Source organism: Oncorhynchus tshawytscha, linkage group LG32 (genome assembly GCF_018296145.1).
Source record: "Oncorhynchus tshawytscha isolate Ot180627B linkage group LG32, Otsh_v2.0, whole genome shotgun sequence".
NCBI lineage: Eukaryota > Metazoa > Chordata > Actinopteri > Salmoniformes > Salmonidae > Oncorhynchus > Oncorhynchus tshawytscha.
The window spans coordinates 3,131,947-3,190,439 of record NC_056460.1 but is presented as its reverse complement, the minus strand read 5'-3'; the positions used below and the strand labels follow the sequence as shown (position 1 = coordinate 3,190,439).

Below are 58,493 nucleotides of genomic sequence, written 5' to 3'. Positions count from 1 at the left end.
CTTGTCCTATGCCTGCATTCCAGGTCACTTGTCCTAGGGCTGCATTCCAGTACATTTGTCCTAGGGCTGCATTCCAGTTCACTTGTCCTAGGGCTGCATTCCAGTTTACTTGTCCTAGGGCTGCATTCCAGCTCACTTGTCCTAGGGCTCCATTCCAGTTCACTTCTCCTAGGGCTGCATTCCAGTCACTTGTCCTAGGGCTGCATTCCAGTTCACTTGTCCTAGGGCTGCTATCCAGTCAACTTGTCCCTATGGCTGCATTTCAGTATACTTGTCCTATGGCTGCATTCCTACTTTTTTCTTGTCCTACTAGGGCTGCATTCCAGTGCACTTGTCCTAGGGCTGCATGTCCTAGGGCTGCATTCCAGCACACTTGTCCTAGGGCTCCATTCCAGTTCACTTGCTGCATTCCATTTCACTGTCCTAGGGCTGCATTCCAGTTCACTTGTCCTAGGGCTGCATTCCAGTTCACTTGTCCTAGGGCTGCTTCCAGTCAACTTGTCCCTAGGGCTGCATTCCAGTTACTTGTCCTATGGCTGCATTCCCAGTATACTTGTCCTAGGGCTGCATTCCAGTTTCACTTGTCCTAGGGCTGCATTCCAGTTCACTTGTCCTAGGGCTGCATTCCAGTTCACTTGTCCTAGGGCTGCTTCCAGTCAACTTGTCCCTATGGCTGCATTTCAGTATACTTGTCCTATGGCTGCATTCTATTTCACTTGTCCTACGGCTGCATTCCACTACACTTGTCCTAGGGCTGCATTCCAGTTCACTTGTCCTAGGGCTGCATTCCAAATATCTTGTCCTAGGGCTGCATTCCAGTTCACATGTCCTAGGGCTGCATTCCAGTAAACTTGTCCTAGGGCTGCATTCCAGTTCACTTGTCCTACGTCTGCATTCCAGTACACTTGTCCTTGGACTGCATTCCAGGTTACTTGTCCTTGGGCTGCATTTCAGGTTACTTGTCTTAGGACTGCATTCCACTACATTTCTAATAGGGCTGCATTCCAGTTCACTTGTCCTAGGGCTGCATTCCAGTGTACATGTCCCAGGGCTGCATTCCAGGTCACTTGTCCTACGGCTGTATTCCAGTTCACTTGTCCTAGTTCTGCATTCCAGTTCACTTGTCCTAGGGCTGCATTCCAGTGTACTTGTCCTAGGGCTGCATTCCAATTCTCTTGTCCTAGGGCTGCATTCCAGTACACTTGTCCTAGGGCTGCATTCCAGTACACTTGTCCTAGGGCTGCATTCCCTTTTACTTGTCCTAGGGCTGCATTCCAGTTGACTTGTCCTACGGTTGCATTCCAGGTCATTCCAGGGCTGCATTCCTGTTCACTTGTCCTAGGGCTGCATTCCTGTTCACTTGTCCTAGGGCTGCTATCCAGTCCACTTGTCCCTATGGCTGCATTTCAGTATACTTGTCCTATGGCTGCATTCTATTTCACTTGTCCTACGGCTGCATTCCACTACACTTGTCCTAGGGCTGCATTCCAGTTCACTTGTCCTAGGGCTGCATTCCAAATATCTTGTCCTAGGGCTGCATTCCAGTCCACTTGTCCTACGCTGCATTCCAGTACACTTGTCCTGGGCTGCATTCCAGGTTACTTGTCCTTGGGCTGCATTCCAGGTTACTTGTCTTAGGGCTGCATTCCACTACATTTCTAATAGGGCTGCATTCCAGTTCACTTGTCCTAGGGCTGCATTCCAGTTCACTTTTCCCAGGGCTGCATTCCAGGTCACTTGTCCTACGGCTGCATTCCATTTTACTTGTCCTAGGGCTGCATTCCAGTAGACTTGTCCTAGGGCTGCATTCCGGGTCACTTGTCCTCGGGCTGCATTCCAAGTCACTTGTCCTAGGTCTACATTCCAGGTCACTTGTCCTAGGGCTGCATTCCATTTCACTTGTCCTAGGGCTGCTATCCAGTTCACTTGTCCTATGGCTGCATTCCATTATACTTGTCCTATGGCTGAATTCCATTTCACTTGTCCTAGGGCTGCATTCCAGTAAACTTGTCCTACGGCTGCATTCCAGTTCAAATGTCCTAGGGATGCATTCCAGTTCACTTGTCCTAGGGCTGCATTCCAGTTCACTTGTCCTAGGGCTGCATTCCAGTTTACTTGTCCTAGGGCTGCTATCCAGTCCACTTGTCCCTATGGCTGCATTCAAGTATACTTGTCCTATGGTTGAATTCCAGTTCACTTTTCCGAGGGCTCCATTCCAGTTAACTATGTTCTAGGGCTGCGTTCCAGTAGACTTCTCCTAGGGCTGCATTCCAGTTCAGTTGTTCTAGGGCTGCATTCCAGTCACTTGTCCTAGGGCTGCATTCCAGTTAACTATGTTCTAGGGCTGCATTCCAATTCTCTTGTCCTAGGGCTGCGTTCCAGTAGACTTCTCCTAGGGCTGCATTCCAGTTCAGTTGTTCTAGGGCTGCATTCCAGGTCACTTGTCCTATGGCTGAATTCCATTTCACTTGTCCTAGGGCTGCATTCCAGTAAACTTGTCCTACGGTTGCATTCCAGTTCAAATGTCCTACGGTTGCATTCCAGTTCAAATGTCCTAGGGCTGCAATCCAGTGACTTGTCCTAGGGCTCCATTCCAGTTCACTTCTCCTAGGGCTGCATTCCAGTTCACTTGTCCTAGGGCTGCATTCCAGTTTACTTGTCCTAGGGCTGCTATCCAGTTCACTTGTCCCTATGGCTGCATTCAAGTATACTTGTCCTATGGCTGAATTCCAGTTCACTTTTCAGAGGGCTCCATTCCAGTTAACTATGTTCTAGGGCTGCGTTCCAGTAGACTTCTCCTAGGGCTGCATTCCAGTTCAGTTGTGCTAGGGCTGCATTCCAGGTTACTTGTCCTAGGGCTGCATTCCAGTTAACTATGTTCTAGGGCTGCGTTCCAGTAGACTTGTCCTAGGGCTGCATTCCAGTTTACTTGTCCTAGGGCTGCATTACAGTTTAATTGTCCTAGGGCTGCATTCCAGTATTCCTTTCCTAGGGCTGCATTGCAGGTACTTGTCCTATGGCTGCATTCCAGTACACTTGTCCTAGGGCTGCATTCCAGTTTACTTGTCCTAGTTCTGCATTCCAGTTCACTTGTCCTAGGGCTGCATTCCAGTCACTTGTCCAAGGGCAGCTATCCAGATCGCTTGTCCCTATGGCTGCATTTCAGTATACTTGTCCTAGGGCTGCATTCCAGTTTACTTGTCCTAGTTCTGCATTCCAGTTCACTTGTCCTAGGGCTGCATTCCAGTTCACTTGTCCTAGGGCTGCTATCCAGTCAACTTGTCCCTATGGCTGCATTTCAGTATACTTGTCCTATGGCTGCATTCTATTTTTCTTGTCCTACGGCTGCATTCCACCACACTTGTCCTAGGGCTGCATTCCACGTTACTTGTCCTAGGGCTGCATTCCAAATATCTTGTCCTAGGGCTGCATTCCAGTTCACATGTCCTAGGGCTGCATTCCAGTAAACTTGTCCTAGGGCTGCATTCCAGTTCACTTGTCCTACGTCTGCATTCCAGTACACTTGTCCTTGGGCTGCATTCCAGGTTACTTGTCCTTGGGCTGCATTTCAGGTTACTTGTCTTAGGACTGCATTCCACTACATTTCTAATAGGGCTGCATTCCAGTTCACTTGTCCTAGGGCTGCATTCCAGTGTACATGTCCCAGGGCTGCATTCCAGGTCACTTGTCCTACGGCTGTATTCCAGTTCACTTGTCCTAGTTCTGCATTCCAGTTCACTTGTCCTAGGGCTGCATTCCAGTTCACTTGTCCTAGGGCTGCATTCCATTCTCTTGTCCTAGGGCTGCATTCCAGTTCACTTGTCCTAGGGCTGCATTCCAAATATCTTGTCCTAGGGCTGCATTCCAGTTCACATGTCCTAGGGCTGCATTCCAGTAAACTTGTCCTAGGGCTGCATTCCAGTTCACTTGTCCTACGTCTGCATTCCAGTACACTTGTCCTTGGGCTGCATTCCAGGTTACTTGTCCTTGGGCTGCATTTCAGGTTACTTGTCTTAGGACTGCATTCCACTACATTTCTAATAGGGCTGCATTCCAGTTCACTTGTCCTAGGGCTGCATTCCAGTGTACATGTCCCAGGGCTGCATTCCAGGTCACTTGTCCTACGGCTGTATTCCAGTTCACTTGTCCTAGTTCTGCATTCCAGTTCACTTGTCCTAGGGCTGCATTCCAGTTCACTTGTCCTAGGGCTGCATTCCAGCTCACTTGTCCTAGGGCTGCATTCCAGTTCACTTGTCCTAGGGCTGCATTCCAGTTCACCTGGCCTAGGGCTGCATTCCAGTGTACTTGTCCTAGGGATGCATTCCAGTTTACTTGTCCAAGGGCTGCATTCCAGTACACTTGTCCTAGGGCTGCATTCCAGCTCACTTGTCCTAGGGCTGCATTCCATTTTACTTGTCCTAGGGCTGCATTCCAGTAGACTTGTCCTACGGCTGCATTCCAGGTCACTTGTCCTAGGGCTGTATTCCAGTTCACTTGTCCTAGGTCTGCATTCCAGTTCACTTGTCCTAGGGCTGCATTCCAGATCACTTGTCATAAGGCTTCTATCCAGTTCACTTGTCCTATGCCTGCATTCCAGTATACTTGTCCTATGGCTACATTCCAGGTCACTTGTCCTACGGCTGCATTCAAGTACATTTGTCCTACGGCTGCATTCCAGTTCACTTGTCCTAGGGCTGCATTCCATATTACTTGTCCTAGGGCTGCATTCCAGCACACTTGTCCTAGGGCTCCATTCCAGTTCACTTCTCCTAGGGCTGCATTCCAGTTCAGTTGTTCTAGGGCTGCATTCCAGTTCACTTGTCCTAGGGCTGCATTCCATTTCACTTGTCCTAGGGCTGCATTCCAGTAGACTTGTCCTACGGTTGCATTCCAGTTCACTTGTCCTAGGGCTGCTATCCAGTCAACTTGTCCCTATGGCTGCATTTCAGTATACTTGTCCTATGGCTGCATTCTATTTTTCTTGTCCTACGGCTGCATTCCACCACACTTGTCCTAGGGCTGCATTCCACGTTACTTGTCTTAGGGCTGCATTCCACTACATTTCTAATAGGGCTGCATTCCAGTTCACTTGTTCTAGGGCTGCATTCCAGTGCACTTGTCCTAGGGCTGCATTCCAATTCTCTTGTCCTAGGGCTGCATTCCAGTAGACTTGTCCTACGGCTGCATTCCAGGTCACTTGTCCTAGGGCTGTATTCCAGTTCACTTGTCCTAGGTCTGCATTCCAGTTCACTTGTCCTAGGGCTGCATTCCAGATCACTTGTCATAAGGCTTCTATCCAGTTCACTTGTCCTATGCCTGCATTCCAGGTCACTTGTCCTACGGCTGCATTCAAGTACATTTGTCCTACGGCTGCATTCCAGTTCACTTGTCCTAGGGCTGCATTCCATATTACTTGTCCTAGGGCTGCATTCCAGCTCACTTGTCCTAGGGCTCCATTCCAGCTCACTTGTCCTAGGGCTCCATTCCAGTTCACTTCTCCTAGGGCTGCATTCCAGTAGACTTGTCCTACGGTTGCATTCCAGTTCTCTTGTCCTAGGGCTGCTATCCAGTCAACTTGTCCCTATGGCTGCATTTCAGTATACTTGTCCTATGGCTGCATTCTATTTTTCTTGTCCTACGGCTGCATTCCAGTTCACTTGTCCTAGGGCTGCATTCCATATTACTTGTCCTAGGGCTGCATTCCAGCACACTTGTCCTAGGGCTCCATTCCAGTTCACTTCTCCTAGGGCTGCATTCCAGTTCAGTTGTTCTAGGGCTGCATTCCAGTTCACTTGTCCTAGGGCTGCATTCCATTTCACTTGTCCTAGGGCTGCATTCCAGTAGACTTGTCCTACGGTTGCATTCCAGTTCACTTGTCCTAGGGCTGCTATCCAGTCAACTTGTCCCTATGGCTGCTATCCAGTTAGCTTGTCCCTATGGCTGCATTTCAGTATACTTGTCCTAGGGCTGCATTCCAGTTTACTTGTCCTAGTTCTGCATTCCAGTTCACTTGTCCTAGGGCTACATTCCAGTTCACTTGTCCTAGGGCTGCTATCCAGTCAACTTGTCCCTATGGCTGCATTTCAGTATACTTGTCCTATGGCTGCATTCTATTTCACTTGTCCTACGGCTGCATTCCACTACACTTGTCCTAGGGCTGCATTCCAGTTCACTTGTCCTAGGGCTGCATTCCAAATATCTTGTCCTAGGGCTGCATTCCAGTTCACATGTCCTAGGGCTGCATTCCAGTAAACTTGTCCTAGGGCTGCATTCCAGTTCACTTGTCCTACGTCTGCATTCCAGTACACTTGTCCTTGGGCTGCATTCCAGGTTACTTGTCCTTGGGCTGCATTTCAGGTTACTTGTCTTAGGACTGCATTCCACTACATTTCTAATAGGGCTGCATTCCAGTTCACTTGTCCTAGGGCTGCATTCCAGTGTACATGTCCCAGGGCTGCATTCCAGGTCACTTGTCCTACGGCTGTATTCCAGTTCACTTGTCCTAGTTCTGCATTCCAGTTCACTTGTCCTAGGGCTGCATTCCAGTGTACTTGTCCTAGGGATGCATTCCAGTTTACTTGTCCAAGGGCTGCATTCCAGTACACTTGTCCTAGGGCTGCATTCCAGTACACTTGTCCTAGGGCTGCATTCCATTTTACTTGTCCTAGGGCTGCATTCCAGTAGACTTGTCCTACGGCTGCATTCCAGGTCACTTGTCCTAGGGCTGTATTCCAGTTCACTTGTCCTAGGTCTGCATTCCAGTTCACTTGTCCTAGGGCTGCATTCCATTTTACTTGTCCTAGGGCTGCATTCCAGGTCACTTGTCCTACGGCTGCATTCCAGTTCACTTGTCCTAGGGCTGTATTCCAGTTCACTTGTCCTAGGTCTGCATTCCAGTTCACTTGTCCTAGGGCTGCATTCCAGATCACTTGTCATAAGGCTTCTATCCAGTTCACTTGTCCTATGCCTGCATTCCAGTATACTTGTCCTATGGCTACATTCCAGGTCACTTGTCCTACGGCTGCATTCAAGTACATTTGTCCTACGGCTGCATTCCAGTTCACTTGTCCTAGGGCTGCATTCCATATTACTTGTCCTAGGGCTGCATTCCAGCACACTTGTCCTAGGGCTCCATTCCAGTTCACTTCTCCTAGGGCTGCATTCCAGTTCAGTTGTTCTAGGGCTGCATTCCATTTCACTTGTCCTCGGGCTGCATTCCAGTAGACTTGTCCTACGGTTGCATTCCAGTTCACTTGTCCTATGGCTGCATTCTATTTTTCTTGTCCTACGGCTGCATTCCACCACACTTGTCCTAGGGCTGCATTCCACGTTACTTGTCCTAGGGCTGCATTCCAAATATCTTGTCCTAGGGCTGCATTCCAGTTCACATGTCCTAGGGCTGCATTCCAGTAAACTTGTCCTAGGGCTGCATTCCAGTTCACTTGTCCTACGTCTGCATTCCAGTACACTTGTCCTTGGGCTGCATTCCAGGTTACTTGTCCTTGGGCTGCATTTCAGGTTACTTGTCTTAGGCTGCATTCCACTACATTTCTAATAGGGCTGCATTCCAGTTCACTTGTCCTAGGGCTGCATTCCAGTGTACATGTCCCAGGGCTGTATTCCAGGTCACTTGTCCTACGGCTGTATTCCAGTTCACTTGTCCTAGTTCTGCATTCCAGTTCACTTGTCCTAGGGCTGCATTCCAGTTCACTTGTCCTAGGGCTGCATTCCAATTCTCTTGTCCTAGGGCTGCATTCCAGGTCACTTGTCCTAGGGCTGCATTCCAGTTCACCTGGCCTAGGGCTGCATTCCAGTGTACTTGTCCTAGGGATGGATTCCAGTATACTTGTCCAAGGGCTGCATTCCAGTACACTTGTCCTAGGGCTGCATTCCAGCTCACTTGTCCTAGGGCTGCATTCCATTTTACTTGTCCTAGGGCTGCATTCCAGTAGACTTGTCCTATGGCTGCATTCCAGTCACTTGTCACATTCCAGGTCACTTGTCCTAGGGCTGCATTCCAGTTCACTTGTCCTAGGGCTGCATTCCAGTTCACTTGTCCTAGGGCTGCATTCCAGTTCACTTGTCCTATGCCTGCATTCCAGTATACTTGTCCTATGGCTACATTCCAGGTCACTTGTCCTACGGCTGCATTCAAGTACATTTGTCCTACGGCTGCATTCCAGTTCACTTGTCCTAGGGCTGCATTCCATATTACTTGTCCTAGGGCTGCATTCCAGCACACTTGTCCTAGGGCTCCATTCCAGTTCACTTCTCCTAGGGCTGCATTCCAGTTCAGTTGTTCTAGGGCTGCATTCCAGTTCACTTGTCCTACGGCTGCATTCCATTTCACTTGTCCTAGGGCTGCATTCCAGTAGACTTGTCCTACGGTTGCATTCCAGTTCACTTGTCCTAGGGCTGCTATCCAGTCAACTTGTCCCTATGGCTGCATTTCAGTATACTTGTCCTATGCCTGCATTCCAGGTCACTTGTCCTACGGCTGCATTCAAGTACATTTGTCCTACGGCTGCATTCCAGTTCACTTGTCCTAGGGCTGCATTCCATATTACTTGTCCTAGGGCTGCATTCCAGCTCACTTGTCCTAGGGCTCCATTCCAGTTCACTTCTCCTAGGGCTGCATTCCAGTAGACTTGTCCTACGGTTGCATTCCAGTTCACTTGTCCTAGGGCTGCTATCCAGTCAACTTGTCCCTATGGCTGCATTTCAGTATACTTGTCCTATGGCTGCATTCTATTTTTCTTGTCCTACGGCTGCATTCCAGTGCACTTGTCCTAGGGCTGCATTCCATATTACTTGTCCTAGGGCTGCATTCCAGCACACTTGTCCTAGGGCTCCATTCCAGTTCACTTGTCCTAGGGCTGCATTCCATTTCACTCGTCCTAGGGCTGCATTCCAGTTCACTTGTCCTAGGGCTGCATTCCATTTCACTTGTCCTAGGGCTGCATTCCAGTAGACTTGTCCTAGGGCTGCATTCCAGTTCACTTGTCCTAGGGCTGCATTCCAGTCAACTTGTCCTATGGCTGCATCCAGTTAGCTTGTCCCTATGGCTGCATTTCAGTACACTTGTCCTAGGGCTGCATTCCAGTTTACTTGTCCTAGTTCTGCATTCCAGTTCACTTGTCCTAGGGCTGCATTCCAGTTCACTTGTCCTAGGGCTGCTATCCAGTCAACTTGTCCCTATGGCTGCATTTCAGTATACTTGTCCTATGGCTGCATTCTATTTCACTTGTCCTACGGCTGCATTCCACTATACTTGTCCTAGGGCTGCATTCCAGTTCACTTGTCCTAGGGCTGCATTCCAAATATCTTGTCCTAGGGCTGCATTCCAGTTCACATGTCCTAGGGCTGCATTCCAGTAAACTTGTCCTAGGGCTGCATTCCAGTTCACTTGTCCTACGTCTGCATTCCAGTACACTTGTCCTTGGACTGCATTCCAGGTTACTTGTCCTGGGCTGCATTTCAGGTTACTTGTCTTAGGGACTGCATTCCACTACATTTCTAATAGGGCTGCATTCCAGTTCACTTGTCCTAGGGCTGCATTCCAGTGTACATGTCCCAGGGCTGCATTCCAGGTCACTTGTCCTACGGCTGTATTCCAGTTCACTTGTCCTAGTTCTGCATTCCAGTTCACTTGTCCTAGGGCTGCATTCCAGTGTACTTGTCCTAGGGATGCATTCCAGTTTACTTGTCCAAGGGCTGCATTCCAGTACACTTGTCCTAGGGCTGCATTCCAGTACACTTGTCCTAGGGCTGCATTCCCTTTTACTTGTCCTAGGGCTGCATTCCAGTTGACTTGTCCTACGGTTGCATTCCAGGTCACTTGACCTAGGGCTGCATTCCTGTTCACTTGTCCTAGGGCTGCATTCCTGTTCACTTGTCCTAGGGCTGCTATCGAGTCCACTTGTCCCTATGGCTGCATTTCAGTATACTTGTCCTATGGCTGCATTCTATTTCACTTGTCCTACGGCTGCATTCCACTACACTTGTCCTAGGGCTGCATTCCAGTTCACTTGTCCTAGGGCTGCATTCCAAATATCTTGTCCTAGGGCTGCATTCCAGTGTACTTGTCCTACGTCTGCATTCCAGTACACTTGTCCTTGGGCTGCATTCCAGGTTACTTGTCCTTGGGCTGCATTCCAGGTTACTTGTCTTAGGGCTGCATTCCACTACATTTCTAATAGGGCTGCATTCCAGTTCACTTGTCCTAGGGCTGCATTCCAGTTCACTTTTCCCAGGGCTGCATTCCAGGTCACTTGTCCTACGGCTGCATTCCATTTTACTTGTCCTAGGGCTGCATTCCAGTAGACTTGTCCTAGGGCTGCATTCCGGGTCACTTGTCCTCGGGCTGCATTCCAAGTCACTTGTCCTAGGTCTACATTCCAGGTCACTTGTCCTAGGGCTGCATTCCATTTCACTTGTCCTAGGGCTGCTATCCAGTTCACTTGTCCTATGGCTGCATTCCATTATACTTGTCCTATGGCTGAATTCCATTTCACTTGTCCTAGGGCTGCATTCCAGTAAACTTGTCCTACGGTTGCATTCCAGTTCAAATGTCCTAGGGATGCATTCCAGTTCACTTGTCCTGGTTCTGCATTCCAGTTCACTTGTCCTAGGGCTGCATTCCAGTTTACTTGTCCTAGGGCTGCTATCCAGTCCACTTGTCCCTATGGCTGCATTCAAGTATACTTGTCCTATGGTTGAATTCCAGTTCACTTTTCCGAGGGCTCCATTCCAGTTAACTATGTTCTAGGGCTGCGTTCCAGTAGACTTCTCCTAGGGCTGCATTCCAGTTCAGTTGTTCTAGGGCTGCATTCCAGTCACTTGTCCTAGGGCTGCATTCCAGTTAACTATGTTCTAGGGCTGCGTTCCAGTAGACTTGTCCTAGGGCGGCATTCCAGTTTACTTGTCCTAGGGCTGCATTACAGTTTAATTGTCCTTGGGCTGCATTCCAGTATACTTGTCCTAGGGCTGCATTGCAGGTACTTGTCCTATGGCTGCATTCCAGGACACTTGTCCTAGGGCTGCATTCCAGTACACTTGATCTTGGGCTGCATTCCACTACACTTGTCCTAGGGCTGCATTCAAGGTTACTTGTCCTAGGGCTGCATTCCAGTTGACTTGTCCTAGGGCTCCATTCCAGTTCACTTGTTCTAGGGCTGCATTCCAGTTCACTTGTCCTAGGTCTGCATTCCAGGCCACTTGTCCTACGGCAGCATTCCAGTACATTTGTCCTACGGCTGCATTCCAGTTCACTTGTCCTAGGGCTGCATTCCAGTTCACTTGTCCTAGGGCTGCATTCCAGTAGATGTGTCCTACGGTTGCATTCCAGTTCACTTGTACTAGGGCTGCATTCCAGTTCACTTGTCCTAGTTCTGCATTCCAGATCACTTGTCCTAGGGCTGCATTCCAGTTTACTTGTCCTAGGGCTGCTATCCAGTCCACTTGTCCCTATGGCTGCATTCCAGTATACTTGTCCTATGGCTGAATTCCAGTTCACTTGTCCGAGGGCTCCATTCCAGTTCACTTCTCCTAGGGCTGCATTCCAGTTCAGTTGTTCTAGGGCTGCATTCCAGTTCACTTGTCCTAGGGCTGCAACCCAGTTAACTATGTTCTAGGGCTGCGTTCCAGTATACTTGTCCTAGGGCTGTATTGCAGGTTACTTGTCCTAGGGCTGCATTCCAGTTTACTTGTCCTAGGGCTGCTATCCATTTCCACTTGTCCCTATGGCTGCATTCTAGTGTACTTGTCCTATGGCTGAATTCCAGGTCACTTGTCCGAGGGCTGCATTCAAGGTCACTTGTCGTAGGGCTGCATTCCAGTAAAATTAGATTTTAAAAACACCTAATGGAAAAGCAGAGTTTGTCTGTCCAGTGTCTGTGTTCTTTTTCCCATCTTAATCTTTTCTTTTTTTGGCCAGTCTGAGAAATGTATTTTTCTTTGCAACTCTGCCTAGAAGGCCAGCATCCCGGAGTCGCCTCTTCACTGTTGACGTTGAGACTGGTGTTTTGCGGGTACTATTTAATGAAGCTGCCAGTTGAGGACTTTTGAAGCGTATGTTTCTCAAACTAGATACTTGTCCTCTTACTCAGTTGTGCACCGGGGCCTCCCACTCCTCTTTCTATTCTGTTTAGAGCCAGTTTGTGCTGTTCTGTGAAGGGAGTAGTACACAGCGTTGTACGAGATCTTCAGTTTCTTGGCAATTTCTCGCATGGAATAACCTTCTTTTCTCAGAACAAGAATAGACTGATGAGTTTCAGAAGAAAGTCATTTGTTTCTCGCCATTTTGAGCCTGTATTCGAACCCACAAATACTGATTCTCCAGATACTCAACTTTTTTTATCATAACAACAGTTTTCAGCTGTGCTAACATAATTGCAAAAGGGTTTTCTAATGATCAATTCGCCTTTTAAAATGATAAACTTGGATTAGCTAACACAACGTACCATTGGAACACAGGAGGGATGGTTGCTGATAATCTGCCGTTTCCAGCTGCAATAGTCATGTTCAATATTAACAATGCCTACACTGTATTACTGATCAATCTGATGTTATTTTAATGGACAAAAACATTTGCTTTTCTTTCAAACACAAGGATGTTTTTCTAAGTGACCCCAAACTTTGAACGGTATTGTATACAGTACCAGTCAAAAGTTTGAACAAACATACTCATTTAAGGGTTTTTCTTTATTTTTACTATTTTCTACATTGTAGTATAATAGTGAAGACATCAAAACTATGAAATAACTCATATGGAATCCTGAAGTAACCAAAAAAAAGTGTTAAACAAATCAAAATATATTTTATATTCTTCAAAGTAGCCACCCTTTGCCTTGATGACAGCTTCACACACTCTTGGCATTCTCTCAACCAGCTTCATGAGGAATGATTTCCCCACAATCTTGAAGGAGTTCCCACATATGCTGAGTACTTGTTGGCTGATTTTCCTTCACTCTGCGGTCCAACTCATCCCAACCATCTCAATTGGGTTGAGGTTGGGTGATTGTGGAGGCCAGGCCATCTGGTGCAGCACCATCACTCCCATTCTTGGTCAAATAGCCCTTACACATCCTGGAGGTGTGTTTTGGGTCATTGTCCTGTTGAAAAACAGTGCAAACCAGATGGGATGGCGTTTCGCTTCAGAATGCTGTGGTAGGCATGCTGGTTAAGTGACCCTCGAATTCTAAATAAATCACAGTGTCACCAGCAAAGCATCCCCACAGCATCACACCTCATCCTCCATGCTTCACGGTGGAACCACACATGTGGAGATCATCCGTTCACCTACTAAAAACAATATTGTATTTTATACTCCATACATTTTCCCTGACTTCCAAAAGATTGATCTGTTTGATCCATTTGTTTGTTTCAGTTTGCAGTAGTTGAATCCTTTCACATGGGATTGATACTGATTTTCGGATCAAGAGTCTGTCGATTGGTCGGTCATTGGGTTCATTTGTTGAAATCAAATCAAGCTTTATTTGTACAGCACATTTCAGAAATGAATGCAAAAAGAAAAACCCACAACAAACTTAAAACAGGAAGCAAACCAAAAGGTAGAGTGCAACTAAAGTTGTTGATTCTCTTAAATAGAACCTGGACCAGCTCAAAAACACCTTCCCACAATGTGATGAAAAACAAGCCTCACACAGGTGCCAGCACAGGTGTAACACATACTGACTAACGAGGTGACACCAATCAGTGCGTCCTACGTGCTAACGAGATAGACGTGCTAAAGTCCAACCTCAAAACATAAATGGAAAAACCAAAGCCTGTATCACCTTCCCCCTTAAGACAACAAACATATCCTATATTTTTGTTGGACACGTTTGCTCACCACCAACAGAAAACAACTTCCATTTCACATTATAATCAACTACAATGCTTCACCTTCACCAATATAAACATGGTGTCTACTGGCTGTCAACAATTAAAAACAAGAAAAAACACCTATTCCTAAATAATAATAAACAATCATGTTATTTTTTTCTCTTTTTCTTTCTATAGAATCCTACAACTCACTTGCTTCTAGAACTCTCGTCCTCTTGGAACGAGCCCAAACAAAACTCAGATCAAATTGTATTAGTCACATGCACCGAATACAACAGTGAAATGCTTCCTTATGAGCCCCTAACCAACAGTGCAGTTTCAATACGGAAAAGAATAAGAGATAAAACTCCAAATAAACACACTGGCTCAACGCAAAACACAAATCTTTTTGACTGCCCACCCCAGAGATAATCAGCAACCAAGTTTTCCTTACCACGGACTGATTTCAAGAGGAAACTCCTGCGATATCCGTAATAACTTTCCACCTCACTGCGGAGCTTCTCTCTCTTTTCAGGGTTCACTAGATAGGCATGTTGTTGGATCTGGGCCCGGTCCCCAATATCATGCTCTAGAACATTTGGTTTGGCACATGTGAGAAATAACCCTGATATTCTAAAAACAGGGCAACAATGTCAATATAATTGTACCAAAAAATTGTCATGTTGGTTCATGAATAAATATCACTACCAAATGTTACATGAAATGTAAATATGAAATATTTGATTGCATAGTCATATTTTCAACGTCTTTTCAATATAATTTTGCTTGGTGGGATAGCCCAATGTCAAAACACAGTTTTAACATGTCCAAATCAATAACCAATATGCAGGAACAGTTTGGGGATAAATTGAAAACCTAAACATAACATGTGCTATTTACACAAACATCTGCCACAATAATCATATTACTTGTATTTTTTAAACAAGCTCCTTATAAACTGCACAAGCACCAGAAACACTGTTGTTTTGACAAATAGCAATAAATCACTGATATCGATTAGGGGGGAAATTAGGTTGTACGTGCTGTTGAAACTGACACAACAAAAAAAACACATGGAAATGGGAGATATATTTTACCTCCCTGGTTAGAGGACAACCTGCAGAAGAGTCAGCTACATTTGGGAGTGATGCATTAAATTTAGGGGTCGCTAAACAAGGGAATGCAACACTTATTTGTCATCACTCATCGATCATGCTAAAAAAAATTGTGAGAGAGGAGAGAGATGAGGTTGCACGTCCTGTTAAAACTAACAGCTCAAAAACCACACGGAATCTGGGAGTACATCCCTGGGAGTACATCCCTGGTTAGAGGACAATTTGTAGAAAACAGCATGCCACATTTTGAAGTGTTGCATTTTCATTCAAGTGGGTCACCAATGTGGTAAGTGTAACACAACTCCTAATTGTTGAATTTCTAAGCAAACAGCAGGCAGGGCTTTCTCCTGGGTAGATCTCCATTTTAATGGAATGGGCCTATCCATGTGAGAGACGCAAGTCTCAACCTTTAAGTCTTTACTGAAGACTCATCTCTTCAGTAGGTCATATGATTGAGTGTAGTCTGGCCCAGGAGTGTGAAGGTAAACGGAAAGCTCTGGGCAAGGGCTGTCTCTGCCTGGCCGGTTCCTCTCCACTGGGATTCTCTGCCTCTAACCTATTACAGGGGCTGAGTCATGGCAAACTGGGTCTGCCGTCCCTAGGAGGGGTCGTCACTTGATGGGTTGAGTCACTGACCAGATCTTCCTGTCTGGGTCTCCCCCTGGGTTGTGCCGTGGCGGAGATCTTTGTCTTTAGCCTTGTCTCAGGATGGTAAGTTGGTGGTTGAAGATATCCTCTTGGGGGCTGTGCTTTGGCAAATGGGTGGGGTTATATCCTTCCTGTTTGGCCCTGTCCGAGGGTATCATGGGCCACAGTGTCTCCTGACCCCTCCTGTCTCAGCCTCCAGTGTTTATGTGTCAGGGGGCTAGGGTCAGTTTGATATATCTGGAGTACTTCTCCTGTCTTATCCGGTGTCCTGTGTGAATTTAAGTATACTCTCTCTAATTATTTCTTTCTCACTCTCGGAGGACCTGAGCCCTAGGACCAGGCCTCAGGACTACCTGGCACGATGACTCCTTGCTGTCCCCAGTCCACCTGGCCGTGCTGCTGCTCCAGTTTCAACTGTTCTCCCTGTGGCTATGGAACCCTGACCTGTTCACCGGATGTGCTACCTGTCCCAAACCTGCTGTTTTCAACTCTCTAGAGACATCAGGAACGGAAGAGATACTCTTAATGATCGGCTATGAAAAGCCAACTGACATTTACTCCTGACCCCTCTGTTGCACCCTCGACAACTACTGTGATTATTATTTGACCATGCTGGTCATTTATGAACATTTAAACATCTTGGACATGTTCTGTTATAATCTCCACCCGGCACAGCCAGAAGAGGGCTGGCCACCCTTCATAGCCTGTTTATCCGGCACAGATTTTGCCTTTCTAGGGAGTTTATACTAGCCACCGTGCTTCTCACCTGCATTGCTTGCTGTTTGGGGTTTTAGGCTGGGTTTCTGTACAGCACTTTGAGATATCAGCTGGTATATGGCAATTGCTGTTCCACCTGAGTAGTTTTCCATTTCCTGGGGCTGAGGCTAATATCCATATCATGTTGAAATCAATTCATAACATGTTGGGGCAAACGTTTAGGCTTCTACATTGTGAAATCATTAAATACTCCTACTACAATGTTAAAAAAACATTCTACATTGTGACATTAATTCATTGAAATCATGAAACAACTCCTTCATGTATGTATTATAATATTTGATCAGAGATTTGATCAGAGATCTTTTATCAGATTTCAATCTCTGGTTTGTAGAGTCAGCTCTCTTCATTGGTCACAGCTATAAGGTTTCTCTCCTGTGTGTGTTCTCTGGTGTAGAGTCAGTGGCCAGATGTAGCAAACTCTTCCCACATTGATCACAGCTATAACTGTCAGATCCAGTTTCTTCTCCTGTGCTATTGTGTTCTCTGTGTGTATTTCTGTCAATGTGCCAGATCGCTAGATGTAGTAAAACTCCTCCCACATTGACCACAGCTATAAGGTTTCTCTCCTGTGTGTGTTCTCTGGTGTAGAGTCAGATTGCCAGATGTAGCAAATCTCTTCCCACATTGATCACAGCTATAAGGTTTCTCTCCTGTGTGTTTTCTCTGGTGTACTGTCAGAGGCTAGATGTTGTAAAACTCCTCCCACATTGATCACAGCTATAAGGTTTCTCTCCTGTGTGGATTCTCTGGTGTTGAGTCAGCTGGCTAGATTGAACAAACCTCTTCCCACATTGATCACAGAAATAAGGTTTCTCTCCTGTGTGTATTCTCTGGTGCACTGTCAGCTCTCCAGATTGACAAAACCTCTTCCCACATTGATCACAGCTATAAGGTTTCTCTCCTGTGTGTGTTCTCTGGTGTAGTGTCAGAGAGCCAGATGTAGCAAATCTCTTCCCACATTGATCACAGCTATAAGGTTTCTCTCCTGTGTGTGTTCTCTGGTGTAGAGTCAGATAGCCAGATGTAGTAAAACTCTTCCCACATTGATCACAGCTATAAGGTTTCTCTCCTGTGTGTGTTCTCTTGTGTCGAGTCAGATGGCAAGATGTAGTAAAACTCTTCCCACATTGATCACAGCTATAAGGTTTCTCTCCTGTGTGTGTTCTCTGGTGCACTGTCAGATCTCCAGATTGACTAAAACTCTTCCCACATTGATCACAGCTATAAGGTTTCTCTCCTGTGTGTGTTCTCTGGTGTATAGTCAGAGAGCCAGATGTAGCAAATCTCTTCCCACATTGATCACAGCTATAAGGTTTCTCTCCTGTGTGTGTTCTCTGGTGTAGAGTCAGAGAGCCAGATGTTGTAAAACTCTTCCCACATTGATCACAGCTGTAAGATTTCTCTCCTGTGTGTATTCTCTGATGAATTGTAATGCCTGATGAGGTGAATCTCTTCCCACAGTCAGAGCAGCAGTGAGTTTTCTTCACTGTGGGTCTCTGCAGGTGTTTATTGAGGTGTTCTGATCTGGAGAGACCCTTCTCTCCCTCTTCAGCATCATGAGGTTGTTGAGGCTCCCCAGAGGATCCACGATAGTCCCGTATCTCTCCTGTGTGAACAACAAAGTCAGACAGATGATTAAAGGCCCACAACAGCAGAAGTCCACTGTAAAAGGTGATGCCAACAGCGTAGCTATGATGTTGTACAGCAATTGACGTCTGTAATGAATGTTAACATTATTTGACAATTGTCTTAAAATTAGCAAGAAAGTCATATTTTTTCTTGTTTTCACATTAGTAGTAACATCGATGATTGTAGGCTAGAAATAGGATATTCATGTTGTTGAAACTCTAAACAGTGTGCCAGACGACTTTTGGTCTCCAATATAGGCCCCTTTCTGTGTTTAATAAAATTTTGGCACAAGGGCGATGCGCACGCAATTTGATTGCAGAAACACCTCCCTGCTAAGCTAATGAGGAAACCGCTAGTTATGGATGTAGTATATCTGGTAATGAGGAAGCCGATAGTTATGAATGTCGTGTATCTGCCTGGAGCAAAAATGGTGAGCAAAGATTTGAGTTTTTCACAATGTATTCTGAATGTGAATGGGGGAAAACTAATGGGACTAACCTCCATTTCCAGGTTGCTTATGAGTACATTTAACACTACTTTGGATTATAATTCTGAGGCTCATTTGAATGTCCTGCTTAATATAATGTTTGCTACAGTATTAAGAATTATGTGTAATTATTGAAGAACCGCGTTAATGACAGTATCCATTTGAATGATGCTAATAAAGTTAAGATTGTTTTGTATTTCACCTTTATTTAACCAGGTAGACCAGTGAGAATACTTCCTGTTCCAACCTGCTGGAGCACATATGGGTGGGTGTTGCAGTGGTGACCAGTGAGCAGATAAGGCGGCCTAGCAAAGACTTATAGAAAGCCAGCGGGTTTGGCACAAATATGTGATAGCAAACTGCATGCAGTTTCTGAGTAGAGTGTTGGAGACTATTTTGAAAATGACATCACCGAAGTTAAGGATAGGTAGGATAGTCAGTTTTACGAGGGTATGTTTGGCAGCGTGAGTGAAGGAGGCTTTGTTGCGAAATAGGAAGCAAATTGGATTGGAAGATGCTTAATAGGAGTCTGGAAGGAGAGTTTACAGTCTAACCAGACACCTAGGTATTATAGTTGTCCACATATTCTAAGTCAGAACCGTCCAGAGTAGTGATGCTAGGAATACAAGGCGGGCAGCAGATCGGTTGAAGAGCATACATTTAGTTTAACTTAAGATTTGGAAAGAAGCAGTTGGAGGCCACAGAAGGAGTGTTGTATGGCATTGAAGCTTGTTTGGAGGTTTGTTAACATTGTCCAAAGAAGGGCCAGATGTATACAGAATGGTGTCATCTGCGTAAAGTGGATGGAGCAAGAGCATTATTGGTATATACAGAGAAAAGAGTATAACCATTGAGATTTGTAATAATGTGGTACCCCCATAGAGACTGCCAGAGTGACTTAATAAACAGGCCCGACTTTGAACTGAACTCTTGAGAAGTAGTTCTGAGAGGTAACTGAACCATAAAGTCAGTCATTTGAGAAACCAAGGCTGTTAAGTCTGCCGATAAGAATACGGTGTTTGACAGAGTCGAAAGCGTTGGCCAGGTTGATGAAGATGGCTACACAGTATTGTCTCTTATCGATGGCGGTTATGATATCGTTTAGGACCTTGAGAGTGGCTGAGGTGCACCAGTGACCAGCTTGGAAAATGGATTGCACAGCGGAGAAGGTACGGTGGGATACAAACTGGTCAGTGATCTGTTTGTTAACTTGGTTTTCGAAGACTTTAGAAAGGCAGGGCAAGATGGAAATAGGTCTGTAATAGAAGAGTGTCATTAGGTATTGAATGATACAGGAGGGGATGAAGTGTTAAGGAAAGAGGTCTGATATTTAAATAGAAAGAGTATAGGTTCCAAACAGACTAGTAATAGGGGTTGCAACAATGGCAGCAAATAATTTTGAGAAAGAGAGGGTCCAGATTGTCTAGCCTAGCTGATTTGTACGGGTCCAGGTTTTGCAAATCTTTCAGAACATCAGCTATCTGGATTTGGGTGAAGGAGAAGCTGGGGAGGTTTGGGCAAGTAGCTGCGGGGGGGTGGGGAGCTGTTGCCCAGGGTTGGGATAGCCAGGAGGAAAGCATGGCCAGCCATGGAGAAATGCTTCTTGAAATTCTCGATTATCGTGGATTTATCAGTGGTGACAGTGTTTCCTAGCCTCAGTGCAGTGGGCACCTGGGATGAGGTGCTCTTATTCTACATGGACTTTACAGTGTCCCAAAACTTTTTGTAGTTAGAGCTACAGGATGCAAATTTCTGTTGGAAAAAGCTAGCTTTTGCTTTCCTAACTGATTGTGTGTATTGGTTACTGACTTCTCTGAAAAATTGCTCTGGCTCAAGGCTAGCTTCGGGGCTGGGCCAGTCGGTAGCAGCTAGCTGCGATTATCCAGTGTAATGGTCCAGAGCTTAAGGCAGGAATACGGTCACGTAGTGGAGAAAAACAGTCCGATATGCTCATGGATGGCAGTTATTATCCAGGCTAAAAGCGGCTGGTGTCTGAGCTAAAAAAGCTAAAGGCCACTTGCAGTGGCTGACAATGACTAAATAGCTAGTAGCTAATTAGCTGGTTAGCTTCTGATGGCCAGCTTCTAGCTATAAGGTCTAAAAAACTTAGTCAGCTAGAACATGCATTTTCTCCCACTTAAAAGACGCAGAGGCACTGCATTTTGATCATAGGTCACTACAGACACACTGTGACAGACAAAATCCAGAGCTGAAAACCAGAAAACACGTGATTGTAGGACTTTCCCATATTGATTTTAGTGGGGCAAAACTGGAAAATAAGCATTCCGTGGTGACAGTCATTGTAAATAAGATTTTGCCCCACTGTAATCCTAGAAACCTTTCATCATTATGAATAAAGGTTACATTTAAATAAAATAGAAATAGTGTTTCATTACAAAAAATTTTTACAAATCCATCAAGGCACTAATTTTGAGGAGGGTTTAAAACAAAGGTTTCAAACCAATTCATGAATGTAATTCAATCTAGGTATTTCTTGCCTTTAATGTAATGACATGAAAAAAATGGCTAAAAATTATACAATGACTTATCAACAGCTCTAATAATTTGCCTCCAAAGGAAATTAACACTGGCAATTCTAGAATATACTATTTAACCGAAAAACCTGGTTAAACTATCATTATGACATCATGTTTAAAAACCTATAATATGTTACCCAGCAATCTGCAGAAACAATAACAAACTATCATTATGACATCATGGATTAATTCTAGAATATACTATATAGCCTAGAAACCTGGTTAAACTATCATTATGACATCATGGGTGGCCAGTCCTGATATTCATAGTGTAGTGAATTCAGGGGGTAGCCCTTAGCTGAACTCAAACCTGGGTCCAGTGACTACATAGGCAAGGACTGACCATCCATGATATCAACATTATAGTTTTAACCATGTTTTAAGGCTATACAGTGATGGTTTACATTGTTCCTAAACATTGGAGTTAAACAAGTTTATTTGGGGTTCTGATGGGGTACAACAATTGAACTAAGCTCATGAGGAATGTGTTATATTCTTCAATAATCAATGGTGATAAATGAATAATTTAAGAGTCCAAATATGGATGTAACAACTGCAGATTACACCTTTAACACCAAACATCAGTTCAACTGCAGAGTTTGTGCCTCTGTTTTTAAGACAGTACTTACTAGTGTTAATCAGGAACCTCAAAACCATCTTATCTAAATTCATCGTTTAGAACCATTTGATGCCTTAAGATACCTTTGGGAAACCGGGCCCAGATATCCAGTTTCTTCCTCATCTTCCTCCTTTTTCGATGTGACAGTCATCTCCCCCTCCTCCTCTTTCACTCCAAAAACTGCATCCTCCTCTTTCTCCTCTTCCTTTACTGTAACATCCTCCTCTTTCACTCTGAACGTGTCTTCCTCTTCTTTCACTGAAACTTCTTTCTCTTCTTCTTTCACTGTAACAGCCTCACCCGCTACTTGTTTTTGCATTGTAACAACCTTCTCTTCCTCCTCCTCTTTCACTTCTTTAGCAGGAGAGTAGCTTAGTGACCGCATGGTCGGGGATGTTAGCTAGGCTAATGCTAACTTAACCAGCCCGCTAGCTGAATAATAACAACACCGTAAATATGAAATTAAATCGGATAACTAACTAGACGATAGAAGTGGGTTTAAAACACAGTGGCTAATATACACGAAAGCGTCTAAAGACCTTTATTGGTTCGTCTATTTTGTCTAGCAAGCTACCGAGGTGTCTGACTAACTGTTGCTGCTGATGAAAGAAGCGTTCCGTCCACTAGATTATACGTCACACCAACAGCATAACCTTAAATTCCCAGACTGCCCTCTGCTGACTGGAGTGGGTAACGCAGTTGAGTAAAATGTATATTTTATCTTCAGACAACAAGTTAAAGTGTAGGAAGCGTGAGTTTTTACTCACCAGTGTAACAACACAGTGTGGATAAAGACTTTAGTAAGCTAGTTGTAGTCACTTTATGGTTACCTATAAGTACAAACAGCTATGTTTTTGCGTTTTTACATATTTATTAACTTATTTTGTGAACTCTTGCAGTATCACAATGCAGTATTTCTTCACGTCATATGGATGATCAACTCTGTGCTACTGAGTTTGTATGCCAGTGTAACGGTGTAATGAAGTCACATTTAAAAAATATATTTAACCTTTATTTAACTAGGCAAGTCAGTTTATTAAGAACAAATTATTATTTACATTGACGGCCTGCCCCTGCCAAACCCTAACCCAGAGACGATGCTGGGCCAATAATGGGCTGCCCTATGCGACTCCAAATCACAGCTTGTGATTGAGGGCGGTGCAGTTGCCATACCAGGCGGTGATACAGCCCGCCAGGATGCTCTCGATTGTGCATCTGTAGAAGTTTGTGAGTGCAGCCTGGTTTTGAACAGGGGGCTGTAATGACGCCCCTAGCACTGAGATGCCGTAATTTAGACTGCTGCGCTGCTCGTGTGTTTACATTACACTCCGTGTTAAAGGTATGGGATTCTGGGTTTTCAATAGCAGATTTTTGGAGAATTTGAAATTTGAGCGGTCCTGGGATAGAAATGTATAAAGTTGACATTACATTATTATTTTTATTAACTTATTTATTAACTTATTTCCGGATATCTTCTAAACTACCCACAATGCAGTATTTCTCAACGTCATATGGGTGATCTACTCTGTGTTACTCACCGCTGCGCCGTAAAAGGTAGAGTCCTAATAACCAAGGCTGAAGGTATCTCTAGACTAACATATGGTGCTCTATCTTTACATCTTGACCGTAAAATAGGCAAGGAGATAGACCAGATGCTTTTCAACTTTCTTTGGAGAAACCGTACCCATTACATTAGGAAAACTGTTGTAATGAACACTTATGAGAATGGTGGACTGAATTTTAAAAAATAATACTTTTAAGATCAATTGGATAAAACAATTCCCACAAGACCCACTTCTATCTGGAATTGTATTCCTCATCATGTCTTCTCTACTTTTGGTGGCCTTAACTTCATGTTGTTTTGCAATTATAATATTGACAAAGTTCCAGTGAAACTTTCTGCTTTTCATCGGCAGGTTTTCTTGTCATGGTCCTTAATTTATAAACACAATTTTTCTCCACACAGATATTATATATGGAATAATCGGGATATATTGTATAAAAATACCTCTCTGTTTTTGGAATATTGGTTCCGAAATAATTTCCTATTGGTGAGCCAACTGGTAAATGCAGACGGTCTTTTACTCAGTTATAAAGAATTCTTATCACTTTACAAGGTCCCTGTAACACCTAAAGATTTTGCAATTGCTTTAGATGCCATTCCCTCAGGTGTTGCTATGTTATTCAGGAACATGTCAAGACCTGACCCTCAGAGCCTACCTTCTGTTGACCCTGTTGACTCATCAGTAGGAAAGATTTGTTTCTCTTTTGGTCCATTCAACAACAGAGCCATACGATCCTTGTTTCAGCAGGATGTTGTATCTATACCTTATGTCATGCCTTATTGGAATGGATTTATTGATAATATCTGTTGGAAAAAAGTTTGGATGTTGCCACACACATACCTACTTGTTAACAAAATTAAGGAAGTTTCCTTTAAAATTATTCAGAAATATTATTCTGCCAACCACTATATGAAGAAGTTTAAGGAAAACATCAACTCAAATTGCTCCTTTTGTAATGACCACCCAGAAACAGTTGTGCATCTTTTTTGCCATTGTATGCATGTAAGAAAACTGTGGCAAGACATCAGTAGGTTTATAATTGAACACATTTATGAAGATTTTACACTGTTGTGGAGAGATGTACTGTTTGGATTCTTTACATACAATAGAAATAAGCGGAATCATTTTTATGTAATTAATTTCATTATTCTTTTGGCCAAATTTCATATACACAAATGTAAATTTACAAACAGAAAACCACATTTTCGTACCCTACAAAAAGAAATGTAACTGTATTTTAAGACGGTTAAATGCTCTACTAACAAAAAAGCTGTTAGAATTGTAAGTATATGCATGTCCCTTAAGGTCCTTGTGTAATTGTAATGTGATATTGTACCCCCTAGCGCGATTGTCCATTGTTTGTAATCTATGTATGCTTGTGTTCCCTCATGTGCTTTATGTATTGATTTGATATTAATAATAAATAAATAAAATTTAAATAAAATTAAAAAAATTAAATTAAAAAAACTCACCGCTGCGCCGCTCTTGTGATAAAGGTATGGGATTCTGGGTAATCCACAGCAGATTTATGGAGATTTTGAAAATGAAGTGGTCCTGGGATAGAAATGTATAAAATTGACATGATATCATAAAATCCACGTTTTAAATCATACATTAGCAATTTATGTTTTAGTAACTACTGTTGTTGGTTTGGTGTCAAGTCAGCCTCTCTTTATACGTTATTTGGCAAATCTCAGTTTTCCATGTGGGTTTTATGCTAAAAATCCCTTTTTCAAATTGGTATCTAACTGGAAAATGCATATTTTTTAGGAGTGCTATTTTTACCCTGTCGACTACTGATCGTTCATCCACACTGTGTGTCTCGTCAATGCAGGTAATTAATGACAAATGTATAAAGTATATGTTTTATAAACTCATGAACACCAGCCAGTTTATCAGCCCGGTTCTGTTAGTTTAGGTGTATTATACTTCTGTATTATACATTGAGTAATTTCTCAGGATAATTTGATATATTTTGATAGTAAAATGGATGACAGTATATTCTGATGTAGTGAATATGAGACACATGGAAACAATGTATTTATTTTTATTATAGTAAATTAGGAATAGTAGGAATTGATAAATCCACTATACGATCACAATAACTTTGATAGACATTTCAACTGTTTTTTTGTTAGTATATTATAGGGCAGATTTATGTAGAATTGCTGTGGGAGTGCTATTTATATCCCGTCACTACTGATCATTCATCCATACTGTGTGTGTCCCATCATTGCAGCTTTGGAAATAAATGAACTATCCATTCATTGTTCCTTCCTGGCAGACTCACTCAACAGAGAACATCCCTGGTCATCCGTACTGCCTCTGATCTGACGGAATCACTAAACACAAGTGCGTTGTTTGTAAATGATGTCTGAGTGTTGGAGTGTGCCCCTGGCTATCCGTAAATAAAATAAAAAGAAAATATAAGGAATTTGAAATTCATACTTTTAAATATATAGTTAAATATATTTAAAACAAAATACTTTTAGACTTTTACTCAAGTAGTATTTTACTGGGTAACTTTCTATTAAGGTATCTATACTTTTACTCAAGTATGACAATTGGGTACTTTCTCCACCACTGATTATGAGTCTAATCTGCTCTCATTCAACATGGTCAGCCTCATTGAGTCTAATCTGGTCTCCTTCTACATGGTCAGCCTCATTATGAGCCTATTCTGGTCTCCTTCAACATGGTGAGCCTCATTATGAGTCTAATCTGGTCTTCTTCTACATGGTCAGCCTCATTATGAGCCTATTCTGGTCTCCTTCTACATGGTGAGCCTCATTATGAGTCTAATCTGGTCTCCTTCTACATGGTGAGCCTCATTATGAGTCTAATCTGGTCTCCTTCAACATGGTCAGCCTCATTATGAGCCTCATTAATTGTCTGATGAAAAAGAAAACCCACACACTGATCAGTATCAATCAGCCTTTTGTTTTCTTTCAAGTTATTAACTAATGATTAGCACACACAAGTTCTCAGATGTTTGAGTGCTTTACCTATTTCTAACAGTATCATTTCAAATGGAGAAAACAACTCAGCAACATGGAAACAATGTGGGAGGATTAACAAATCCTGTTTCAGTATCAAAATTACAAACCACATGAACAAGTGCATTGGACATGTCTATGAGGTCAATACTAATCCATCATGTCTGCATTGGACATGCCTATGGGCCAGCAGGTAGCCTAGTGGTTAGAGCATTGGGCCAGAAACCAAAAGGTTGATAGATCGAATCCCGAGCTGACAAGGTAAAAATTGGTTGTTCTGCCCCTGAACAAGGCAGTTAACCCACTGTTCCCCGGTAGGCCGTCATTGTAAATGAGGATTTGTTCTTAACTGTCTTGCCTAGTTAAATAAAGATTAAATGAATAAAATCACTTTTTAAATGTAGCAGAATTAAAATATCCACAACATTCATTCTGTGGGTACTAGATTGACTCAGTTCACAGACTGTCAGCCAGACAGTGATTGTGCAATATCAGACTAAATTTGAGTAACAACCAAATAAAAAAGACAAACAGGGAATGTTCAATGACCCAAAAAGACACTACTTCATTCTGTGAATCACCACTTTATTTAATATCATGAAGAACACCTGTGGAAATGGGCAGTGGATTTAGACATCCATCTGACTCCAAAACAAGACATTACTGAATAGTGGCTAATCCAAATAATCAGCACAATGTCAGGTGTTAGTACCGGCACACCCAGTAGCTAGATCTCTAGCAGCAAGGTTGGCCATGTATTTTCTAGGTCTCTGCATAGTCTCTAACAGTATTGGTGTAGTCATACAACTTATTATAACAGTAAACCAACAGCATATTCAGAGCATTTAATAAGTATTCAGACCCCTGGACTTTCTCCACATTTTGTTATGTTACACCCTTATTCTAAAACGGATTAAATTAAGTGTTCCTCATTAATCTACACACCATACCCCACAATGACATCACCATACCCCATAATGACATAATACCCCATAATGACAAAACAGAAATACCTTATTTACATAAGTATTCAGACCCTTTGCTATGAGAGTCGAAATTGAGCTCAGCTGCATCTTGTTTCCATTGATCATACTTGAGATGTTTCTACAACTTGATTGGAGTCCACCTGCGGTAGATTCAATTGATTGATTTGTCTATATAAGGTCCCACAGTTAACAGTGCATGTCAGAACAAAAACCAAGCCACGAGGTCGAAGGAATTGTCCGTAGAGCTCCGAGACAGGATTCTGTAGAGGCACAGATCTGGGGACCAAAAAAAAAAAAAATGGGGTACCAAAAAATGGGTACCAAAAACATTTCTGCAGTATTGAAGGTCCCCAAGAACACAGTGGCCTCCAACATTCTTAAATGGAAGAGGTTAGGAACCACCAAGACTCTTCAAACAGATCTGTTAGGGGAGAAGGGCCTTGTTCAAGGATGTGACCAAGAACCCACTGGTCACTCTGACAGAGCTCCAGAGTTTCTCTGTGGAGATGGGAGAACCTTCCAGAAGGACAACCATCTATACAGCACTCCGCCAATCAGGCCTTTATGATATAGTGGCCAGACGGAAACCACTCCTCAGTAAAGGGCACATGATAGCACGCTTGGAGTTCGCCAAAAGGCACTTAGAGGACTCTGAGACCATGAGAAACAAGATTCCTCGGTCTGATGAAACCAAGATGAAACACTTTGGCCTGAATGCAAAGCATCACGTCTGGAGGAAACCAGGCACCATCCCTACAGTGAAGCATGGTGGTGGCAGCATCATGCTGTGGGGATGTTTTTCAGTGGCAGGGACTGGGAGACTAGTCAGGATCGAGGGAAAGATGAACAGAGCAAATTACAAAGATGTTTCTACAGATGAAGCTCATATCCACAACAAACTGAAATCAATAGAACAAGGTTCTACATTGTGACATCATTAAAATACTCATACTACAATGTTAAAACATTCTACATTGTGACATTATTTAATTGATATCATGAAACAATTCCATGTATTTTCTGATGTTTAATCAGAGTATCTCTTCCCACATTGATTACAGCTATGAGGTTTCTCTTGTTTCTCTCCTGTGTGTTTTCTGTGATATCAGGCTTCTTTACTTGGTAAAATTCTTTCCACATTGATCACAGCTATAAGGTTTCTCTCCTGTGTGTGTTCTCTGGTGTATTTTAAGTTCTGATGAAGATTTGCAACCTTTCCCACAGTCAGAGCAGCAATGAGATTTCTTCCCTGTGGGTCTATGCTGGTGTTTCTTGAAGTGTTTTGACGTGGACTCTTCTCTGCCCTGTCAGCATCCTGAGGCCCTCCAGAGGATCCACGATAGTCACATCTCTCTCCTGTGTGAACAAAAAGTCAGACAGGTGGTTTAAGGCCCACAACAGCAAAAATCCACTGTAAAAAGGAGATGCCAACATTGTAGCCATGATGTACAAACAATGACGTCTGTAATGAATGTTAATTATTTGACATTTGTCTTCAGACAGTCAAGTGAACAACAGTCGTCATATTTTGTCTTGTTTTCCCATTAGTAGTAACATCGACGATTGTATGCTAGAAATACGTTTTTAAAGTTGTTGAAATCCTAAGCAGTGTGCCAGACAACTTTTGGTCTACAATATAGGCACCTTTCTGTAGGTCTGTGTTGTTGTTTGGTGAAGTTATGGGTCCTACAGTAAGTCTATGGTATTGGTATAACTAGGGATTTCCGCATTAGCATGGAGGAGTTTTTGCAACCAAATTGCGTTTTAGCCAACAGAGAGCGATGCACTTATTTGGGGATGTCTGATAGTATTTACGCACCACCACTAATGATTTGTTGAGCTTCTCAAAGTCATTTTTTCTTCACCTCAAACAGCAAGGAAACGAAGTCTTACTAAAATCAATTGGCGAATGACAATAGTTCCTCAAAGTATTTGTAAAATATTTTCAGCTCTCACTCTTGATAGCCACTCGACATGAAAGGGAAAATATAATGCTCTGATCCAGTGGAAATGTCATAAAATACCTGATTACTTCTTATCCTTTGCACAAATAGCCGACAGCGGTGTCTGTCCCAAACTCACTGGCTCGGGAAACTCTGAGGGCCCAGAATATTTTATACAATGTTGCTGTCACGTTTTCGACTGACCTAGGTGAATGAATGATTCAACTTGAAACAGTGTATCAACTATCAACTATGTAGACAGGCCATGCGCAGCCAATGTGATTTATTTTTATCTGGATATTTTTAAGCTGTTTTTATTTGTTGGCTTTATGTAGGTTATTTTTTACATAGTTGGCAATGGCAATAAAAGTTTAGATTTGTATAATTTACATTTCGATGTATATAGAATATAGATTAAATCACAGATAATGATTTAGATAAAGACTATTATAATTATTATTACTATTATAAATTAAATGAAACTATTCCAGTAAAAGGTGAATATGAAAATCATAACTGGCACCAGATCAGTAGAAATGGTCAGATAAATTGGCACTTCAAATGGAAAAGGTTGCCGACTGCTGTTGTAGCCTATTACCGGAAACTTTAGGAGCATAACGTCAGAATTTACGAAGGCCAGCAGCAGCGTGAGGAGAATGCTTAGGAAGAGTTTTTTTTTTCTTATGGTTACGCCATCTTGATCTCTGGTTCCATCGAGTCATTTGTGTCGCAATTATTTAATAAAACGGGGATTCCTATGTTGATGATGTAAAGAATATTTGCTGCTCTGTGGTATGGAATGAGGAGAAACCAGACGCTGCACGCATTTATGAAATTGCTTATTCCAGTTACTAATAAGCATGCACCCATTAAGAAAATGAATGTAAAAGCTGTTTAATCCCAGTGGATTGATGAGGAATTGAAAAATGTCATAGTACCGTCCAAGCTCATCACTAAACTAAAGGACACTGGGACAAAACACTGATGGTGAATGATGAATTCTGTAAAGTGGAATCTGTTCAAGTGACCAGGTGCAGTATGATACTGATTGTGTGTCAACAGCGCAAAAGGAGAAAGCTGTGTGTGGTTTAGGGATAACATTTCAGGTAGACGCACGTTGATTAACATGAATGATAGACGGAATGTTTTACTGTGGTTTGGTGAAGTGGTTCTCCCATCTTATGTATAACCTGGGTAAGTGAGATATACAGAAGCCGCTGCAGTGTCACGATTGTAAAAAAGTTTGGACACGAGGCAAGTGTTTGCCGAAGGAATAAATGTCAGATGAAGCATGTTGTAATTGTGATGGGAATCACGTTCCCGAGTTCACGGAGTGCCCTGTACGGATTAAGGATGTCACAGTTGCTAGGATCTAGCACATCAACAGGTGCCCAATGTGGAGGCAGTGAAAATAGCCGAATGGGTAGAGAGGGGAAGGTAGTTCATGTCCCACAGTCTGCAGTGAAGCCAAGCAGGAGAAGGATCCCAAAAGACTAATAGTGAACAAGGTGGACTGTGTTGTGTTTATAGAGCAAGTGATAAATTGCATTAATAAATTATTAGTAACCTTCATCCAAAACTAGCAGTTTCCGTATTAGCTTGGAGGAGTTTCTACAACAAAATTGCGTTTGCATTGCCCTCACTGCCGCAGTGATAAATTACATTAATAATAAACTAATAAAACATCTAAGAAGATGACATCTAAAGATGACATCTAACATCTAAAACACATTGCGAAGCCGGCAAATAGATTTATGGATCACCAGGACTTCAGATGACATTTTACAGGGAGTACTGAATGAAGAAGTTCCCTCCTCCCAGGTTCCTGAACCTGTGTAGGGATCTGAATAGTACCATTTTTTGTTTGAAATTCAGGGTAGTGGAGTGAATTTGGTTGGTGTTTATTTTACGTAATTAGTATAATTTGTTAAACCCAATTTCTTTTGCGTTTTGGTTATTTTTTACAACCCCGTACAGTAGGTGGCAGCAATACACCTGATGAGTGTAGTCTGACAAACATCAGAAAAGACATAGCAGGCACCAGTGATGGTCAGTGTTTCCAGTTGACCCTAATTAGATGTTACATTACATGTTGTTTTCTTAGTTCATATAGCCGGCTAGCTAGCCAACATATTCATACTTCGCTTATGTAATAACATATTAACACGTGTAATAAAGCATTCACTGACTGTTGTCTGCCTGTGGCCTAACCATGCAATTATAGCTTGCACTAATAAATGCTCTCTGTTTCATAACCTCCCCTCCCCTGTTCCCAGCAGATACTAACCCCACCCCACATACACCTCAGCAAAGAGAACAAAGAACTCAGCTCTGCACCAATGGAGAAGTGACAGCGGGACCAGACCAAGCCCTGGTGTTCCACGCCAACTAGTCCGAAGCAAGAACAAAGACGATTCTACCTACGTCATTCTATGTACAAAATCCTATGCACACCATGTTTCGGGGCGCGCTTCAGCTGTCTCCCTCTGAGTCAATTGAACGAGTCCGTGCACGCCGGAGCAATACTTTTCACTGAATAAACAGCCTTACTTTATACTCTATTCCACCGAGTCCTGGTTCATGGCCGAGTCCATTTCCTCCAATCTTATCATCAACACTTACTCCTCTCTGATAAGATACCGCTGCACGAACATGCTTATCTAGGCCTACACCAGCACTGGTACCAGGCAGTATTAGCTAGCTACGTTTGCTCGGACTCTTAATACATTTAGCAAGCTAGCTAGCTCGCTAACTAGCGATTAGCAGCTAATATTATTTGAGCAACACCTTGCTAAGAAAATACAATCTTCCCCTTTAATGTAATGGCATGAAAATAATTGCCAGAATAGTATACAATGACTTATTAACATCTAACAATTTGACCACAACAGGAAATCGGCAGTTATAGAAATACCCATGTACTATATAGCCACTGATAATTGAAGAATATAACTTATTGCCTCAAATGTTTCAGCCGTATTACCCCACCATAAACCAAAACATAAGCTCGTATAACGCCACTGTTTGTAAACTAATACTATATGGCTGAGGAGTAGGGTCGATCCAAGCGTTCTGACCTCACAATGACAGTAAAGCACCCAAGCTAACTTGCTAACGTTGGATAGCTTGCTAGACACAAATCGGAGAAAACTTCACTCTTACCATTTTACTTTCCCTAGCAGAGCTGGTTAGGCTGTTTTCATGTTATCCAGAGCGTTGGTGACCAACTGTGCTGCTGGCAGCAATTTAATTTGAGCTTTTTTGCAGATCTTTACTGACACCGGCCATATTCAACGGGTGTTGAACGTTATTAAATTCATCAGTTATTCTGTTCTCTAATCAAGTCAATTAACGTTGGGTAATTAGTTAGAATATAGTTACTATACTGGCAAGTTTGATGTATAAGTAGCCAACTAACGTTAGGTAGCTAGTTAACATACCGATACATACTGCTGTAAAGATATGCTATGCGTTCTGTAAGGATAGTGTAGCAAACATAACGTGTAACGTAACTTATTTGAAAAGTCATTACTTTATTACATTGCTCAACATTTGTCATAATTATTTAAAGCCGTTCATTTGTATCCGCTCTCGTTGGACTTGTTGGCTGAATATTTTCTCAATTTTCTTCGAATCTGAAAACGCTGTGAAGCCACGCCCATTTCCGGAAGAATTGCATTATGGGCCCTAAAGTACTGCGTGTATATGTCATATTTTGGCGAATTTAGTACGACATCCGGGAACTTTTTGGCATACTAACTACATCATACTATGACAAATAAGCATACTATATACTCAATTAACATCACAAATAGTGCGGTTAGTATGAATATTCTAACACAGCTCAGGTATCTGGGCAGCCATTTTGTTTGTTAAAAAAGCCACACAACAATCAACCAATCTGCAGTTCAACCAATAACTAACTATAAACAATAGCTGTAATTACACCACCATTTTGGTAATAAGATGATGGGGCTGGAGAAATGTTACTGGTCTCAAATTCATAGACAGACCTATAGATGCAAGGACTGACCATCATGATATCAACATTCTCTTTCTCTTCTTCTTTCACTGTAACAGCCTCAACCTCTACTGTTTTTTGTATTGTAACAGCCTCCTCCTCTTCCTCGAGAGCTTCCTTCTCCATCCAGCAGACCTCCTCTTCTTCAGCAGGAACGGGGTTAAGTTTGAGACTGGAGCTATGAGGCATGTACTAATGTCGCTAAGTATAATTCAGAGCAGTGTCCCTTTATCAGCAGCACGTGATCAATGACGTCTGAAGAATCGTTTCGTCGAACACCTGATTGGTATTGATTAATTTGGGCTCGTTCGACATTGCAGCCGACAGTGCAGGTGGCTGCTGACTGCTGACTGACTAATTTACAAATCACCTTGCATCAGAAATAACTACTCGTTATTATTATCTATAAATTTATATATGACATAAAGGTTTCGCTGCTATGGTGTGGGACTTCATCTATAATAATGTGGCTGTTCTAAATTCTGTGTCGCTCAAAGCCTTAAGTAATGAACCTGTTTTTGACACAATTGGCTGGAAAGAGTCAATGCTTCAGGAAGATTTGTTTCCCCATCACTACTTTCAGCATGTTTTCTGTGAATTAGACTACGGGAGTTTTGTAACATTTTCCACCTTGGCTTACTGTTAGTTGGGTTCTAACTGGTCTCCGGTAGTTGGTCTCGCTGACCATAACCGTCTATGCTGGTTAGGCTAATAGCTAGTTGGCTAAATAGCTAACGTTAGCTGGCTGGCTAAGACAACTGCATATAGCTAACATTCTTTGATATTTGGTTAGATGGCATTATGTATATCCAAAACTGTGGTTTACTTTAATCACCCAAGTCATGAGCGCAAATCATTATTAACTTAAAGTTCTACATTTGAAGTTATTTATGTTGTAGTTGACATCGTAGGGAATAGGCTGGTCCTGCATATTACTTCACCCCTGACTTTGGCATTCTTCTGAATTCTGATTGGTTTAATATAATAACTCCAAAAATAGAACTGTGAGGTGTTACTTTGCATTGGAAATGTTAAAATATTGTATTTGATATTTTATAAACAATACAAAACATACAAACAACATCATACAAACATTCACTGCCCAGACCCACTAGAACACACCTCCATCTCCATTAACTACATCACACCTGCCCATACCCACTAGAACACACCCCCATCTCCATTAACTACATCACACCTGCCCAGACCCATGAGAACACACCCCCGTCTCCAGCACCCGCATCAGCACCATTTTATTTCTCTCCGCACACTCACTTTCAACTTTTAGATAATAAAGCATTTTACCTTTCTATTGAATTAACAACAGAGGATTGGTTGATTTCCAGGTTTTAAGTATAATATTTAAGATGACTGATTAGAAAAGTATCATCCAACCATCGGGTATCTCACTGCATCCTCATATGCCATGTCTTGAAATATACTTTCCTCAACAATGGAGAAGCCCCCTGAGCTAAAGCCTTGCCATTTTTACAAATAGGAAATAATATTTCATGTTTTACTCATACCTCAGCCAGCATTGTGAATGGTTAGGAAATAATATGTCATGTTTTACTCGTACCTCAGCCAGCATTGTGAATGGTGTCTGAGGCGGTGACATACTAGACCATGGCAGTAAATCTAACACTTAGGTGTTTTTAGTTATGCATGAAAGGTCTGTGGGTGTTCTGTGGTTATAAGTTACTGACCTTGGAATACATTTCTGGCCATGCTGGCCTGTAGCTATTTAGTTACAGTCACATGTTCAACTATCATCAGCTGATCCAGGAAATCCTTTTCTGAATGACAGTCACATGACAAACATCACGACATGCAACAACAACCAAACTGCTTCTTCTTTCATTACTCTGGTAAAGACAGTTATGTCATGCTCCACGTTTTATCCAACATCCCTAACAAATTGATGTTTATAATGTGTTATTGTCTGCTTGATTTACAGTAGCGTCTCGTTAGTCTGTTTACGCACAGAATGACAACACATTACAGAGTAGACTAGTGGGATTATTCACAAAATTATCTGGTGATCAGGTTATGAAATGTCATGACAAAGATATTTTAGTTTCCATATTTCACCTGAAATATTAAATGATTTATAGTCCTTGGTCTATGTTATTGTTAGGTGAAGTTATGGGTTCTACAGTAGGTCTATGTTATTGTTAGGTGAAGTTATGGGTCCTACAGTAGGTCTATGTTGTTGTTAGGTGGAGTTATGGGTCCTACAGTAGGTGTATGTTATTGTTAGGTGAAGTTATGGGTCCTACAGTAGGTCTATGTTGTTGTTAGGTGGAGTTATGGGTCCTACAGTAGGTCTATGTTGTTGTTAGGTGAAGTTATGGGCCAATTTGGCAAACACTTAGTTTACAAACCCTCATTGTCAGGCTGATGGAAAAGCTAGCCAAAGAGCATTTTACTGGTTGAAGTGTTTTTTAAGTATGAAGCAGTTGATTTGAGACAATGAGATCTCCCCTGAGTTTTCCCCCACGGTGGTGAATTAGTGAATAGACACAGAGCTTAATGTGAGTTTCCTTGAGTAGCACTCCTGATCCTGTGCTGTAATATTCAGAATACATTTCCTCATTACCAGATATACTACATCCATAACTAGTGGTTTCCTCATTACCAGATATAATACATCCATAACTAGTGGTTTCCTCATTACCAGATATACTACATTCATAACTAGTGGTTTCCTCATTACCAGATATACTACATTCATAACTAGTGGTTTCCTCATTAGCACATATACTACATCCATAACTAGTGGTTTCCTCATTACCAGATATACTACATCCATAACTAGTGGTTTCCTCATTAGCAGATATACTACATCAATAACCAGTGGTTTCCTCATTACCAGATATACTACATCCATAACTATCGGTTTCCTCATTAGCAGGGAGGAGTTCTGCAACAAAATTGTGTGTGCTCCGCCCTCGTGCTGCAATTTTAGCAAACACAGAAAGGGGACAAAATTGGAGACTAAAAGTCATCTGGCACATTGCTTAGAGTTTCAGCAACTTTAATAACTTGTTTCTAGCCTCCAATCATCGATGTTACTACTGATGTGAAAACAATACAAAATTGTTGCTCACTTGACTGTTTTAAGACATTTGTCAAATAATTTAACAGACGTCAATTGTTGTACAACTTCATGGGTACGCTCTGGGCATCACCTTCTAACTCAAATAAACAGTGGATCTCTGCTGTTTTGAGCCTATACCCATCTGTCTGACTTTGTTGTTCACACAGGAGAGAGACGGGACTATCGTGGATCCGCTGGTGATCCTCAACAACATCATGATGCTGACGAGGCAGAGAAAAGTCTCTCCAGATCAGAACACCTCAAGAAACACCTACAGAGACCCACAGGGAATACATCTCACCACTGCTCTGACTGTGGGAAGAGTTACTCAAGATCAGATTCACTTAAACTACATAAGAGAATACACCAGCGAGTACACACAGGAGAGAAACCTCACCACTGTTTTGACTGTGGGAAGAGTTACTTAAAATCAGATTCACTTAAACTACACCTGAGAATACACACTGGAAAGAATCTTCACTGCTGCTCTGACTGTGGGAAGATATTCACCTCTTCAGTAGACCTTAAAATACATCAGAGAATTCACACTGGAGAGAAACCTTATGGCTGTGATCAATGTGGGAAGAGTTTTACTAAGCCAAGCAACTTGAACTCACACCAGCGAATACACACTGGAGAGAAACCTTATGGCTGTGATCAATGTGGGAAGAGTTTTACTCAGTCAAGCGGCTTGATATCACACCAGGTAACACACGGGAGAGAAATCATATAGCTGTACTCAATGTGGGAAGAGTTTTGCTACATCTGTCTATCTGAAGATACACCAGAGAATACACACAGGAGAGAAATCTTATAGCTGTAATCAATGTGGGAAGAGTTTTACTCAGTCAAACAGCCTGATATCACACCAAAGAATATACAGGAGAGAAATACAATAGCTGTAATCAATGTGGGAAGAGTTTTACTCAGTCAAACAGCCTGATATCACACCAGCAGACACACACATGAGAGAAATCTTATGGCTATGATCAATGTGACAAGAGATACTCTGATAAAATATATCTAATCAAACATCAGAAAATACATACATGAAGGAGTTGTTTCATGATATCAATTAAATAATGTCACAATGTAGAATGTTTTAACATTGTAGTAGGAGTATTTTATGTCACAATGTAGCACCCTAAACGTTTGCCCCCTATTCAATAAATGTATTTATTATTCGATAAATTTATTGCAGCATGATATGGATTTTAGCCTCAGGGGAAATATCCAAGCTCTGAATTGAAAGAGTATTATTTATGTGATTTAACAAAAATGTACTAACAAAAAAGGAGTTGTGTTACACTTACCACGTTGGTGACCCACTGAATCAAAATGCAACACTTCAAAATGTAGCCATCTGTTTACATCTATTACTATTTATGTAAATTAACAAAAAGTGGCTAACTAAAAAAGAGCTGGTATGATGTTGTCATGTTTTGTTTATAAAATTCAATTAAAATATTTTCAGGTCTTTTTTCAATGATTTGATAAATTAATTTCAACGTACTTGCAGCCTAAACACCTGGACGCAGTATAATGAATTGGTCTATAATCAGTTTTATTAACAATCCTACATCACTCCAGTATTTATTGACAACATTCAAGTGCTAAATGTCTTTATAACATTACTGAAGAAGCATGACTCAAATCACCTCATATTTCAAACATTCAGCCTGACAAAGATACGTTTTATTATTCCATGCCTCACCAATCACATTTGCTTTTGATATTTTTACAATTCATGTAATGTTTAGTAACATTTAGTTTGACTTTAGTTTTTTGATTTTCTTGATGGAGAACGTAACAACAAACAATGGAGTAAAACAAGTTTATAATTTGTATTGGATCCAATTGTTAATATTTTAATCAATGACATTTCCTTAAAATGCTCAGTCTTTCAGTTAAGTTTCTGTTTGTTGTGTACTAAATATTTGTAGTTTGTTTGATGTTCTGCCCCTGAACAGGCAGTTAACCCACTGTTCCTAGGCTGTCATTGAAAATAAGAATATGTTCTTAACTGACTTGCCTAGTTAAATAAAGGTAAAATAAAAAATAATTTAAAAAAAATGTAAGAATATATAAATATATAATATAAATATATATACATTTTATTTTATTTTATTCCCATGTTTCTATTGACTTTTTTTTGCTCATTTGCACACCAGTATTTCTACTTATACATCATCTGCTCATCTATCACTCCAGTGTTAATTTGCTATACTGTTACACATTCTTCAGTCTCTTTTACGTAGCAGGTGTAAAAGAAACACAGACATGACAAGTAGGCGCTCAGGTCAATATGGTCATTGTAGTTAACAAAAAAAATAGCATCTAATTATGCGTAACTGTATGTGGGGTTGTTAGAGAAGAATGTGATTGTCAGTCCTAACAATTCGTTCTAGCACCTCATCAGGTTCAGAAAAAGTCTTAATTGATGACGTGTTCCTTCTATTCCAGGGGACAGCAGAGGAACGTCATCGATTCCACTCCATCATCAATACAAGCAGTGAACATCTGAAAATCACCCTCACCTTTGATGCGCATGAAACAAGTTATCTGGACATTTCGATTAAGAGGGAGGGGTGTGGCTTTAGCACAGACCTATACAGGAAGCCGACTGACAGGAATTCCCTGTTATGCGGAGACAGCTTCCACCCTACACCCCTAAAAAAACTATTGTAATACTTGAGTAAAGAAAACATTTAAAATGTAAATTTGTCATTTTAATTTTGTAAATTTATAACAAAAACATAGCTGTTTGAACATATGGGTAAAACAGATCATGGCTACAACTAGCTTACTAATTCTTTAACCACACTGTTGTTACACTGGTGAGTGAAAAACTCATGCTTCCTACCCTTTACATTTTTGTCTGAAAATAAAATATACATTTTACTCAACTGCGTCCAGTCAGCAGATGGACTAGATGCCGCTTAGGCCACCCGTTGTGACTCCGTCAAGAAGTCAGCAGAGCAAGTTTGTATGAAGGTCTGGATATTAAATGGGTACAAAGTTTTTTATTTATTTTTTATTTATTTCACCTTTATTTAACCAGGTAGGCAAGTTGAGAACAAGTTCTCATTTACAATTGCGACCTGGCCAAGATAAAGCAAAGCAGTTCGACACATACAACGACACAGAGTTACACATGGAGTAAAACAAACATACAGTCAATAATACAGTATAAACAAGTCTATATACGATGTGAGCAAATGAGGTGAGATAAGGGAGGTAAAGGCAAAAAAAGGCCATGGTGGCAAAGTAAATACAATACAGCAAGTAAAACACTGGAATGGTAGATTTGCAATGGAAGAATGTGCAAAGTAGAAATAAAAATAATGGGGTGCAAAGGAGCAAAATAAATAAATAAATAAAATACAGTAGGGAAAGAGGTAGTTGTTTGGGCTAACTTATAGGTTGGCTATGTACAGGTGCAGTAATCTGTGAGCTGCTCTGACAGTTGGTGCTTAAAGCTAGTGAGGGAGATTAGTGTTTCCAGTTTCAGAGATTTTTGTAGTTCGTTCCAGTCATTGGCAGCAGAGAACTGGAAGGAGAGGCGGCCAAATAAAGAATTGGTTTTGGGGGTGACTAGAGAGATATACCTGCTGGAGCGTGTGCTACAGGTGGGAGATGCTATGGTGACCAGCGAGCTGAGATAAGGGGGACTTTACCTAGCAGGGTCTTGTAGATGACATGGAGCCAGTGGGTTTGGCGACGAGTATGAAGCGAGGGCCAGCCAACGAGAGCGTACAGGTCGCAATGGTGGGTAGTATATGGGGCTTTGGTGACAAAACGGATTGCACTGTGATAGACTGCATCCAATTGGTTGAGTAGGGTATTGGAGGCTATTTTGTAAATGACATCGCCAAAGTCAAGGATTGGTAGGATGGTCAGTTTTACAACGGTATGTTTGGCAGCATGAGTGAAGGATGCTTTGTTGCGAAATAGGAAGCCGATTCTAGATTTAACTTTGGATTGGAGATGTTTGATATGGGTCTGGAAGGAGAGTATACGTAGTTGTCCATGTATTCTAAGTCAGAGCCGTCCAGAGTAGTGATGTTGGACAGGCGGGCAGGTGCAGGTAGCGATCGGTTGAAGAGCATGCATTTAGTTTTACTTGTATTTAAGAGCAATTGGAGGCCACAGAAGGAGAGTTGTATGGCATTGAAGCTTGCCTGGAGGGTTGTTAGCACAGTGTCCAAAGAAGGGCCAGAAGTATACAGAATGGTGTCGTCTGCGTAGAGGTGGATCAGAGACTCACCAGCAGCAAGAGCGACCTCATTGATGTATACAGAGAAGAGAGTCGGTCCAAGAATTGAACCCTGTGGCACCCCCATAGAGACTTCCAGAGGTCCGGACAGCAGACCCTCCGATTTGACACAGTGAACTCTATCAGAGAAGTAATTGGTGAACCAGGCGAGGCAATAATTTGAGAAACCAAGGCTGTCGATTCCTTCAAAACGATTGCCTACAGTTACCGTGTAGGGCACTGCAATGTTGGGTGACCAGGGTCATCTGGGACTGCCTCCTGGAATAATTCCTGTTGTGTGAAGGCTACCTGTGTCCTGCATAACTTCATGAGGATGGACACGAGGACCAGGAGGGGATCTGCAGCTCGCCGCAGTGTCCCAGAGGAGGAGTCTGCTGCTCTGCAGGATGTTTCAAGGATGGGGTCCAACAACGTAGCAAGAGAGGCAATCCGTGTGCAGGAGATCTTCACCTCCTACTTCTTCAAAGAGGGTGCTGTTCCCTGGCAACACCATAGACTACACTATGCACAACCAAAGGCTCTTTTAAGAGCCATTCACATTGCAATAAGAGTATTCTTCCATTTACTTAGCTATGTCAACTGCAGTTATTCCATACCCAGTTTCTCTCCCTTTGATTTCTACTTCTCAGGTGAGGGTGTTGTTTAGGTAAGGGTTTGATGTCTGTGCAAAAAACAAAACAGGCTATTTTAAATCACCCATATTGATTTTTTTTTAGAACAATTAGACACCCTATAACCCACAACTACACACTCATGTATCAATCTGATTGTTGGATTGTGTTGTGCAATAAGCAGGTTCAGGTGTATAACTGTGGCTCCTTCCACCTTCAAAGAATAGGCAAGAGGGCCAACCATGGAGAATAGTAAGACACTTCATTATTTCTATAATTACGCTATATTGTTTGTCCTTGTGGGTCCGTTTATGTTTTTCAGCATAAAGTGCTCTGCAGCCACTTAGTGTGGTGTGGACACCAGGTGAGGCCACACACACAGATTCCTGATGAACACAGGGTCAGTTTTAACTACCTTATTTTCTCAATAACAGTCTCTCTCCTTCACTTCATCCCTCTCTCCCCTTCTCCCCAAATCTTCTAGGTTATATCAGCTGTGTCAGTGAACCCCTCCTGCATCTGAACTGGCTACATAGAGGACACAGCATTATCAGAGGTGAGAGGTCACTTGGTCAGGTCAACAGGAAGTATTATTAAAGAGATGCTTTACATTGAAATACAGATAGATGCAGTAGTCCCAGAGTTAATGATCCAAGGTCAGTTTTGCATTTCACCTCCTGATTGATGACTAACAATGTTAGAATAAAAAATAAAAACACAAGGCTTAAACATGCTCTCTCCAGCCTCCTGGGTGGCGAAGTGCTTAAGGGCGCTGTACTGCAGCGCCAGCTGTGCCATCAGAGACTCTGGGTTCGCGACCGGGAGGTCCCTTTCTGTATTTTACACCTCCTCTTTCTTCCTCTGTTTTTATAATTCACAACAGATGTGCATTGAAGTACAGATTAAACTTGTGTTTATAACAATTGGATAATGGGCTTTTCAATAAAGCGTTTCACATTCTCTACTGGTTGAAATGAAGTGTAATGTGATGAAATACTCCACCTATCCTGTGCTTATCAGATCAATGCAGATGAAGGGCATTAGATATGAGATGAACCGGTGTTAAGAGTATTTACATGATGCATAGGAAGTGTAGTGTACTGTTTTTTAACATTATATTTCTGTATATATGAAGTAACTAGTTGAATCCTGTTTACAGTCTATTAGTTACCATATGTAACCATTGATGTCCCAGGACCAAGGTTGGTAAACACTGTTGAAGTGTATAATTGTAATACATACATGCAGACACAGCATCATTCAAAGACTGGAATTTGACACTCCTGGTATTGGATATGACTGAAAATAATCTCAAAGACATTCATACCTAAATTGCACCTTTATTTGCCAAGGTAGAGTACATGATCAGTGAATATATTAAATGTACAGGCTACAATGTGGGGATCTCATGCATGGTAATAACTACATGTATATACGAATTTCATCATTGGCACAACATGATATTATATTCTACTCAATCCATAGGCTTCATTAATGTCATTTGGGCTGTTTTGACGTTGATACAACTGGCTATGATAGCTAGGTTCTGAACTAATATGTATACCAAACGTTTGGGTCCATACACAGATCGGCTAGATAACTAGCTACACATCCATGGGCATACAGGAATTTTAATCATCCACTGCACAATAAGCAAGAACATAGCTAGCTAGCTACGTTATTTCATCTACCTGCATGGCAAATATCCGCAAGGCAAGCTTACACAGTTGTACATTCAATTTGCAGTAAATTCTTCAGCTAGATTCTATACATCCACTGTTTCACAAAACGACAGCCTGGTTTGCTGGTTGTTTCATGAGTCCCTAAAATAACCAGAATTACAATTTCATACTCATGTCACAACACCCATAAAGGTAGCCCAGTTAGCTGGCTAATGTTAGCTAGTCAGTTAGCTGGCTAATCACGATTTTCGTAAATGAACATTGTGATTTAAAAAATGCCAAAATCGTTTACTAAATCATTAACTAACATTCCTGTCAACTGTACATGCTTTTTGCATGATTCGTTATGAGGTTATAATCCCTCACATTTGCTTCCATCCTAGTATTTCTGTCCGCTATCTTTGCTCATGAAATTCTAACAGTCACGAGTGCAGCAGCAGCCTCCCCAAGCCTCTCCAAGTGCCGGACAGAAAACATATATTGACTGATATTGATTTATTTAAGGGGGGGGGGGGGCTAATGAATATTTTAGTTCTAGCGGCGTTTGAAAATAAAATAAACATTTTACTCAACTGCGTTACCCACTCCAGTCAGCAGATGGCGGTCTGGGAATATAAGGTTATGCTGTTATTGTGACGTATAATCTAGTGGACGGAACGCTTCTTTCAACAGCAGTTAGTCAGACACCTCCGTAGCTTGCTAGACAAAATAGGCGAACCAATAAAGCTCTTTAGACGCTTTAGTATATATTAGCCTCTGTGTTTTAAACCCACTATTGTTGTCTAGTTAGTTATCCGATTTATTTTCATATTTACGGTGTTGTTATTAGTCAGTTAGCCGACTGGTTTAGTTAGCATTAGCCTAGCTAGCTAATATCTCCGACCATGAGTTCACTAAGCTACTCTTTTCCTGCTAAAGAAGGGGAGGTCTGCTGGACGGAGAAAGAAGCTCCCGTGAAAGAGGAGGACGAAGAGGTGGATATCTCAGTAAAACAAGAAGTAGAGGATGAGGCCGTTACTGTGAAAGAAGAGGAAGACGCGTTCAGAGTGAAAGAGGAGGAGGATGCAGTTTATGGAGTGAAAGAGGAGGAGGAAACTGGATATGTGGGCCCGGTTTCTCAAACGAATCTTAATAAAGCATCCAGTGGTTCTAACGATGAATTTAGCCACAAGATGGTTTTGAGAAACCGTTCCCTGATTAACACTAGTAAGTACAGTCTTAAATACAGAGGCACAAACTCTGCAGTTGTTGATATGTTTGGTGTTAAAGCGGAAATCTGCAATTGCTACATCCATATTGTGACTTTTAAAATGATTTATAGCCATTGATTATTGAAGAATGTAAATAAACACTGTATAGCCTCAACATGGTTAATGTAGCTAAAAACAAACATAATAAAAACATATCCTGTAACTCCTAACTGCCACGATATGTCACAATAGGAATTATTTTCTATTATGTTGATGGATGGTCAGTCCTTGTATCCATAGGTCTGTCTATGAATTTGAGAGTAGTTTCATTTCTCCATCCCCATCCATCATTTTATTACCAGAACAGTGGTGGAATGACAGATTTGTTATTGTTTGAACTGCAGATTGCAGGGCTGTGTGTTTTTTTTTTTAGACAGCAACAAAATGGCTGCCCAGAGACTTGGTTTGGTAAACAGCTGAGTGATGGGGGCTGGAGAAATGTAACCCCACTCAAATTCATAGAGAAAGCTATTGTAGCAACCGTAACCCAACACCTGGCGACCTCGTCAAGAAGTTCAGACATTTTGGCCTAACAGTTATAAAGTGTTGGCTTGACAGTTCAGCTCAAGGCTACCCCCTGAATTCACTACACTATGAATACAAAGACCGGCCATCCATGAGGTCGAAATTATAATTTTAAACAGATTGGCTATATAGTATATTCTAGAATTCATCCATGATGTCATAATGATAGTTTAACCAGGATTCTAGGATGTTTAGTATATTCTAGCATTCATCCATGATGTCATAATGATAGTTTAACCAGGATTCTAGGATATATAGTATATTCTAGAATTCATCCATGAGGTCATAATGATAGTTTAACCAGGTTTCTAGGATGTTTTGTATATTCTAGCATTCATCCATGATGTCATAATGATAGTTTAACCAGGTTTTTAGGCTATATACAGTGAGGGAAAAAGTATTTGATCCGCTGCTGATTTTGTATGTTTGCCCACTGACAAAGAAATGATCAGTCTATCATTTTAATGGTATGTTTATTTCAACAGTGGGAGACAGAATAACAACAAAAAAATCCAGAAAAACGCATGTCGAAAATGTTATAAATGTATTTGCATTTTAATGAGGGAAATAAGTATTTGACCCCCTCTTAATCAGGAAGATTTCTGGCTCCCAGGTGTATTTTATACAGGTAACAAACTGAGATTAGGAGCACACTCTAATCTCAGTTTGTTACCTATATATAAGACACCTGTCCACAGAAGCAATCAATCAGATTCCAAACTCTACACCATGGCCAAGACCAAAGAGCTCTCCAAGGATGTCAGGGACAAGATTGTAGACCTACACAAGTTGGTGCGATTATTCGCAAATGGAAGAAACAAAAGAACTGTCAATCTCCCTCGGCCTGGGGCTCCATGCAAGATCTCACCTCGTGGAGTTGTAACCACGGTCATGAGAACGGTGAAGAATCAGCCCAGAACTACACGGGAGGATCTTGTCAATGATCTCAAGGCAGCTGGGACCATAGTCACCAAGAAAACAATTGGTAACACACTACGCCGTGAAGGACTGAAATCCTGCAGCGTCCGCAAGGTCCCCCTGCTCAATTCATGCCCGTCTGAAGTTTTCCAATGAACATCTGAATGATTCGGAGGACAACTGGGTGAAAGTGTTGTGGTCAGATGAGACCAAAATGGAGCTTTTGGCATCAACTCAACTCGCTGTGTTTGGAGGAGGAGGAATGCTGCCTATGACCCCAATAACACCATCCCCACCGTCAAACATGGAGGTGGAAACATTAGGTTTTGGGGGTGTATTTCTGCTAAGGGACAGGGCAACTTCACAGCGTCAAAGGGACGATGGACCAGGCAATGTACCGTCAAATCTTGGGAGAGAACCTGAAAATGGGTCATGGATGGGTATTCCAGCATGACAAGGACCCAAAACTCACAGCCAAGGCAACAAAGGAGTGGCTGAAGAAGAAGCACATTAAGGTCCTGGAGTGCCCTCCAGTCTCCAGACCTTAATCCCATAGAAAATCTGTGGAGGGAGCTGAAGGTTAGAGTTGCCAAACGTCAGTCTCGAAACCTTCATGACTTGGAGAAGATCTGCAAAGGGGAATGGGACAAAATCCCTCCTGAGATGTGTGCAGACCTGGTGGCCAACTACAAGAAACGTCTGACCTCTGTGATGGCCAACAAGGGTTTTGCCACCTAGTACAAAGTAATGCTTTGCAGATGGGTCAAATACTTATTTCCCTCATTAAAATGCAAATCAAATTGTTACAGCTGTTGATAAGTCATTGTATAATATTCAGCCAATTTATTTTCATGCCATTACGTTAAAGGCGAAACATACCTAGATTCAATTACATTCATGAATTGGTTTGAAACCTTTGTTTTAAAACCTTCTCAAAGTTGGTGCCTTGACGGATTTGTAGAAAATGGTTTGTCATAAAACAATATTTTTTATTTATTTAAATGTAACCTTTTATTTAACTAGGCAAGTCATTTAAGAACAAATTCTTATTTTCATTGACTGCCTACCCCGGACGACGCTGGGCCAATTGTGCGCCGCCCTATGGGACTCCCAATCATGGCCGGTTGTGATCCAGCCTGGATTTTATCCAGGGTGTCTGTAGTGACGCCTCAAGCACTGAGATGCAGTGTCCTCTGCGCCACTATAAAATCAAATATACGTACTGAACTTGTCTGATGCTTTAAGAGGGAGGGAGCCGCTCGTCAACACAACCTGACCAGAGGGAGCCGCTCGTCAACGCAACCTGACCAGAGGGAGCCGCTCGTCAACGCAGCCTGGCCAGAGGGAGCCGCTCGTCAACGCAGCCTGGCCAGAGGGAGCCGCTCGTCAACGCAGCCTGGCCAGAGGGGAGCCGCTCGTCAACGCAGCCTGGCCAGAGGGAGCCGCTCGTCAACGCAGCCTGGCCAGAGGGAGCCGCTCGTCAACGCAACCTGGCCAGAGGGAGCCCCCTCCGCTGCTGGACTTTAAATTCTGCCGTTCTGCTCCTGAAGTTTGCAGTAATAGACTAATGGACTACAGATAGACTAATAGACTACACCAGCAGTCTGCAACCTTTTCCAGTTGGAGTGCCAATTTATCTGACCATTTCTGCTAATCTGTGTTCCAGTTATGATTTTCATATGCACATTTTTGTGGAACAGTTTCATTTAATTTATAATAGTATCTCAATTATTGCCTGTGATTAATCTACATTCTATCTAAATCTAAATGAAAATTATAAAAAAAGTATATAAAGTATATAAAAAAAATAAAAGTAACTTTTATTGCCATTGCCAACTTTGTAAAAAAAAATAGCCTACATAAAGCCAACAAATAAAAACATTGCATTCTGCAGGTAGAAAATATCCTGATAGAAATAAATATCCAAAAATTCACATTGGCTGCAAATGGCCTATCTACAACAAACTTGAAACATTGTATCAACTATCAACTGGGTCAGGAAACTCAGCAAGCTTGCAACATTGCATAAAATTTTCTAGGCCCTCAGTTTCCTGCTCCAGTGAGTTCTGGACAGACACAGCTGTAGGTTATTTGTGCAAATGATAAGAAGTAATCAGGTATTTTATGACATTTCCACTGGATCAGAGCATTACATTTTTCCCTTTTATGCCAAGTGGTTATTGAAAGGGCGAGAGCTGGAAATATTTAACAAAAATACTTTGAGGAACTATTGTCATTTGCAATTGATTTTGATTAGACTTTGTTGCTGTTTGAGGTGAAGAAAAAATTACTTTGAGAAGCTCCACAACTCATTAGTGGTTCAGCGTTAAGACAATGAGAAATACTATCAGACATCCTCAAATGGACACATTTATAGGCCTACATTTGTGTGCAGGCCAGATAGATTAATCCTACTTCTATATGGGTAATCAGGTGTGCGTTGACAACTCAACATTGACAGGAGTGTTACAAACAAAAGACAATGAATAAATTGACAACTGACACATCTTGTAGGGTCAGGTCTGGATGGTCTGCAGGGGGCAGTTTCATTTAGTATCCGTTTGGGTCGGCTGGGGAATGATTTTATTTCCCCATTCCCCACAGCGCGATATCAACCGTGAGCATATCGGACTGTTTTTCTCCACTACCTCACCGTATTCCTGCCGTAAGCTCTGGACCATTACACCGGATAATCGCAGCTAGCGAGCTGCTACCGAGTGGCCCAGCCCCAAAGCTAGCCTTGAGCCAGGCCCATCTCCCGGCCTGCTCAGTTGACCCTATGGACACTCAGCTACACAGCTGATGCCTCCCAGACTCTTCACTAAGACGACTAGAAGCCACTCCATTACCGGATTCCTGCCGTAAGCTCTGGACCTTTTCACCGGATTGGCTATAGTGGCTAACGCCCTTGTCCCGAAGCTAGCACCAGTTAGCCTCGAGCCAGGTGCATCTCCCGGCTAGCAAACAAAATTACTCCCGCTACAATACCTCTTGCCAATTGGCCTGGACCCTTTGTCGACACGAAGCCCCGCCAATCCATCACGACTGGTCTGCCGACACAATTTAGTCCGATGTGCCCTCAACCGGCCTTTGCCGGATGTCGGTGACCCCCTTGTCCCGACGCTATCACCAGTTAGCTTCGAGCCAGGCGCATCTCCTGGCTAGTGTAGTAATGACTACCTAACGGCTTCCCTGGTTCACATATTGCTGTTCACTGGACCCTATGATCACTTGGCTACATAGCTGATACCTACTGGACTGTTCATTAATCACGGTACTCCAGTGTTTATTTGGTTTATCTGTCGGCCCCAGCCTCAAACTCAGGCCCTGTGTGTCGTTAACTGACCCTCTCTGCCCATTCATTGCCATTTTACCTGTTGTTGTTGTCTTAGCTGATTAACTGTTGTCTTACCCGTTGTTGTCTTAGCTAGCTCTCCCAATCAACACCTGTGATTGCTTTATGCCTTGCTTTGTCTCTAATGTCAATATGCCTTGTATACTGTTGTTTAGGGTAGTTATCATTGTTTTATTTTACTGCGGAGCCCCTAGTCCCACTCAACATGCCTCAGAGAACTCTTTTGTCCCACCTCCCACACATGCGGTGACCTCACCAAGCATAACTGGTTTCCTCCAGAGATGCAACCTCTTATCGTCACTCAATGCCTAGGTTTACCTCCACTGTACTCGCACCATACCATACCATACCCCTGTCTGTACATCATGCCTTGACTCTATCCTACCACGCCAAGAAATCTGCTCCTTTTATTCTCTGTTCCCAACGCACTAGACAACCAGTTTTAATAGCCTTTAGCCATACCCTCATCCTACTCTTCTGTTCCTCGGGTGATGTAGAGGTTAACCCAGGCCCTGCGTGTCCCCATGTGCTCTCATTTGTTGACTTCTTTAACCTCTCTTGGGTATGTGAGACGTTAGCGTCCCACCTCTTCAACAGCCAGTGAAACTGCTGGGCGCCAAATTCAAATACAGAAATACTCATTATAAAAATTCAGAAAACAAAACATATTTTAAATAGGTTTAAATATTAACATCTTGTGAATCCAACCACTGTCAGATTTTAAAAATGCTTTACGGAGAAAGCATACCTTACGATTATTTGAGAACATAGCCCACTAGACAAATCATTACAAACAGTAACCAGCCAAGTAGAACAGTTAAACCCCCGAGCTGACAAGGTACATTCTGCCCCTGAACAGGCAGTTAACCCACTGTTCCTAGGCCGTCATTGAAAATAACAATTTGTTCTTACCTTTATTTAACTAGGCAAGTCAGTTAAAATAAATAAATGATCTTCATATGGTTGCACTCAGCAGACATTCATTTACTCAATAAATGTTCCGTTTGTTCAATAAAGTCTCTTTATATCCAAAAACCTCAATTTTGTAAGCGCGTTTTCTTCAGTAATCCACAGGCTCAAACGCAGTCAATACAGGAAGACAAAAAAAAATCCAAATTGTATCTGTAAAGTTCATAAAAACATGTCAAACGATGTTTATATTCAATCCTCAGGTTGTTTTTAGCCTAAATAATCGATAATATTTCAACCAGACAATAACGTCGTCAATTTAAAAGGTAAACAAGAAAGGCACTCTCTCGGTCTCGCGCATGAAAAAGCTCAATGACACTTTAGGGTCCACTCATTCAGACTGCTCTTACTTCCTCATTTTTCACAATACAAGCCTGAAACAAATTCTCAAGACGGTTGACATCTAGTGGAAGGCATATTATCTTCAATTTGAGTCCTTAGTCAATGGATACGGTCATGGCATTGAATAGAAAACTACAACCCCCCCCCCCAAAAAACTACTTCCTGAATGGATTTTTCCCAGGTTTTCGCCTGCCAAATCAGTTCTGTTATACTCACAGACACTATTTCAACAGTTTTGGAAACTTTAGAGTGTTTTCTATTCACATCTACCAGATATATGCATATTATCTCTTCTGGGCCCGAGAAGCAGGCAGTTTAATTTGGGCATGCATTTCATCCAAAATTCTGAGTGCTGCCCTCTACCCTAGAGAAGTTAACCATAAAAGCCTTGGTTTCTTGCATGTTAACATCAGAAGCCTCCTCCCTAAGTTTGTTTCTCACTGTTTTAGCACACTCCGCCAACCTTGATGGCCTTGCCGTGTCTGAATCCTGGCTTTGAAAGGCCACCAAAAATTCTGACATTTCCATCCCCATCTACAACATTTTCCGTCAAGATATAACTGCCAAAGGGGAGGAGATGCAATCTACTGCAGAGATGGCCTGCAAAGTTCTGTCATACTTTCTAGGTCTAAGCCCAAACAGTTTGAGCTTCTAATTTTAAAAATGAATCTCTCCAGAAATACGTCTCTCACTGTTGCCGCCTGTTACAGACCCCCCTCAGCTCCCAGCTGTGCCCTGGTCACCATATGTGAATTGATTTCACCCCATCTATCTTCAGAGATCGTTCTGTTAGGTGACCTAAACTGGGATATGCTGAACACCCTGGCCATCCTACAATCCAAGCTAGATGCCCTCAATCTCACACAAATTATCAAGGAACCCACCAAGGACAACCCTAAATCCGTAAACATGGGCACCCTCATAGATATTATCCTGACCAACTTGCCCTCCCTAAGGCCTTCTTGCAGAAGTGATTTTACTAATCAACCTGGCCCGGGTATCCTGGAAGGATTTTGACCCCATCCCGTCAGTAGGGGATGCCTGGTTGTTCTTTTAAAACTAATTTCCTCACCACCTTAAATAAGCATGCCCCTTTCAAAAAAATGTAGAACTAAGAACAGATATAGCCCTTGTTTCACTCTAGACCTGACTGCTCTCGACCAGCATAAACACATCCTGTTGCGTACTGCACTAGCATCAAATAGTCTACGCTTTGCAACTTTTCAGAGATCAGTTAGGAAAGCAAATGCAAGCTTTTTCAAACAGAAATGTTCATCCTGTAGCTCTAACTCCAAAAAGTTTTGGGACACTGTAAAGTCCATGGAGAATAAAAGCACCTCATCCCAGCTGCCCACTGCACTGAGGCTAGGAAACACTGTCACCACCGAGAACTCCACGATATTCGAGAATTTCAATAAGCATTTCTCTACGGCTGGCCAGACACTCTTAAATAGAACCTGGACCAGCTGGCTACCCCAACCCCGGCCAACAGCTCCGCACCCCCCGCAGCTACTTCCCCAGCTTCTCCTTCACCCAAATCCAGATAGCTGATGTTCTAAAAGAGTTGCAAAACCTGGACCTGTACAAATCAGCTGGGCTAGACAATCTGGACCCTCTCTTTCTAAAATTATCCGCCACCATTGTGGCAACCCCTATTACTTGTCTGTTCAACCTCTTTTTAGTATTGTCCGAGATTTATAAAGATTGGAACGCTTCCACGGTCATCCCCCTCTTTAAAGGGTGTGACACTCTAGACCTGTTACAGACCTATATCCATCCTGCCCTGCCGTTCTAAAGTCTTCGAAAGTCAAGTTAACAAACAGATCACTGACCATTTTGAATCCCATCGTACCTTCTCCGCTGTGCAATCCAGTTTCCGAGCTGGTCACAGGTGCGCCTCAGCCACGCTCAAGGTACTAAAACGATATAACAGCCATCGATAAAAGACAGTACTGTGCAACCGTCTTCATCAACCTGGCCAAGGCTTTCGACTTTGTCAATCACCGTATTCTTATCGGCAGACTCAACAGCCTTCGTTTCATGAATGACTGACTCACCTGGTTAACCAACTACTTCTCAGATAGAGTTCAGTGTGTCAAATCGAAGGGCCTGTTGTCCGGACCTCTGGCAGTCTCTATGGAGGTACCACAGGGTTAATTTCTCAGACTGACTCTTTTCTCTGTATATACCAACGATGTTGCTCTTGCTACGGGTGATTCCTTGATCCACATCTATGCAGACGACGCCATTCTGTATACATCTGGCCCTTCTTTGGACACTGTGTTAACAAACTTCCAAACGAGCTTCAATGCCATACAACACTCCATCCGTGGCATCCAACTGCTCTTAACTTCTTATGGCTGCAGGGGCAGTATTGAATAGCTTGGATGAAAGGTGTACAGAGGTGCCCATAGTAAACTGCCTGCTCCTCAGGCCCAGTTGCTAATATATGTATATTATTATTCGTATTGGATAGAAACACTGAAGTTTCTAAAACTGTTTGAATTATGTCTGAGTATAACAGAACTCATATGACAGGCAAAAACCTGAAGTTCCACTTCCTGTTTGAATATTTTCTGAGGTGGCAGATTTTCAACCAAGCTCTCATTGAAATTACAGCGAGATCTTGATGAGTTTTCACTTCCTACGGTTTCCACTAGATGTCAACAGTCAATAGAACTTTGTCTGATGACTCTAATGTGAAGGGGGGCCGAAGGAGACAGGAATTAGTCAGGTCTGCCACGAGCTGACCATGCTTTCACATGAGGAGGACCTCTGTTCCACTGCTCTTCTGAAGTCAATCTAATTCTCCGGTTGGAGCGTTATTCAAGATGTATGTTAACAACATTCTAAAGATTGATTCAGTACATCGTTTGACATGTTTCTACTGACTGTTACGGAACTTTTGGACATTTTGTCACGTTATAGTGGACGCGCTTTGTGACTTTGGAATTGTTTACCAAACGCGCTAACCAAAGTAGCTAATTGGACATATAACGGACATTATCGAACAAATCAAGCATTTATTGTGGACCTGGGATTCCTAGGACTGCATTCTGATGAACATTTATCATGTATTTTCTGGTTTCTGTTGACACCAACATGGCGGCTAATTTGGCTATTGTTCTGAGCTCAGTCTCAGATTATTGCATGATTTGCTTTTTCCGTAAAGTTTTTTTAATCTGACACAGCGGTTGCATTAAGGAGAGGTATATCTATAATTCCATGCTACCTTCACTCACGCTGCCTAACATACCCTCGTAAAACTGACTATCCTACCGATCCTTGACTTTGGCGATGTAATTTTCAAAATAGCCTCCAACACTTTACTCAGCAAACTGGATGCAGTCTATCACAGTGCAATCCGTTTTGTCACCAAGGCCCCATATACCACCCACCACTGTGACCGATATGCTCTCGTTGGCTGGCCCTCGCTACATATTCGCAATATTCGCCAAACCAACTGGCTCCAGGTCATCTATAAGTCTTTGCTAGGCCGCCTTCACTCAGCTAACTGGTCACCATAGCAACACCCACCCATAGCACGCGCTCCAGGAGGTATATCTCACTGGTATATCCCCAAAGCCAACACCTACTTTGGCCGCATTTCCTTCCAGTTCTCTGCTGCCAGTGACTGGAACGAATTGCAAAAATCACTGAAGTTGGAGACATATCTCCCTCACTAACTTTAAGCATCAGCTATCTGAGCATTTTACAGATTGCTGCAGCTGTCCACAGCCCATCTGTAAATAGCCCATCCAACTAGCTACCTCATCCCCATTTTTTAAAAACTTTTTGCTCTTTTTCACACCAGTATTTCTACTTGCACATCATCATCTGCACATCTATTACTCCAGTGTTCATTTGCTAAATTGTAATTACTTCGCTACTATGGCCTTTATTGCCTTACCTCCGCACTCACTGCATATAGATTTTTATAGATTGTGTTATTGATTGTACGTTGTTGTTAGGTGAAGTTATGGGTCCTACAGTAGGTCTATGTTATTGTTAGGTGAAATTATGAGTTCTACAGTAGGTCTATGTTGTTGTTAGGTGAAGTTATGGGTCCTACAGTAGGTCTATGTTATTGTTATGGGTCCTAGAGTACACTATGTATGTCATGCAACAACAACCAAAGTGCTTCTTCATTCATTACAGGTATATTTGTTGTAAGGTGAAGTTATGGACCAATTTGGCAAACAGTGTACAAACAGTCATTGTCAGGCTGATGAAAAAGCCAAAGAGCATTTTACTGGTTGAAGTGTTTTTTGATTTGCGATGATGACACAAACATTATATTAAGCAGGACATTCAAACGAGCCTTACAATTATAATCCAAAGTAGTGTGAAATGCACTCATTAGCAACCTAGAATTGGAGGTTACTCCCCTGAGTTTTCCCATATTCACATTCAGAATACATTGTGAAAAACTAAAATATTTGCTCACCATTTTTGCTCCAGGCAGATATACTACATACAATTTTAGCAAACACAGAAAGGGGCTATATTGGAGACCAAAAATCGTCTGGCACACTGCTTAGAGTTTCAACAACATGAATAACTTATTTCTAGTCTACAATCTTAGATGTTACTACTAATGTGAAAACAAGACAACATATGACTATTGTTGCTCATTTTAAGACAAATGTCAAATAATTATTACATTCATTACAGACGTCAATTGTTGTACAACATCATGGCTACGCTGTTGGCATCACCTTTTACAGTGGATTTCTGCTGTTGTGGGCCTTTAATCATCTGTCTGACTTTGTTGTTCACACAGGAGAGATACGTGACTATCGTGGATCCTCTGGGGAGCCTCAACAACCTCATGATGCTGACGAGGCAGAGAAGAGTCTCTCCAGATCAGAACTCCTCAAGAAACACCTGCAGAGACCCACAGGGAAGATAATTCACCGCTCTGACTGTGGGAAGAGATTCACCTCATCAGCAGGCATTAGAATTCAGCAGAGAATCCACACAGTAGAGAAACCTTATTGCTGTACTCAATGTGGGAAGAGTTTTAAAACATCTAGCCATCTTATTGTACACCAGAGAATACACACAGGAGAGAAATATTATAGCTGTGATCAATGTGGGAAGAGTTTTATTCAGCTAAGCAACCTGATACCACACCAGAGAATACACACAGGAGAGAAACGTTATAGCTGTGATCAATGTGGGAAGACTTTTACTCACGTAAGCACCCTGATATCACACCGGAGAATACACACAGGAGCGAGACCGTATAGCTGTGATGAATGTGGGAAGAGTTTTGCTAGGTCGAGCCATCTGACTCTTCACCAGAGAACACACACAGGAGAGAAACCTTATAGCTGTACTCAATGTGGGAAGAGTTTTACTCATTCAACCAGCCTGATATTACACCAGAGAACACACACAGGAGAGAAACCTTATATCTGTGATCAATGTGGGAAGTGTTTTACTCAGCTAAGCAGCCTGATATCACACCAGAGAACACACACAGGAGAGAAACCATATAGCTGTGATGAATGTGGGAAGAGTTTTACTGAGTTGAGCAGTCTGACTGTACACCAGAGAATACACACAGGAGAGAAACCCTTTAGCTGTACTCAATGTGGGAAGTTTTTTTTTACATCTAGCCATCTGAAGATACACCATAGAAGACACACAGGAGATAAATCTTATAGCTGTACTGTATGTGGGAAGAGTTTTGTTCAATCTGGGGGACTGAAGGTACACCAGAGAACACACACAGGAGAGAAACCTTATAGCTGTAATCAATGTGGGAAGAGTTTTGTTCGATCTGGGGAACTGAATATACATCAGAGAACACACACAGGAGAGAAACCCTATAGCTGTACTCAATGTGGGAAGAGTTTTGTTCAATCTAACCAACTGAAGATACACCAGAGAACACACACAGGAGAGAAACCTTATAGCTGTGATCAATGTGACCAGAGATACTCTGATAAAAGATATCTGATTAAACATCAGAAAATACATGCATGAAGGAGTTTTTTTCATGATATCAAACATTGTAGAAGGAGTATTTTAATGTCACAATGTAGAATGTTTTAACATTGTAGGAGTATTTGGTTGCTGATTGTCTCAAGGGTGAGCAGTCAAAAAGTTTTGTGTTTAGCCAGTGCATCACTATTTATTTTGACTGCAAGTTTTTCCGTATTGGAGATTGAGTTTTGTTTGGGCCCCTTCCAAGGGGACGAGAGTTCTAGAAGCTAGTGATTTTTAGGATTCTATAGAAAGAAAAAAGATATGATTGTATATTATTATTTAGAAATACATGTTTTTTCTTGTTTTTAATTGTTGACAGCCAGTAGAAACCATATTTATATTGTAGGAGGTAAAGCATTGTAGTTGGATATAATGTGAAATGGAAGTTCTGTTGGTGGTGCAAACTTTTCCAACAACTGTTATAGGATATATTTGTTGTCTTAAGGGGGGAAAGTGTTACTGGCTTTGGTTTTTCCATTTATGTTTTGAGGTTGGATTTCAGCACGTCTAGCTCGTTAGTACGTATAGCTTGTTAGCACGTAGGGCGCACTGATTTGTGTCTCCTCGGTTATTTTGTTTGCCTCCTCTTTGGCCGATTTAGTGGGTCTCATCTCATGGTGGGTGACTTTTATGTCCCAGTTGTTGTTACTAGTCAGTGGACACTGAGAGCAAAATTGCAAGATTATGTTATAATACTTTTATTGCATCAAATGGTTGTCTTATGCAACAGAATAGAGGGTTCTTAGAACTATAGTGTCTGTGTGTTCTACTGAGGATGGGCCTCTGGGAGAAAACAATGACAGGAGATTTACAATGTATTTTGGGTGATATAACCTAAAGTGACCGTATGAGTTAATGTTTCTGTTGTCTATGGTACCAGGGAGAGATGACCCCAGGGCCAGATCCTGGTCTCAACACAAAGAGTACTGTTTTTACAGTAGATACTGTCTGCTGAGAATTATAACTATCTTTGATAGAAATCTAAACCTTGTGACCCGTTCTATACATCTGTTAGTCGTCATGTAGGTTGAAAGGGGTGTATCTTGGCTGTAAAAGACCTTTGTACTTTTGTATCGTGGCTCTCAATTAATCATCTGGGGGTGATTTGTCCACCAGCCATCATTATTGTAGAGCACTCAATTGATTCACTTTATGTGTGCGTTGTATTGACCTGCTCCCTTATTATTGAGTGAATAAAGATTTAGATTAAGAATAACTCATGTGAGAAGTTTGTCTCCTCAATTGATATTAAAGACATTAACAAACACATTTGGCGATGGGGATGTGAATCCTGATTTGGTGACTGCTCCTGACGACCTGGGTAAATGGTGCACGAGGGATCCCTTTAACATGGGAGCTCGGGGAGACCAGACTTGGGGAACGGAGCAGATGAACCCACCTTTGATCTGAGAGAGAGCGAGCTGAGTGGATACCACATCTCCAACCTAGTTTTTTTTTAAAGAAAGAGGTGAGCAAAACACTTAAAGTGGAGTTTTTATAAAAGCCTTGACTCTTGTGTGTATTCCTGTGTGAGGGGGGCACCTTGGAGGTGTGATCAGGGCCGAGTCAGGAGGCTCTGAGTGAACTGGATGAAAATTATAATCTGTGTATACTAGTTAAGACCATTTCTGATATAGATAGTAAGGTACACATGTAATTGTTTTAAACCTGGACCCCATTTTAGAAGTATTGAAAGATGTAATTGTATGTACAAATGTGAAAATATTCCTGCAGGTTAAAATATTGTTCAAAAACAACTAATTGATTAGGTATGTTAGGGAATAGCATTGTGTGACTGTGGTATGAGAGTTGCGTGACTGATATGAGAGATGTGTGACTGAGTCTTAATCAGAAGTTTGGATAGTAACATAGAGATCTATAGTTCCTCACAGAGATCTATAGTTCCTCACAGAGATCTATAGTTCCTCACAGAGATCTATAGTTCCTCACAGAGATCTATAGTTCCTCACAGAGATCTATAGTTCCTCACAGAGATCTATAGTTCCTCACAGAGATCTATAGTTCCTCACAGAGATCTGTAGGTCCTCACAGAGATCTCTAGATCCTCACAGATAGATCTATAGGTCCTCACAGATAGATCTATAGGTCCTCACAGATAGATCTATAGTTCATCCTAGAGATCTGTAGGTCCTCCTAGAGATCTATAGTTCCTCACAGAGATCTGTAGGTCCTCACAGAGATCTATAGTTCCTCACAGATATCTGTAGGTCCTCACAGAGATCTATAGGTCATCACAGAGATCTATAGGTCCTCACAGATAGATCTATAGGTCCTCACAGATAGATCTATAGGTCCTC

The 58,493-nt window shown here is 42.1% G+C and overlaps 2 protein-coding genes and 1 pseudogene across 2 annotated transcripts; 2 read left to right on the top strand and 1 right to left on the bottom strand.

Annotated features, from left to right (window-relative positions):
• Positions 1-16,988: 16,988 nt before the first annotated feature.
• LOC112230815 (zinc finger protein 239-like) lies at positions 16,989-18,088 on the bottom strand (the record flags this gene model as incomplete). The annotated part of the gene is made up of 1 exon (XM_024397149.2): positions 16,989-18,088. A coding segment is annotated over one exon (1,047 nt), but the record flags the coding sequence as incomplete, so codon positions are not given.
• An 18,231-nt stretch (positions 18,089-36,319) lies between these two features.
• Positions 36,320-38,220, top strand: LOC112223804 (annotated as a pseudogene).
• A 5,256-nt stretch (positions 38,221-43,476) lies between these two features.
• Positions 43,477-58,252, top strand: LOC121841587 (zinc finger protein 2 homolog). The gene is made up of 2 exons (XM_042310834.1): positions 43,477-44,025; positions 54,962-58,252. Exons 1-2 carry the CDS (start codon positions 43,704-43,706, stop codon positions 56,170-56,172), a joined length of 1,533 nt encoding a protein of 510 aa, XP_042166768.1. The 5' UTR covers positions 43,477-43,703; the 3' UTR covers positions 56,173-58,252.
• The last annotated feature ends 241 nt before the right edge of the window (positions 58,253-58,493 follow it).

Excerpts from the sequence above, each read along its gene's own strand:
- LOC121841587 (XM_042310834.1), top strand. The coding sequence starts at position 43,704 with ATGAGTTCACTAAGCTACTCTTTTCCTGCTAAAGAAGGGGAGGTCTGC. Across the intron at positions 44,026-54,961 it reads CCGTTCCCTGATTAACACTA|GAGAGATACGTGACTATCGT; the intron begins GTAAGTACAGTC and ends TTGTTCACACAG.